The sequence below is a fragment of the Prosopis cineraria genome, unplaced genomic scaffold, assembly GCF_029017545.1.
Source record: "Prosopis cineraria cultivar Desert tree isolate PC_DT_omini unplaced genomic scaffold, ASM2901754v1 PC10, whole genome shotgun sequence".
Taxonomy (NCBI): domain Eukaryota; kingdom Viridiplantae; phylum Streptophyta; class Magnoliopsida; order Fabales; family Fabaceae; genus Prosopis; species Prosopis cineraria.
In genome coordinates, this window is record NW_026555341.1 from 23,301,056 (window position 1) to 23,373,144 (window position 72,089).

Consider the following 72,089-nt stretch of genomic DNA (forward strand, 5'->3'; position numbering starts at 1 on the left):
TTTGGATGGGTCAACAAGTTAGATATTTTTTTTTTTCCTTGGTTGAACTTAAAATAGCAACATTTTAGGTATTTTTTTTTAAATAATTATGATGTTAATCTTGGTTCAACCATTTGGATCATTAACCTTGAAATCATTGCCGTAATTGATTTAATGATTGGTTTGGGTTTTAATACAATATTCATGTGTAGGGGTTAGCGATCTCTTAATTAATAATATTTCTAAAAGCTTGATAAACGATAGAGCACAATGGCGTCTTGCAATCCATGTAGCCGACCCCACTTAGTGGAATAAAGGCTTGTTGTTGTTGTTGTATTCATGTGTAGGGGTTACTCATGAATCAATTTATAATGGGTGATAAGAATAATGGTCTTGGTCCAGTGCAACGAATTGTGTACCATACCTTAATGTGGTCAAAGTTTAGAAGTTAGCCACTTCAGAGTTTAGAGTAGTTAAGTACTAAAGACACAAAAAATGGAGTGGAAATCAGGCAGTGACTAGAGTTAAAATTAACAGGCCCGTTTAATTACATGTTTTAATAACAGGTTTTTGTTTTTTGAAAATAAAATTTTATTTAAAAAAGTGTTTTCTATTATTTGTTGTGAAAAGAGTTAAAAGTTGTTTTTAAAAATTAATAAACAATGACATCCTTTTGATGTTTTGTTATATTTTGTTCTATAAAACTAAGGGGGAAAAAGGAAAACATTATGTTTTCATTAGTAATAATTATGTTAATAAAATAAAGGGTTAATATATAATTTGAATCTTAAACTATAAGTTTAAGGGTGGTTTGAGTCTTATGCTTTTCACTGGCAGATTTTGAATTTTAAATAATTAAAATCAATGCATCTTTGCCGCTACAATTAATTTAAAACTAATGGTAGTTACTTTTTAAACATAATAGGGTCCACAACATTTTCTATGCTTCTCTTGCTCTCTCCACCCTCCCTCTTTCTCCATCTCTCTCTCTCCCCTCTCTTACTCTGAGAAAACCACTACTGAAGTAGAAGAAATCATCTTCAAGAAGAACGGCGCATTTTGCAGTTTCAATCACGCTATTCCATACAGACTATATTGTATAGTGCACGCTCTTATTTGCAACGTATAAAATCAAGATGACACTGATGCCATTCTCTGTTTAATAAAACATTAATTATACGTGGCTAGTAATTAAGGCTTATAATAACTATTATGATAATGAACTTGATCCATTTGTAATGGTTTGTCAATACTCAAGAGCTTAACACAGTCACTTACTGGCCCACACAAGGAAGAGTAGTCATTGCTTCTCATAGTGTAGAATGTGCAGAGGAGCATCACGCGAGTTCTGGGGCTAACAGCCACAAACTTAAGGACCACACGTTTAAACCCTCCCTTTCCTTTCGATTCATACGACACTTTTATGGTGTCCTTGCCTGCAATAGCTTCAACAATGAGAGATCCTTCGCATGCATTGTTAGTGTCTCCCATTGGAAATGAAAGCACGTAGGTTTTGCCAGAGACGATTCTTTTCACCTGAGCTATAGCACTCCCATTGCAAGCGACCAACCCCCCGAGTCTTCTCGAGGAACTGAGAAATGATCAGAGTCCGTTTTTCACGGCCTTTAGAGACTCCTCCATCCACGCAGGCAACGGCGTGTATGGTTGTCTTCAATGTTGGGTGGGATAATTGTTGGGGAACACGAACGGTTCTTCTTCAAACGCATCATTCTTCAGTATATTTTCTACAGAATATTAACATCTTACATTGATCAATGACTTCACCTCATTATTGAACGATAAAGAGCTCACACACACACACACCCACTCTACGGCTAGAAGATTGGATATCTTTGTAGCATTGGTCGAGCACATGAAGACGACATCTTCTTCTGCTTCGGTCTTGGTTGTCTTAAAGTAAGAGAGGGCGGAAAGAGATGGACGGAGGGAGGAAGGAGAAAACCAAAGCTGTTGAGAATGTCGTGGGCCCTACTATGTTTAAAAAGTAACCACCATTAGTTTCAAATTACTGATAGGTGAGGATGGATTAACTTTAATTGTTCAAGATTTAAAATGTATCAATTACAAGAATAAAGTTTAAATTACATATTAATCTTAAAATAAATAATTCTTTTATTTTTTATTCCATTACTTTAAATGGAGTTAAATGATAGAAGGAGAGGGCTAAAGACTTTAGTGGCATATCGTTGCAGTTTGAGGATTAAGTTTGAAGTAAAAGTGAGGTAATCAGGCTTCAAAGGGTAGGGGAAAATTCAAGGGTTCTCATGTTGTATCATGCACCACAGCATGAGTTGCACAAGCCACAGTGCATTACATAGCGAGAAGAAGCCCTTTTTTGTGCTATTTGCCATGGTATAAAGGGCATGTGCCGCAATGCACAACCTTTTTTTTGGTAGAAATAAGGCATGATTTGATGAGAAGAAAGAGAAAGAAAAGAGAGGAAACACAAGAAGCATTAGGGAGCTCTGCTAGGGCTTACTTTTAGAGGGAGATTGGATCATTTTGGAGCTAGTAACTCCTAAGGGTAAGTTTTATAATCCTTCCCCTCTCTTACCTACTCCATTTTCTTAAGTTTATGGTTAGGGTTTTGTAACATCCTAAATTTCAATCTTAAGAATTAGTTGCTAATTAGGGGTGAATTACTAATTAATGGATTGATTGTGATTTGGATGTTGAGATGGTGTTTTGTGTTGTTTGAATGTTGTATTGATAGAATTAAAGGGTAAAACGACAATCTGGGGTAGAATGTGCAGCACAAGTAAGAGTTTTTCTCACCGTGCCATGTGCCACAGTACATGGTGTAGAATTTTTCCTTAAAGGCTAAGTCAGATAGTGAAAACAGAAAGAGAACGAAGGGAAAATGTGTTTGGACAAGAGAAGAGGTTTAAGTCTGCTAGGGCAAGCAATATTAGGAGATTGGGAGTTAGCTTTGATTAATGACTTGTCAAGTAAGTAATAGCCCTACACTTCATTTCTATCCATTTTCATTGAATTTCATCAGTTAAGAAATTGAATCATAAAGTTTTGAGGTGTTATAATCTAAATGAAGTGTAAAAAACGGGTTATCAAATACAGAACTAAGGTTTTGTGACTAGTATGGAGTTGAATAGTTAAGTTTTAAGGATTCAAGCTCAAAATAGCCTAAAAGTTAGGTTAAATGGTGAAAATTGGTTGAATAAATGAGTTAGGAAGTTGTTATGGTTATTTGAATAACCTATTGGGCCAATAACTATAGATAGTAGATAAATGTATTCATAAGATGTTAATTGGACCATTTTATGTGTTATGGGATTCGGTTTAGCAAAATCAATGCTTGTACTAAGTGTTAAGAATTGATTGTGGGATATTGTGTTGTGTCGATTGAGCAATTGTGACATTGCTCGTGGAATCTATAAGATTGGGTATACATAGTGATTGGTAATCCTTAGTAGCAAGGGTTAAAGATAAATGGAGTAACCTTTTTATTTGTTTGTTTGTGAAATTGTTTACAAGTATTTTTATATAACAACATGCATTGTGTTATGAACTGAAAGAGTAGCAGCATTGTGAAAGAATATACATGTGGGTGTGTGAATATTAATTGAAATGAATTTGAGGTGGCATGTGTATGGCCATGCATCGCATTCGTGAAGCATACCCTAGATTATGGTTAGGGGACACGGCCTTATTATGAGGAGGTCCAGGAAGTCTTGATGATCCAAAGCATAGAGTTTGACTCTGCCAAGACAGACCTAGGAGAATGTTGATGATCTAGAGCATAGAGCTTGACTCTGCCACTGTAATGTCCACCTTGACATTACCAAAATTCACTACACAATCACAACAAACAATCATAATTAGGAGCAAGGATTTGCTCCTAATTTCACATTATATATATAAGGGTTAAAACTAATAATCTTTTAAAAATAATTGAGGAATATTTGGGATCCCATAAAAATTCTTTAAATTGATAGTTTGAGCTCAAACTTAATGATTTATAAAGGTATTGGAAGCATGGAAAAGTTTTGGGAAGCAAAACACTTCAAAATAGGGCCAAAAATGTCATTTTTGAGTGTTTTGGTCCATGTGCCACGGCATGTGGCACAGAAAGTCAAGTTCGCTTGCTGTACTGTGTGCTGTGGCTTGTGTGAAATGCGTCATAGCGCACGTGTCCATAACAGCAATGTTGTCATGACAGCTTTTCTGGATGAACTTTGAATAAGCATCATTTTCGCATCCGATGTCCGATTGGAGTGATTCAAGCACCCACACGAAGCTTATTCAATAAGCTAACTAATGGAACAAGTTTCGTTACAATCTAACACCATATGAGAAATTTAGACACTTAGATGCAAAAGTCAGTTTTTAAAGAGATTTTCAAGTATTCAAATACTCAAAACTCATAACTTATACCATTAACCCATTGGAAGGCTTGAACCAAGTCCAATGGATCAAAATACACTTGAATGACCAATCAAACACACAAAAACATATCAAACACACAAAATTTAGCCACTCAATGGCTATTTTACCCAATATGGCTAAAATACTAAAACAACACAATATAAACTATTTGGCCTCTATTGCCACATAATACACTACAAATACATTATCACCATATAGATAAAACATTCGTTGCACTTATATTATCATTTTATCCCATCACCACAAAAATTCTCACATATTCACATCATATACAATATTGGGCTAAAATACAAAACAACATAGTATGAAACAAGTGCAACCAATCACAATGATATGCATTCTTAGTTGGCAACATATAATATCATATAATAAGTTTATGTACACCACTCAAATCAAAATTGAGCATTATTATTTGATGTAGCAAATCTACAAATCCTTGCTCAATTCCTTCCCTTGCTCAATCTCAGCTGTAGAACCTGTAAAATGGTAACCACGGGGTGAGATAAAAATCTCTATAACTAAGATAATCTACATTATTGATTAACAAGCCAAGTTATAAACAAGCATTAAAATAAATAATATAATCACATCATATAAGATCACCACAAATTGCATGCATGATCCCTAACCATCTGATCCTTTAATACTCCGACCAAACCAGTAGGCTATTTCATAGAATCAAACCATATGTATGATCCTCAAGTTCACCATTCATGGTAGGACTACCTGACTAAGGTGTCCTAAACCACTTCTGGACTACTGGTTCCCCCATTATAAGTAATTGGGGTGTCATTACTCTAACATCGCATCCTACGGATGCTAAGGAGCATAGTCTCCAACTCCACACCCTTTTGGGTACTAAGGAGAGTAAGTCTCCAACACCACACCCATTTTCGGGCACTAAGGAGAGTAAGTGCTGCACCTGACGTCCCGAGGTGCCAACAATGCCATATGGACCTAATCTTCACTATCTCTACTAGGGTAACTTCTCATCCTCTAATATGCCATATTTCACTACATATCTCCACTTGACCATGCATAATTAACTTTCCAAACAAATATAACAAAATCTTACCTTTTATTTCAAAAATATAAAATTTCACAAAGCAATACTCCATTCATTTTCTAAAATAGTTAACCTTTAAAGAATTTATACATATATACTCAACAATTCATAGAAAAGCAACTTAAAAATAACTTATACAAGATAATAAATAATGCAAATTATCTAGTTACCTCAACCCTTTTGTTACTAAAAGGGTTACTCATGGTACTAAATTTCTTCTTGTGTCAAGGTAAGTCTTCTCACACCACAATCTACAACAAGTACTATATGTTAATTTTCAATTAACACAAGCACTATTAACTATCAATAACCTCCCAATTCTCCCACTTCTCACTCAAATTCTCAACAAATAGACTTGTCAAGATTAGAATTTGTTCACATCATCCCTTCAAGTCTCCTTCTAACTCTATCACAATATAAAACTCAATATCTTAACTTATCACACCTCAAAATCCCATGATCAAGTTAGGGCTTGATCCAACTTCTACTAAACAACAAAGTAGCTTCATATTACCACATATCCAAGATCAATAAACCTAAATTAAACTTTTAGAGTTAATAGAAACCTTCAAAACATTGACTCATGGTTTAATCCAATCAGACCAAATTCTCACTCTTCCAAATCTTATGGAAAATGAGATGAATAGTAGAGGAGAAGGGTAGGAAACTGACTCAAGAGTTTGAAGGCTCAATTTATCTTCAAAATTCTCCCAAAATGATGCCCTAGCAGTGCCCAAAGTTGCCCCTTTCGTGCTTTATGTTTTCAATCTCAAAATCTGTTAATTTTTGATCATTTTTAAAATTTCAAGTTTTCTACTATGCCATGTGCCGCAGCACAAGCCACGCAAGTCGCGGCTCACAATGCAGCGAGCAAAATGCTGATTTTGCTACCCCCAATGCCACCCAACTTGATCCAACTTTCATCCTATCTCAATTTAGAGCCAAATATGACCTAAAAATCCAATTAGCAACCCAAAAAATAATTAAATAAATTAATCATATTTTTAACTAATTTATCCCTTAATTAATCAAATTTTCTAGATTTGAAGTTTTAGGATGTTACAGCGACAACGGACCTAAGATATGGAATGATCCACGAGGTTACCTTAGACTAGGGTAAGGGGTTGTGATCCTACTCTATAGAAGGCTAGGAAGTGTTGATAATCCAGAATATAGAGCTTAACTCCTCTATGATGGACCTAAAAGACCACCCACACAAAAAGAGGATTACCTAGTCCGAGTAGAGGTATAGTGGGCTCTATTCCACATGACTGGAAGTCCTAATCTGAGCATAGAGATTACTTCATTGAGTAGAACCAGAAATGCATGAGAATGAATTTTGTATATGCATATGATATTTCTTTTATTGAAACACGTGCTACTTTATCTATTATTTATGATTTTGCTTACTAACCGGTAATTGAGATTACCACTGAGTTATTGGGACGTATGTCTCACTCCATTACTTTTGAACACAGGTGAAGAGAGCATGAAAAGGCCGAGAAAGGAAGTGAGGAAAGAGTAGCCTCATTTGATAATGATATGACTACCATATGTACAAATGAATGTATAAAGTTGTATATAGAGTTTGAGTTACCCACTAGGATGCATGAGTAAGTATGTATATGGATGGTGTTGTGAAACCTTCTTGTATATATATGTATATGATGTCACATCTCACTGAGGATGCCTTAGTGGAGGTTATGTAGGTAGGCTTAGATGCTAATCAAGCAAGTTTGTGTTGTTATGTAAATTATTCCCCTTGTGTTTATGTGCTATATGTGAAAATTGAGGTTAATTGATTGTGAATTGTGTATGTGAGAACTTGACACAAATAGTAAGGCAGAGTCCTATTTAGAAGAGTCGAGTATATTTGTGATTCTCAACCATATAGTGAGGCGGAAACCCATATGTAAGAGTCAGAGGGTTGAAAGTAAAACAAATCTAATTGTATATATGTGAATGTGTTGTATATATTGTGCCTTATAAGTATATAAGTGTATAATATGGCGTTGAGAGGTTAATTTGAGTAAATGACATGATATATGTGATTAGTAGTCTCAAGATCCTTTTTACACTTGGTTCAAGGCCCGAAGTGGTCTAATAGGACAAGGAGTGAGAGATGTAAGTTTTTGAAAGAAAAGTAACTTTTTGCACCCAGGTCTCCAATTTTAGATCGGATCGTCAGATCAAGTCCAAACTTATTCCATTAGCTAGTATATGTTGTAAGTTTCGTGGGGACACATGAATTACTCTAATCAAATGTCAAATGTGGAAATAGTATGTGGCAAAAGTTCGCTTGTTAAACTGCTATATGGCAATAGATTTTGCTATCATATGTGTTACGATGCGCGGTGTGCCATGCCATGGCGTATGTGGTACAAGCCGTGGTGCATGGCCCTTTTGAAGGTAGAGATATTGTGCCTTTTAAGTCTTGAATTGTGTACTACACTTTCATTAGCCCTCTTATTTGAATATATATTTAAAGAAGTTGGGATCTCGTGATTTGAAAATAAATAAAAGGCTATTACGCTGATATAATATTGTTCACACATGGGCTAAGATTCACCAAAACTCACAACATTCATTACAACTTCTTCATTCAAAAATTTATAACCATTTAAATCATTCATGCAATCCTATGACAACTCATATATACGGAATTCACACTAAAATAGTTCATTACACAAACTCAGAGCTTCTCAATGACCATGACACTACTATATTGGTCCAGACTCTTTTTCCTTGCCCTAATCTCTACTTTATCTTGTAAAAATGTAATCACGAGGGTGAGATAAAAAATCTTAGTAATGGAATAAATTACTCCTATTGACTATCACATGCAACTATATAAAAGTCCAGCATGATATATCTTTTAACATAGCATATTCAACATATCTCATTTCAAATATCATCAATATAGCATATTCCAATGTTTCACTGCTTTTCACTACTTTTTTAATATAAGCATGATCATTACCGATCGAACCTTCAAATCACCCTAATTTGAAACCATAAGTTCGCCTTAGACTAATATACAATCTCATCAACCTTGAACTCACCTTCAGTGATAGAATCACCTAACCAAAGGTATTCTATCTCACTTTCGAACTATAGTTTCCTCCAATACACATAATAGGGTGTCATTGACTCTAACACTGTAAAACATAGACATTAAGGAGTCCAAATCTCCAACACCGTACCTTAATAGGCACTAAAGAGATAATCTCCAACATTGAACCTTAAAAGGAACTAAGGAGGTATAGTTCTCCAACACCACACCCTATCAGGCACTAAAGAGAATATATCATATGGTCTTTCACCATACTCTATATGGGTGAACTCTTACCCTTATGATCATGCTTTCCAAACAATCATAGGTTCCAAGTCACTATCATACACATTGATATATATAACATATGAAATCACATTTTTTAACCCTTTTGATTTAATCAAAAGCCATTTCATACAACATTCACAATATGCCATAAATCATGCTTAGTTTAAAACCCTTTTCATGCACAAAATAGCTTATTCACACACAGTTATAATAAATAGTTGAATAGGGAAATTTATTCGGTTACCTCAACCCTTCTGTTATTAGAAAGGTTACCCATGGATTTCAACTACCACAACATTTCATCATAAGCTTCCTTTCTCTATTCACACGCATGATATGCCAATGTAAAAACAATTGGCACAATTTAATCAATTGGTCCAATTTGACCAAAAGCATATAATTACTACTTATGGCTATATTTAGCCATTTTTTCTTTTCTATTTATCGTTCTAGGTCTATTATTACCCGATTACTATTTTACATCACTTTAACTGGTCTTGTTTTACTCAAACACAATTTTCACCCTAAAATCTCAATGAATTATGGCCAAATTGAGCTTACAGATTGAAAGCTCTATTGTTTAACTCTAAACCAATCACAAAACTCTAATTTAACTCTTTAGAACCTTTTTATTACCATTGGGTAAGAACCAAACCTCTTAAATTTCACCAATTCAATTTCTTTATAACTCATATTCAAAGAAATTTGGGTAGAATGGAGGGTAAGAGTTATACATAGCTTACCTAATAAGCTACTGATCAAAAGTGCCTTCCACAGCTTCAAAATAGCTTGCCCTATCAACCAAGCCCTTCTCCTCTTCTCCCTTTCATGTTTTCTAATTTCTCTCTTTGAACTTCACCCAAATTTCACAACTTCTAAGGTCATTTTTTGGTCCATGTGTCATGGCACATGTAACACTGGCCACGGCACGTGGTATGGTGAGAAGAATTCTTACCACGCACACTTGCTTTGACCTAAAATGTGATCTTTCCACTCATATCTGTCCACACAACATCCCAAAGGTATGATTCATCAATCTATCATCCAAATCTCTATTCCTTTGATTATTACCACTTTACCCCTAATTAAGGGATAATCATAGGATTAAAAAATTTAGGATGTTATATAAGCCAACTTACGATGCTTAAATGGGAAGTTTGTAAGCTTGAATGAGAAACCAAGCTTCAGGGCTTCTTTAAGCACTTCCTCAGTCATCATGATAGTTTTATATTTCTCTTCCATAGAGTAGAACTTTAGAGCATTTTTCTGAGTAGCTTGATCAAATTCTTGTAGCTCTACTCCTTCAGCCTTTATGCCCAGAATATGTCCCAAGCTCTTAGCAGTGAAGTGCAAGGACATCCCCTCACTTGAGCTTTGTACATTTTCTTTGATCTATCCCAGCTAAAGCTAGCATAGAAGGCTTTGATCACTTTTAAGGAGTAGTTTATGTTTAGCTCCAGCAGTCTCTTGTATTACTCAAGTACTTATCAATATCAAAGTTGTGAGTGTAATGCCCTTTCAAACATTACAAGTTAATACTGATACACTTAAAATATCAAATAAAATCTTTTAAGAGGGTTAAGATCTCTTTTAAGAAGGTTAGGATCCCAACTAAGAAAAATTTGAAACCTATTTTTAAAAGTTCAAATCACTTAGCACACAAAATATATCACGCATATATATATATATATATATATATAATTTTGGATGACAATTGACTAGAGTTGTGACTACCCTAGCAAAATAATACCAAGCTATGATAATGTAGTACTAGTGTGAACCTAGATCATTCTTTTATAAGGAGGCTTCGTTGCAATGGCGGAGCCATGAGTTGTTGAAGGGGGCATATGCCCCTTCTCAGTTGGGGAAAATAACATATATGGGGTATGTATTTTAATATTTTGCACTTTGCTCCCCCTCTTTTTTATACTTTATAGCCTTCTTATTTTAATATTTTAAACTTTAGACCCATTTTAATCTTATATTTAGCCCGTATTTAAAATTTAGTTTTTTTAACTCAAAGCCTAGTGAATGTTAACCCATGATTTCACTATACTTAAATATCAATATTATATATTAATCCTTTAAAAAATAAAAGAAAAAAAATTAATTTGACAAAACTAGACCTATATCGTCCTCATCTTGAGAATACTTGTCAAGGACTAATCAAGAGAAAGAGAACAGAGAAGAAGATTGAAGATTCATGAGTAAACTCATTGAGTGCTTTTCGCTAGCATGCTACACTTGACAATTTGCAATTGAAATTTGAATTACGAAACAAAGATAAAGAAAAAGGAAGAAATAGAAATTATGAATTTGGAAGAAATAGAAAGTTTTTCTTGTACTAAAGTCTTGACTCCGCCCCCTCTGACCCAGGATCCTAGCTCCACCACTGCTTAATTGGACAAGCTAGTTTAAATTGTGCTATAAGTTAGGGGGTGTTTGGAACAAATTTGGACTTAAAACTAATTAAGCAAATAAACCTAATTCTAGAGTGAATGAAGTAGGTGAGTATAAACCTATTAAGAACTAGGAACTCCTATGTGAATTTGGCCACCTATTCTTGTTATATTACAACCTAGCTAGTTTAGTCTCCTCTCTCTTCTCTTAGGTTTTAGTCACTTAGTTATATTAACTAAGACTTACGTAACACCTTAACCAACCCTAATCTAAGATTATGGTCTTAGAGTGAGCCAAAGCCTAGCTAGCAAGAGGCCCAACCAAAGTGTTATAAGCATGAGTCAATTAGGTCAAGCACATTTTAAGGAAATTAGCATGCTTAAGATTATGATACATGAAAATATTCACTTGCATTCAAGTTGGCAAGATTTAGACAAGCAAGAAGACATGTTAATCTCATCAAGCTAACCAAAATTATGGACTAGCATGGAGAGTCCAAAATTCATGTGTCAACATAAAGAAACTCAAGTTGCAACAAGCATCTCTCAATCATATGAATCATCACTTAAAATTTCAAGTTCAAAGTGCAATACAAATTTGTAATTCTAGAGAGAGAAAAGTAGAGAGAGAAATTTAAATCTAACTAGAAAATAATACAAACTCAAGGCTTCCTCCTTCACATAGTGTAACCTCCTCTTATATTCACTCAATATAAAAGAAAATTATGGTACTACCACTACCTCACATTAATTACAATAAACAAATTTCATTTCAAAAGCTTCGGTCGAAAGACTTATTTTGTAAAATCAATCAATTCACAATACAATCAAAGAAATACCCAGCGGAAGTAAATTATACACTCCTCAATTTTATAATAGACATAACCCACCAGCATTCCTATCTCAATTACATGCATTTCATCACAAAATAAAACTATGGTCTGGGTCGTGCACCATGGCGTGCAGTCTGTGTGCCGCGACATATGGCGTAGAGCCACACACTTACCCTTTCTGTGCCGTGCACTGCGGCGTGTGTCACATGCATCGTGAGTGCTTATCCGATTTTTTGCTGTCAAAAATGATGAATTTCTAGTGTGCACTGTTTTCACATTCGACATTCAATTGGAATGATTCAAGCGCCCACAAAAAGCTTAGCTCGTATACTAACTAATGAAATAGGTTTGGACACGATCTAATGGTATGATTAAAATTTACATACCTGGGTGTAAAGAGTTATTTTAAAAAAAAATTTACACACCCAAGCGCTCAAATCGATCTCTTTCTCTCATTAGACCTCACTAAGCCTTAAACTAAGTCCAAAATGATCAAATACACCTGATTGACCTCAATTAATCACAGTCATACTCATATATCAAAATTTAAACCTTTTATGGCTAATTTTCATAATTCACTAACTTCATATACTTTACATTTCTTGATATAACTTAGCCCACTTACCTATTTCTCAACCCATACATATACAATCATATTCATAATACAATCTTAGTCCCAAATTACTCATTTCATCATAATTTATCTCTTGTCTTAAGATTCACCAACACAAAATCATTTTTACTAAATATACTTAAATCATAGCCCTTTTGTTTCAAACAACACATATACACATAATTGGGCTTGATTTCATAAAATCTCGATTCAATACATGCATCCAACCCTATGGTAACTCATATACACTTATATATACAATCTCAGTTCAATTCATCACACAACCTCAGAGTACACGACTTCACACTCAAGATGGTCCAGACTCTCTTTCTTTACCTTGATCACTTCTTAGTTCTGTAAACATGTAAACATGAGGGTGAGATAAAAATCTTAATGACAAAATAACTCATATACACTTATATATACAATCTCAGTTCAGTTCATCACACAACCTCAGAGTACACAACTTCACACTCAAGATGGTCTAGACTCTCTTTCTTTACCCTGATCACTTCTTGGTTCTGTAAACATGTAAACATGAGGGTGAGATAAAAATCTTAATGACAAAATAACTCATTCCTATTGACTATCACATGCAACAATATAAAAGTAAACATAGTATATCATTAAAACCTCATAAAATAGCATTTATATCACATATCTCATTTCGTTTCTCAACTTTTCCTCAATCACAAATGATTCCATGTTATCTCAAGAAATTTCATCATATCTCATAACATACTAGCATGATCTTTACCAACTGAACCTCCAAATCACTCCGACACAAAATCATAGGCTCATCTTAGACTAATGTACACTCTCATTAGTCTTAAGCTCACTTACAGTGGTAAAATCACCTGACTAAAGATGTTCTAACACACAATACAGACTATGGTTTCTCCTAATACACACAATGGGATGTCGTTGACTCCAACACAATATCACAAGAACACTAAGGAGTCTCTCATCTCCAACACCATATCTTAATAGGCACTAAGGAGATCTTCTCCAATATCTCACCTTTCAAGGCACTAGGGAGAATTTTTTCTAACACCACACCCTACCAGGTACAAAGGAAACCTTGCCATATGGCCTTTATCATCTCTTACACCTAAGTGAACTCCTACCCCTATGATCATGCTTTCCCAAACCATTTAAGGTTCCCATTTACTGTTTTACACTTTCTTACATAATATATGTAAATCATACTTTACATTACAAAACACATATTTCCATGCTTATTTCAACCAAAATTTATTTCACACATAACAATCACTCAATGCTATAAAACATGTTTAGTTTGAAATTGTTTCATGCACTACATAGCATACTAATATACAGTTACAATAAACATTCAAACGAAAAAAGTTATTCAGTTACCTCAACCTTTTTGTCACTAGAAATGTTACCGATGGATTTTAACTATCACATAAGCTTATCTCAAGCTTCCTTTCTCTACTCGTGCATCCAATATGCTAATCTTAACATATTTGGCACATTTTAGTCATTTGGTCCATTTTGACCAAAAACTCATTTTTACTACTTAGGTCTATATTCATCTGTAAACTCTTTTTCATTTACCTATTATAAGTCTATGACTACCCAGTTACTACTTTACATCACCTCAATAGGTCTTATTTCACTTAAGATAGATTTTAGCCCTAACTTTCTCTCTCTAAAGGTTAAAATTGAGCCTGTGGGTTTAAAGTTCTACCGTTCAGCTTTAAACTAGTTGCAAAGCTCTAATTTAACTTCCAAAAACCTTTTTATTACTATTAAACAAGAATCAAACCCCTCAAATTCCACCAATTTAATTTTTCTATAACTCATTTTTAGAGACATTTGTGTAGAATGAAAGGTAAGAGTTATATGTAGCTTACGTGGCAAGTTACCGATCCAAATCACCTTCCACCACTCTAAAATAACTTGACTTAGCTCCTTAGCTCTTCTCCTCTCTCTATTTCATGTGTTTCTAAATTTTCACTTATGAAAATCTCCCAATTTCATAACTTAAGAAGTGATTTTCTAGTCCGTGCACCGCGGCACATGCAGCACAAGCCACAACGCGTGGAACAGTAAGATTTATTCTCACCATGTGCACTTGCTTCAACCTAAAATGCACTCCTATCACCTATATCTGCTCACACAACATACAAACAAGTCAAATTACCAATTAATCATTCGAATCTCTAATCCCATACTAACTTTCACTTCACCCTCAATTAACCTCTAAATATAGGATTAAAAAATTTAGGATGTTATACATAAAAGCTCCTTCAAGAACCTAGCCTTACATATTCAAGTGATCACTAAGATAAAGCTCCAAAATCATAGCCATTCTTCCTCTTGAAATTACCCAATGATAGTGATGTTTGATCCTTGTGAAAGCTCTAGGTTATGGAGAGGAAGATGAGAGGAAGAGAATAATTTATTTTTATGAGATTTGAACAGTTAGAATGAAAGATATGGAGGAGAGAGAGTGATAGTATAGAGAGAGAATGAGAGAATTTGATGAATTTGAAACTTAAAAACTAAGCAAATATGGTGAATGATCTAAAAAATGATCTAAAAATTAATCAAAGACCTATCTAAAAGGTGTTATGGCTAAAATTCCTATAAGCTACTTGGTCAGTAAGTTGCCACAAAACTAAACATAAGTGATTAGGCAAGGTGAGGTTAAATGTAGTCTAGGTTGCAAGTCAATTAGGGTGATAATTTCAATGTTGCTCTTATTAATTGTTTCAATCTCATGTGTGCATGAACATGTTAAGCTCTTATGTTTCCCCATTCAACATAGGAATTCATGCCCAAGGATGCTTCTAAAAGTCATCAAGCTGATTTGCAATTTTCTTGAGCAAGACAAGTCAACTTAATGCCAACCTTGGTCCTTTATATGCAAGTGTATGGTAAACCTTATGTGCCCCTTAATTTGCATTGAAATTCAAGCCTAATGAAGCCAAATCAGATCTGAAATTTTGTCTATTAAGCTCTTTTTTGTTCAAAGCCAAGTCTTGAATCACAGGTCTCTTCCATGCAAAAGATCACATAAGACAACAACATGAAATTTGACTAAGGTATTTATACGTGTGATAAAATATTTATTCAAACCCTAATATCTTTTTGCATGTGGCTTTAAAATCCACTCAAAACTTCATAAACACACATGAGAAATATAAGGTGGCCATGCATGCATACAAATTAGGTCAAATTAGCCACATTGACAAGTCAACCAAAAATGTTGACTTTTTAACCCTAGGTCCAAATGCAACTTTTAAGACTAAATATTTTGACTTAAATAAACCTAATACCAATGCACATATAAAATTCTAGATTTGACCTTCACTTACCAACAAAGTACAAAATGACTAAAATACCCCTAACATGCATAACTTCTCTCTAGGTCCCAAAACCCTAACTTAACACCAAAAATATACATTCCAGGGTTTCTTACTATGAAATGTGGTCCTAAATTCCTAAGAAAAGTGTGTAACAAATATGACCTATCAAAATTGTCCCATACTTATCTTTTATACTCCGGGAAAAATCTAATCAAAAGAATAACTCTCACCTCACAAAATCCTAAAAACTTAAAAAAAATAAAGAAGAAAACTCAATAGCAAGGAAAATCAAACTAAAAATCAAGGAAATTTTTCATATACACAAATAAGATGTTGCTGTCCTAATTAAAGAATCTTATCCCTCACAAGTAAAGCATTAAAGAGATACAAAATCATACATGCAGCCTCATAAGGATATAGTATTTGCTCTTAATCCACTCAAATGTTTGAAGGTATTTCATTTCACTCAATGTACATTAGCAAAGAACCTTACCATAGGCTTGTAATTCCTCTACCTCTCCACTACTACTTTACAAATGTTTTCAAGAATCAATTGGTCTTTATTATGGATGTAATTGGCTATCAAGAGGATATACTTGGATTTGCATGTGAAGGGGTGAAGTTTTGGCTCAAGAACCATGCCTTGACCACAATGTGAGCATGCAACAATGTTCAAAACTTTCCAAACCTTAACTAAGTGGATATAAACTCAAGTGAACAATAAGAATGAAAAGGATATGAAAAAACAAGGAACACCTTTAGTGGTAGAAATATAGTCCCAATATGAATGTTGCATCATATATCCCATAGTGCTAGATTCACCATATAGATTTGTTTTTACACATACCCATATACACACAAATTGAACTCCTACCCACTATGATCATGCCTTTATCACGCATAAGCCACTACTTTCATGCTTATTTTAGTGTGTGTGTGTGTATGTATATGTGATTCAAAAGCTCATAATAATTAAATAAACATTTCAGAACACCTTTAATGCCAAAACCATAAACATTATAAAACACCACATTCAAAAATTCACAAGCATTAAAATCATACTAGACATAATTACTCCTATGTAGTTATAATAGTTAAAAACATAACAAACGATATAGTTACCTTAACTTTTTTGTCTGCAAGAAAGGTTAGCCATGGTACACTTCCTTACTTGTACTTCTTTTGCTCAATTTACATACTAGTCACACAAATCTACACCATTAGCACCCAAAGTCAATTGCCATATTGACTAAAAGTACTAATTACAATAATTGAGCACCTAAATGCCATCAACTCCCTTGTCTGAGTTCATTTCCATATTCTACACCCATTTATCACTCACTGCAGGCTTTAACATGCTCATTTCCAAATTTCACTTATTTTCTCTTTGTAAATTTGAATAATTTTAGCTTACAGCTTCAAAGCTCTTTCGTTAAAAGCTCAAACCAATTGCAAAGTCTTAATTTAATTTTAAAGAGCCTTTTTACTACTATAGGGTAAAAAATAACCCCTTAAAACTTCTAAATTCAATTTTCTAATAGTTTAGATAAGAGAAATTAGTGAAAAATTGAAGGTTAAGGCAGTATGAGACTTACATAATAAGTAATAGATTGGAAATATCACCCTAGCTCTTGAAATTGATTGCCCTAGTAGAGACCCTTCTCTTCTATACTCTCTCATACTTCTTTTCCTTAGTTTCCCCTGCCTTCTACAAGCTGATCCACAAGCATTTAAGGCATTTTCTATGCCATACACCGCGACGCACTCAGCACTAGCCACAATAGGTGGCACAATAGTGAAACTTCTCACCACACTCACATGCTTTGCTTCTTAATGCTGTGCTTTCACTCTAATCTATCCATTCAACATCTTAAGGGGTCAAAACAACATTCCATCATCCAAGAACCTAATCACACTCTAAATTACTAATTCACCCTTATTAGTAATTAATTTCTGAATTAAGAATTCAGGATGTTATAGTGAGCTTTAATAATTGAAACATACTTGGTGAGGTGCCCAATTATAACAAGTCTAGAAGTGAAAAACTGATTGTATATAGAAATATGCTCTGAGCTTAGAAGCATTCCTTCTTTAAAACATTCCTCATAAAAGTCACTAGAAGGCACATTACTGCCATCTTTAGATAGTTCTCTTTTAAGCCTGGTTAGTTCATCTACAAATTGACTAGCCTGTGGAACTTCTCTTATAGGCTCCTTCCTAACTCTTAGGGTTCTGCTCTTTTTTATGGCTAAGTTAGAGATGTTCCAACCTCTTGAACCATGGTCTTAGTAAATTTTCTCTTCTTTGTGATTTTTACACTTTGCTTCTTCCTAATCTCCTTCGTTCGTGCCATTTCTAGAGATACAAACTTAATAAGAAAGGGAGCTAGGTTATGGATTAAGAGGAGTTTAGTAGGAATTTAAGGTGTGAAAAAGTGTTTGTAAGTGATGGGTAATGAAATTGAAACACAATAATGGTCAGAGAAAGATTAGGGAGGAAGTTAAGAATTAAATAGAGTTGTAATGGTCAGATTTTTAGAAGTTAGAATGTTTGTGGAATAAAGAATCTGACATAAAGTATATGTGTGTATATATATATAGTTATAAGCCTTCATGCGTTATTTGTCACTTCATGAGTTCTTGTAGATGTTTCACGCTTGAAAATAAGACATTCCATGCTTGATCCATCCATATGATGAATTTATAGAATTTTGAGATTTTAGCTCAAGCTATTCATGTGTGATCATAAAACATTTTCATATGTGAAATGTCAAGGGCAAATGAAGAAGGCTTTCAAAAGTGAATTTAACACTTGAAAGCTCCCAACCTTTACGCTTGATTTGTCATGACTCAAAGGGTATCTCTCTGTAAGATGATTCATGCTTGAAGGCCAAAAGCTCTCACACATGACTTGTCATGACTTAAGGAAGGTAGCTTTCTGTGTGACATTTCATACTTGAAAGCTACTTGCTCTCACATGTGATTTGCCATGCCTTATGAAAGCTACTTTTTTGAAAAGCATTTCAAGCATGTGAGCTACATAAAATCACACTTAAAATGTCCTAAAACATCAAAAATGGCTCTCTTTACTCTAATTCTAACTAAAGATCAAAGTATAAAGAAAGTAAAAGAATGTAAAGTTAAAACTTAAAAATTTATCATAACTCATTGGGATTTACCATTAGTTAAAACTTAAAAATTTATCATAACTCATTGGGATTTACCATTCCTAATTCTCTTCTTATAAAGGTAAATTGTTCTTCAGCTAAAGGTTTAGTGAAGATATTTACTAGTTGCTCAGTTATGGGATAAATTCCAATACAACGTCCTTTTGCACATGATCTCTTAAAAAATGATGCCTTATATCAATGTGCTTAGTTCTTGAATGTTGGGTAAGATTCTTTCAAGATTAATGGTACTTGTGTTGTCACATTTGATTGGAATTTCCTTGAGATGAATTCCTAGATCTTTCAATTGTTATTTCAACCATAAAATATGTGCACAATAGCTTCCAATAGCCAAATACTCGGCTTCACATGAAGAGAGTGACATGCTATTCTACTTTTTGCTGAACCATGAGATAAGTGAGCCTTCAAAAAATTGGCATATTCCACTTATACTCTTTCTATCAGTCTTATAACTAATATGATCAACATCTGAATAGGTGATTAGATTAGGCTACCTTCTTTTAGGAGAGTCCTAATTGTGGTGTGCCATTTAGGTACTTAAAGATTCTTTTCATAACTTTTAGATGAGACTCTCTTGGATCTGATCAAAATCTTGCACATATATAGACACTTAGCATAATGCCAGGTCCACTAGTAATGAGGTATAGTAATAATCTAATTATTTTTCTAAATTTGGTTTGATCCACCTTCTTCCCTTTATCATCTTTATCTATTTTGATAGAAGCACTCAAAAGGATATTGCTTGGATTGGAATTTTCAAATCTAAATTTCTTTAACAGCTCATATGTGTATTTGGTCTAGCTTATGAAGATCCCATCTTTCATTTGCTTGACTGCAATCCAAGGAAGAAGTTCAGCTCCCCTATCATGGACATCTCAATTTCTCCTTACATAATCTTAACAAACTTCTCACAAAGAAATTCATTAGTAACTCCAAAAATAATATCATCAATATAAATTTGAACTACTAAAATATCACTTCCTTCAACTTGAAAGAATGAGGTTTTATCTACTAAACCTCTTTTAAAGTTTTTATTTAGTAGGAAAGTACTTAACCTATCATACCAAGCTCTCAGAGTTTATTTGAGACCATATAAGACCTTCTTCAGTTTGTAGACAGGATTTGGCAAGGTTAGATCTTCAAATCCTAGATGTTTCTCTACATAAACTTCTTTATTAATTAGTCCATTCAAGAATTCACTTTTAACATCCATTTGAAGAAGTTTATAGTCTTTTATGCAAGCAAATACAAGTAAAAGTCTAATAGCCTCAAGTCCAGCAACTAAAGCAAATGTTTCATTATAGTTAATACATTTTCTTGATTATTCTTGGGCTACGTTTTCTATTTATGAGGATGAGATTTTGATTTGCTTACTCCATATACATGCAAATCTACCTACTTCATATTTTCCATGTATCAATTTTCATTCCTTGCCTCTATCTATTTTTTCATCCTTGTTCTACTCGAATGAACATGCTTAGATGCTTCTTGATTGATATAAGTGTTTTATATAAGGCTATGCACATTCCCCATGCATTCTATGTGCATTAGATAGTGCTAAAACTTCCAACCATAAACAAACTGAAAGATGGGTGTTTGAAAATGGAATTTTTTGGACAAATAAATGGCATAAATGTGTAGATCTAAAAAAAATGGAGAAAATGATACCAAGAATGCATGAATTGGAGGTCGGATGGAGGAGATATGACCTCCGAAAGATTTAAGTCTGGCAGACCAAACTTGTCAGAGGAACCGAGTCAAGCTAACTTGGCTGGAGGTAGAAGATGACAAAAAAGACATGTCTTATGATCATTGGCTGGTCCACACCACTTAATCAAGGAGTTTGTTAGAGAAATCAGTTATATAGATATTGACTTAACTCATGATTCAGTTGGAGGAAATAAAAAGGATATAAAGGTAGTTAGGGGTCTTACATTATGATATGTATGATTGGTATATGTTGGAATATGATGATTTATTGAATAATTAATGTTTTATAATTGTCCCATTTGGCACCTCACGAGCACAAATTAGTATGTGTAGTAGATAGGGTTATTGGTTACTAAAACATTGTTTCTCCCCTTAGGTTGCTTAGCAATTTGCAAGTGAAAGTTGATACAGTAATTCATTTTAGAAAGTTTTGGAGGCTTAGTCTTATGTTGACTTGTATTCCCTTCTCTTTTGTTCATGTATTGAATTACTATATGTTGCCACATTTAAGGCTCATGCGTGTGTACTCTGATAATTTTTAATATATTTAATAATGTTGATTACTTGTTGCTGTGATTGTCGATTAGAAACTACATTTATGCAGATCAACATGTGTTAAGACATTTAAGTACAATGATGTTTTGGAATGTAAACTGTATATTCATAAGAAGTGATTTGAGAATGAAAATTGGGCTTTATAGTTGTCATCTGATTTGGGCTTCAGTTGCCCTAACCCATTTTTGAACACTTGAGATAATTTTGATAGCTAGAATTTAGAAGTTTGTTTTATTTAACCATGTTAGTAGGTTTGGACATTTTTTATGGTTTTGCATTGGAAGGAAAATTTTTAACCATGATAGTTTTTTTAAAGCTAAGAAAAATTCTTTTCTATCATTGGTAATGTTTTGAGTTAATTAAGTTGCCTTTATAATTATGGTAGAGTTTTCAAATTCTTAGTTTTCCAAATTTCGGCTTAGTTATCATAATTCTTCTATTATGGTTAGTTTTTTAAATTTTGAGAAAGACCTTTTTTTAACTGTAGTAGATTTTTTAATTAATTTTTTACCATAATAATTGATTTAATAATTTTATGATTAAATCATCCAGTATAATAAAGAGCTTGATATTGTTAGTTTTTAAAAAGAATGTGTCACATCACAGGAGCAAGTAACTAAACTATTTCGCAATTGCTTAAAGGAAGCAAACTGAACAATTTGACTAGTAATTATTTTTCTCAAGGCTTCGATTAGAAAAAAATAATAGTATGAAAAATTCAAACGCCAGTGCGGTTATACGTCATATTGATAATGTATCAGTCTTTAATTTAGCAAGAGAATTGGAGAAACCCATGTGTAAATTAACTCCATATAAATTTTAGCACTATTTTTTTTTTAAAAAAAAAGAATTCATAGTTTCTTTAAATAAACAAAACAGGGGACAACTTCTCCCAGGTATTCGCTTTCATAAAATAAATCCTCACAAAAAAAAATAATAAAGAGTTAAAAGGAAAATTCACCTTAAATTATAAATACAAAAGCATTTAAGATCTTAAACTTATTTTTGATAGAATATCCCTTTCAACTTTTTAAATTGGTGCAATATCGTCCCTATCGTTAATAAAAGTTAACTGTTAGTTGACTAAAATATTACAAAAAATAACCTCAAAAATTATATAAAATAGCCAAAAAAATGCCCAATCATAGACAAGGATACCAAAAAATGTATAATTTATTGGTCAATTAATTATCAAAGTTAATATTCATTATGGTAGAAGCAATATTGTAATGTTTTAAAATGTTGAAGGGAAAAATTGCATCAAAAATAAATTTAGGATTTCTAATGCTCCTAAACCTATGGTTTAAATTCCAATTTGCCATTTCATCAAAAAATAAAATAAAATAACTCAGAATTTAGAAGGCATTAATTTTTAAGAATGGGGCCCAACCCAGTATTTTTAATGTTGTTGGTATGTATTTGGAGTGCTGAAATATCTACGGAATTCAACCCTTGTGTTGTTGGTCCATCTTTGTTGCCGTAAAAAATGGGCAATCTGACATCATTCTGCACAGCTTCTTCCTCAAGAAATGCTTCATTGACCAACCAGCTAGAGAAAGCTTCTTTATAATCTCACATCATTCTGCACAGCTTCTTCCTCAAGAAATGCTCATTGACCAACCAGCTAGAGAAAACTCATCTATAAAACCCTTCACATAGCTACAATAATAATCTGATGAACCATACAGATCAAAACAGAAACACCTAATGGAAGAGAAAGCTAATAACCAAGTTGTGCTTTTAAGAGTTTGGTCAGGCGGCCCATGCACAAGGGTTGAACTAGCCCTTAAACTCAAGGGTATACCTTACAAATACTTGGAGGAAGATTTGACAAATAAGAGTGAATTGCTGCTGAAGAACAATCCTGTGCACAAGAAGGTTCCAGTGCTCTTGCACAATGACAAAGCAATAGCTGAGTCACTTGTCATCTTGGAATACATCGATGAGATTTGGAATCAAACCCCTAAACTCTTGCCTCATAATCCTTATCAAAGGGCAAAAGTTCGCTTCTGGGTCAATTATTTTGATCAAAAGGTTAGTATCTATTACTCTTCCTCAATTATTTGGCCTCACAATCCTCTTTTCTGTGTAATATTACTTTGAAGTGGCGTTTATACTGATGGATTTAAATTTGTATTTTAAATTTAAAATCTCGTATTTAAAATTTATGTATTTCAAATCCTTAGTTGGAGAATAATACAAAAAAAAATAAAGTTAAAGAAGAAGAGTTCAGATATAGGCTTGGTTTGGATGAGGTGAAAAGTGGGGGAAAAATAGGGAGCAAAGAAAATTATGATAAGAAATTTTTAAAAATATTATTTTTTAAACTATTTTTAAGAGTTTTCTCTTCTAGTTTTCCATTCTTCATACTTTTCTTCTCATATAAATGAATGGTTAACAGGAAAAAAGAAAATTTGGAATGACAAATTTATCTCTATTTTTCAACTGGTGAAAGACAATAATGAGAGATGAGAGAAGGAGTGAAAATGATAAAGGCACTAACATTGAAGATGTGTGGAGAACAAAACAGTTAGAATAGTTCGGATTTCAAATAATTAGAGTACACAAAAAATTCAAATTACAAAGGAATATAATAAGAATTGGATTTGGATTTTGCTTTGGATCAAATCTAAAATCCATAAATTTTCATGTATTTAAATGAGAGATTTGATCCAAATCCAAATCCATATCTCCATTAATTCAAACATGCATCGTGAATTTAATAAATTGATATACTAAACGTTTGATTGTTCTTAGATTCTAATAAAAACTGATTTTGCTTATAGATCCCTCCAGCTATCTACCCCATCTTTTTATCAAGAGGAGAAGAGAGACAAAAAGCAATTGAAAACTTGAATGAGATGATTAGAGTTTTCACTGAAGGGGTGAAGCAGGATTTTGCTGATCAGGAATTCCCTTATTATAATGGTAATAAGTCCTTGGGACTACTTGATGTTGTGGTGGGAGCTCATGCTTGCAACTACAAGGTCATCAATGAAGCTCTGGGAATGGAAGTGATTCATCCTCACATGAACTCAGAGTTCTTGTCATGGATGGATTCCTTGAAGGACCATCCTCAGGTGAAGGAGACACTACCTCCTCATGACAAGCTCGTGGCCAAATTCATTGAGAAATTTGGTCCTATCAACTAAAGCTTCTTGTTCTAATCACAGAATTAAATATAATCTGCATACAAATGCATTTCTTATGTTTCATTTTGTGGGTTTTAAGAATTGAAGATGGTTTGTTGTAAAATAAATTATTATCAACTGTTTCTTTGTATGACAAGAAAGTTGTATAATTGCTCCCTATTAGTTTGTTCACGGGATGAGGTGTCTGATTTTAACTTGAATGCATAAAACTTGATTCGATTGCCACGATTTGCCCCTAAATTTTTTTTTTCCTCCATCAATTTAGCTTTCATCTTTAAAACTATCAGTACAATGCAATCTATATATAAAAAGTACAAAAATAAAAAGAAAAAGGAAGAGAAACCAGCTAGTCAGTATACTCTTGTGGTGAGAATTTTTTGATTGCCAAGAAATAGGAATTTTTTTTTTCATTTCCTTAATTAATTAAGAAATTCTCCTAGTTCAGAAGTTGTATGGTAAAACAGACAAGCGCCAATCTTCAAAGAGTATATTTATGGGAAACTATTTCTATCAAGTACCCGAATTTTTACTTACGCATATTGCTCAGCACAATCATAATATTATAAATATCCAGTACACAGTAATCATTAACCAACCAAATAATTTTGTAGTTGAAGTTAAAGCACAAAAGGCTGTTAAGCCGTCACACTAGTAATGAACATTCTAACATAATTGATTTGATAGCATTGTATTTCTTCATTGTCACAGAAACAATTGTGTGAATCAATTTGTAGATATGTTAATGGTGAACAAGCTCGCAACAGACGACAAAATCCAAGAGACCAAACACCAACGACCATATCCACTACTCCAATGGATCTCCCATCACTCTTTACATGTACACATACAAAGTGTAAAATTTGTGAGTTTTGTCCTAGTAGCTCACTAGCATTAGAACATATCTTTAAGTTTAAACAGAGATTACAGATCATTCACTAATAAAATCTTTACATTAATAGCAAAATTTGATTTCCATGGCTTTATGATTTATGAACCAAGTTCTTGCCAATAAAAATCTCCTCAGCACTCATACCTTTAATAATTTACAGTGCACTTCCAATTTAAGGCCTTACTAGCAGCTGTTACTTAGGACTAGAGGTCTAGTTTGAGAACAAAATTGCATTGTTTAAACCTATTTTTATACTTTATTGGAAGAATGATAGTTATGTTTTAAAAGATTGAATTAATGATAATTAAATTCTCTTTAAAATTTTTTAAAGAGATGAGTAATAAATATTGATTCAAACAATTACAAAGAATAATCTTAATTATAATCCAAGAGTTATATTTATAACTAAAATACCTTATTTGCAATTGAAACTTTTAGCTTTGCAATTGTTTCAATCAATATGGGAGAATCACATTCAGGGACCACTCAAGCAAATTATTTATATACAAGAATTATCTCATTCAAGGGGGAAAAAAAAAACACAACTCCTATTTTAATAATAATCAATTTCGTATTGATTATTATTTGCAAATAATTTATTTGAGTGTTCCTTAGATATGATTCTCCCAATTATTATTTTCACCTCATTTTTAAGAAAACTTTGTCGAAAACTTAATTATAATTAATTTAATATTTTGTGACTGAAATTTCATTCTCCCTAATTGATTGGCGTATACATATAATTTTTTTTTCCTTTTTCCAAAATTCCTGCTGATACTAGCGGACTTGTTTTCTCGTATTCAGTACTAATCCAAGCAATTCAAGTCCCGTAGCATGGCAGTTTTGGTCGTAAAGACAAAGAATATGTCCACCTTGTTTGGTAGAAGTTTGGGTTTGCCCCAAAATATCGTCACTCTGGGCTTCTTGCGGCTGGTTTGTTCAAAGAAACAATTTCGGTGTGATTTCTACCAAAAAAATTAAAAAAATAAAGGTAGAGTGCGATTTTTTCATTGCTTTTGTAATTAAAATGTACAAAACTTTTGAATTTTAAAAGAGTTGCACAAGACTAGAGTTGAGAGACAAGCAGGGCTTGGCTCATATGAGCCCAACTCTCATAGGTTCAAACCCATAAATTCAGTTTTTCTAGTTTTAACTATTTTTTTTTTTTTAACTGAAACTATTTTTCTTAAACTCACCATTTATTCAAGTGACTCGCGACAAGACTTGTAAAGCCTTGCTTTCTTAAAAAAAAAATACTTTTAAAAAATAAAGTTCAACATTATAACATTACAAATTAATCAAAATTTTTAAAAAAAATTAAAATAAAGAAAATAAATCCAGATCTTCAATTACATCACAATTATAAGTTATTCTTTAACATGCTAATCACTTGATATATATACATGTATTAACTTGCTTAACAAATCAAATATCTAAATTAATAATCGTTTCATATTATCACACTATCACAAAAATGTTTTAAATAACAAATTTACCAAAAAACAAAAAAAAACAAAAGGGAGATGGAGTTTATGATCATAAATCTTATCTTAATTCATAAACTACCATGAAAAATGAATTACAAAACACTCACATTTCTTCATTTTTTTAATATACTTTTTTTAAAAAATAATATTAGCTTAGAGGGCCGCTCGAGCCTTGTTTTTTATAGGACATAATAAGGTTGTACAAATTTGAATATGCTAAAAATTCTTAATTTATCAAGCCCAAGCCTCTATAAAAATAGATTTAAATAAGCAATCTACTAAGCTCGGCATATATTCCCAACTTTACACAAAACCTCTCACCTTTACATTTTTAAAATTAACCTTCCTAACTTTTTATTTATTTTCACCATAGATTTTTCAACTATTTGTCTTGGCATGTAGTAGCTTACATCATATTTAATGTAAGATAATAATAATTTTAAAAGAATTTTATCCATATTTGTTCTGTTATTATTAGCTTACATCAAATGCCACATAAATTACTATGTATTTTTTTAATATAATATCACAATTTTTGTTAGTAAGATAAATATAAAATAATAATAAGAGAATCTATGGTAAAAATATAAAAAGTTAAGAAGGTTAATTTTAATTTTTTTATGGTGATTTTTCGCCAACTTTTATTCAACTTCCTTTTCCTTTCTTATACTTGGTGCATTGTCAATGCTTGACAGAGATGCTAGTTAGCTCAAATCATCAATACAAACATATATTTATAGAAGGATGTAAATGTTAGCCTTATATATTTAATATACTTGTTTTTAATTAAATCAAGATATGTATATTTTTTTTATAGGTTATGTATTTATAACAAATTCTTGTTATTGATATTGTTAATATATTAAAGTGCACATGTCTTGATTTGATTAGATAAAAATATATTAATTCCTCTAATGAAATTATTAAATTTAAGTACATAAGTTTTGCCCATTATAGAAAACCATGATATTTACAAATTATAGATAATACAATTCCTCTAACTAGATTCTGACTCCCATGTGCGGGACAGGAGAGTTCAGACAGAATGTGAAAATTTCAAATAAGAATTCAAAGTGGAGATAATGCCGTATTAATTTTGCTTTTTTTTTTTTCACTGTATGATTTCATAAAATTTGATGAAAAGGCAAAGGAAACTTGCTGAAAGCAAGCATCCGCATAGAAAAATTTAAACGATACTAAAGCATTATAGACGAAATCATCATCAATATACATTGAAAGATGATAATAGAAGTGGCAAACCCGTAAATGGTTCAAGTTTTCTTAAATTCTAATTCTCTTGCCATGCACAAGAGCACTAGCTGTCAAAAATTACCAATAAAATTATAAGAGGAGTTGCCAATTGAGCACCTAAATGAAATTAAATGACCAAATTTTCAATTCTCAAGTGCTGGATGCTTGTTTCCATATATTGTGTAATGATTATCCTTTATTTTTGTCAACAGAAAGTAAAGGAGAAATGAAGAAACAAAGTAAATAGTTTGAGAACATTTGAATTTGAATTTAAAATAAAAATAAGGGGATGGACCATTTAAAAGTTGGCTTGAAAAAATGGGGGTGAATGAAACGTGTACTCCTCCTCACTTTTTTTTTTCCGGTTAAGATATATTTTTGTTTCTGATTTTTTTTGTCAAAAAACATTGAACATCTTATACTAATAAGTGAGATAATTTTTTTAAATTATTTTTTCGAGTAACAAAAAATTATTCTGTTAATTAGCCATTAACTTCCTCATTTTCTATTGACATGATAGATGCATGAGGTACACATGTCAAACAAATCTATTTTAGTATAGGGATATTTATTGTGAGCATTAATATTAAATCATTTGACATGATGTTGTGTCATGAGGCTTATTAACTCATAAGTAACTTGAAATATTTATCTTTATTTTTAAATTGTACAATAATTTTATAATATATATAATTTTTTAATTTGATTATCATGTCATCATTTTAACTATAGGGCAAACTGGTTAGAGTATGTGAATCATGAACACCTAGCATTCTTAGTTCAATCCAGCCAATTGCAAAAACATTGGAAACACTATTGCTTCATTGCTTCCACTCACTTGAAACTAAGGAAAATGATAATTAAGAATCTTATGAGAATATTAATGCTAAATTAAGAATTTTAATACTGAAATATGATAGAAGGAATACTGAAATTTAAAAATATCAATATTAAAAAGTTTTAATTTAATATTAATATTTTTATAAGTTCTTTATTTATTATTTTTTCTTGAAATTATTTTAAGTACAGGGCATTTTTTTTCTGACACAATGGACGAAATTTTTAACTGACCAATGGATAAGAGTTGTGGCGTGAGACTTCCACATTTATCCCGACGCAATGGACAAAAATATGTTTGACTTTTTCATCAAAATGTTATTTAATATTATTTGATTTTGTATACACCTGATTGGACAGAAAGTTGCGGAAAGGGTAGCCGAAGTCATCGCACCAGATAAAAGTACTGTTCCTGCACTGGCTACAATGCATTGGTGCAGGAGATGGGGGCACGTTCTGCGCTCGTCATGGAATGATGCCTGAAATAATCTAGATTATTTAAATTTAAATATTTTTTATTTTTCAAAATAGAAAAATTATAAAATTTAATAAATCTAATAATTATTAATATGTACAGTTTATATTTAATCAAAAAAGTTCATATTTAATATTATTTTCTTTCACAATTTTTATAAATTAATTATACATATTTACTAATGATTATTTTAAATATGACAGTATAGTAAGTTAAAAATTTTAAATCAAAACAATATAAAATAAATTTATATGATTAGTTTATAAATATTATGAAAAATTTAATATTAAATTTTCACCTATTTAATTAAATATAAATGGTGCATATTGGTAATCAATATCTTTATTCAAATCTTTATAACTTTTTATTTTTAAAAATAAAATAAGAAAAAATTAACTTTAAATCTTTGTACATTGCTTGAATTTTATTTTATGTACAATTTATATGAGTGATGTTATAGGAATCTAAAATATTAAAAATGAAAAATATAGAAATTTAAAATATAAAAAAAGTATGAAAATCTATAATAAAATTGCAGTAAATTATAGGAATATAAAGTTATGTATTTTTAAATAAAAAAGTGTACTTAAATCTGAACGATCCACCTTATTTGTGGGATGAAATTATGAACGGTCCAGATTATTTCAAATGTGAGATGACTACTGAAGGGTAAGAGAAAATGAAGGGTGTGAATGATGCCACAAGCATAAATCTTAGGAAAATAAAAGGAAAAGGTGTGGCAAACTTCTTTTTACCCACAAATAAATGAATGTATCAGCGAATGAAGGTACCTTCCTCTTGGATAATCGTGATCGACCTGTAATGTAGGAAAAATTTCATTGAGACACCCTTGATGAGAGAAAATGATAAAAAAAAATATCTTTGAATTTCTAAAATTTTACTAAAAGATGCATACAAAATTTGTTTGAATTTGTGATGGAATGATAAAATTACCTTCATTTAAATGAATAGCATAAATGACTTATTCATTCCCATACTGTATATTATTAATTTATTTACATAATGTTATTTATTTTCCTACTTCACTTGTTTATAGCCCTGCTTTCACTTGATTTCATTTCGAGGCCAAAAACAAGTAAAGTACATACAATATAGAAACGAACAAGTCATCTTATTATAAAACTAACACTTAGAATAAAATCAAGTGAAACTAGGGTTATAAACAAGTAGGGAAATGAATAACATTTCGTAAGTAAACGAATAATATATAGCATAGGAATAAACAAGTCATTTATGTTGTTCATTTAAATGAGAGCAATTTTGTCGTTTCTGTCACAAATTTGACAGAAATTCCATACATGTTCTTTAGTAAAATTTCAAAAATTCTGGAATCCTCTTTTTCATTATCCTTGATCAAGGGTCCCCACATGAAATTTTACTTGTAATGTATTACTTCTTTGTTTAAAAATATAAAATATTTTTTAAAGAGTTAGATATTTAAAAATATAAAGTATTTTTAATATTTTAATGTATAATTATTATTTTTTTGGAGAATAACAAGGAGATCCCAAAAGGATCCATTAATTCAAGTTAGATCCCAAGTGTCAAATTTCAAGAATTTATAACTTAATCTTTCAATTTTGTAATTCTATTATAATAAATTTGCAACTTCTATTCTAAATTTTAACAGAAAAATAAATTTTTTATTCTTCAACCATACTGAAATTTATAAAACAAGTTGCAAATTCATCAAAACACAATTGTAAAATTGAAAGATTGAGTTGTAAATTTTTAAAATTTGACACTTGAGATCTAACTTAAATTAATTATTCCTTTTAGGAACTCTTTGTCATTCTCCCTTTTTTTTTCAAGTATTCCTAAAAAATAAATAACTTTACATTTATTTTAGAGTAAAATAATATATTAATATAGATAAATATAAAAAGATGGTTTTAGTTTGAATACAATTAACTATTTTTTAGTAAAAGTTGATTAAAAACATCTTATATTTTTTAATGAAAGGAGTACATTACAGACTTAAACATTTTATCTTACCTTCCTCATATTGTTTTAAAACAATGTTTAAACTTACCTCCATAATAACGAAAATTCTATTTTAATAAATCTTCTTCAATTTCCAAGCAGCAGACACAAGTAAATAAATTGAAAAAAATAAACACAAATACACAAAATAAACATAGTTCATTAACAAACATATCCCTAAACATAATTAAAAATATTTAATAATTAATATTTTAAATCCTTATAATATTTTTATTTTAAGACATATTCATCATATAGTCAATGTTTGCTAGTGAAAAAGAGATTTGTCAATCATCACTCATCAATGACAAAATCCCAAAATAAGAAAGTATTTAGGAGAAAAAAACAAATTTTCTACAAGAGAGAATAATAGGAAAATCTTATTAAAATATGAAAATGATAATTAGATCCTGCAAAATACGTGATAATTCCTTTTAAGTCTCTTGGACCCTTTCAGACATTAATTTTTTTGGTAAAATGACTATAATATCCTTAATTTAAAATAAAAAGGGCAAAGAGGTAAAAATACTTATGAAGTTTTCAACCAAGAGTAACCAATAGCTTAAAGTTAGAAAAAATGGCAAAAATATCCACAACATTACGTAAGTTGGTACAAGAGTGACTAATTCGTTCAATCTCTCAAATGTTGACTGTTTAACTGACATCTAAGTAGATGTTGTAAATACTGTATTTTGTCCGAGCTTTTTTTAAATTTAATAATAATAAAAAACAAAAAAAAACAATAAAAATACAAAAATAAAATTTAATCTTTCTTAAGATTATATTTTTGAAGTATAAAAATTTTGAGAATTTAATTTTATGATTAGGATTTTTATTTCTTTTAGCTCGCTAAAAGAAATTAATTAAATTATATATATATATATATATATAATACAAAAAAAATGAAATTTGATTATTTTTAGGATTATAAATTTTTTTTAAAAAAATTTGCTCAAATTTTTGAACCAATCTTTCAATGATTCAAAATATTGGGAGTCAAAGAAAAAAACAGAAAAAGAAGGAAACATTATATATATATATATATATTATTGGGTAAATGGGGAGAGTGAAGCGTGGCCCGTTACAGCGTTTTACTAACCTTTTAGCATTAGATAGGGCTGCGAGCCAAAGAGAAGAATTTCTTTTTTTAAAAAAAAGGGTGTTAAATAATGACATAAACTGATGGGTTAAAAACTTAACCCATCGGTTCAATCATCATTCGGTCAGGCAGCCATGAACATGAAGAAGCACAGGCAGAGAGAGAGAGACAGACAAAGAGAGGCAAATGGAAGAGATGGGAGAAAGAAAGATTAGAGCACATAGCGGCAGAAAGCTGTACAAAAATGCAGAGCAGAGGAAGAAAGAAGGAGAGCACATGTAAGGAAGAAGACCTGAGATGAAGAAGACCAGAGATGTGAGTAAAAAATGTAGAGGAACAGTGATAGAGGTCGAAAATGCAGAGGAAAAGCAGAGAAATTAGAAGAAAAGTGAGAAGTTGGTGATGCACACGAGCATGACAAAGGCAAAAACTCGGCGAAAGGGAAGGAAAAGAAAAAATAGAGATGATGATTTGAGAAGGAAGCGTGTAATGATAAGTGGCAGTTGACTCTATATAAAACTCTGAGTTTGGAATCGTGAGGGAGGGCTGGCCGAATTTCTGAAAAGAGAGAGAGACCGAGAGTTTAAACTAAAGTGTTGAGGGGATTTTTGGGGGGAGGCTGGATGAACTTCGGTGAAGAGGAAATTAGGCAAATCTAAATCTTTGTACATTTTCTGGAGAAGGGGACCGAGAAGGACCGAGGGAATTCACGGCTGAATCTGGAAATGCTCCAAGTTTTTGAAGGCTCTGAGTTTGGAAATTTACAGCTGCTATAATAAGTTCGAAGTTCATGAATCTAAATTAATCTGACTTTGATCAATTAGTTTATATTGTCTGGTTGATTATCTGCCTCTTATTCTTTCTGATTGTGATTCAGTATTGGGAATTTGGAGTTGAGAATTTGATTGGATTTTTTTCTGCATGTTTTCCTCCTTCGATCAGTTTGCAAGGGAGTTTGGGTTAGCATGTGTTGAATGAATGATCTAGGTTTAGCTCAAATACATGTATGCGTTGAATGAATGATCTAGGCTTACCTTAATATATATAGGTGTTGGATGAATGCTTGAAATTATCTGTATCTGCATGGGTTAGATGAATATATGAGAGTGTGGTCATGGGTTTGAATCATATTGTTTCTCTTTTCTTTATTTTTTATGCCCCCTTAATGATCAGATTGTGCTTACTTATTAGTCATGAGAATTTGTTGATTAATCATGAGAATCTGGTAATTTCATGGTGACCGTTCTGAGTATGGTTGGATCATAATATTAATCTTTTTTTTTTGATTTATTGACCATGTGAGATTTTTAAGAAATCCGCATAGGCATTTAAAATGATCATCTACTGTGAAAATCAATAAGGTTTTGCAGGTAGATAGATCCAACTTGTATATATAATGATATGGATTCTAATGATCCTCCATAATAATTAATTTTACTATTTATTATTTTTTTAACTTAAATCGATCAAATATTTAAGTTTGTTTTTGTGTGAAAGTTCAAGAAATTTTAAAAGAGATTTAAAATAATTGCATTATTATAATAAATTCTCACAGATCATGTAATTATCAATTTATATATAAATTTTTTGTAAAAAAATAATAAATGTTTTTTAATAAAATAAATTAGTCAAATTAATATTTTTATGTAACGATCTCAAAATATTTTGGCCACATGAGATTTCCTAATCTCAATAAATTGCTAAGATAATCTTTTTGTTGCAGTTTGATAACACTCTGTTGTTATGATGATTATGAGTTTTTACCATATTCTGTGAGTGATAAAAGCTCCTATTGGCATATCAAATAAATTTTCAATATATAAAAGAAAATATATTAAAATGAAATATTTTATAAAAAATCTAAGGTTGCATATGGTGAAGACAATATAGAATTTTAAAAGGTAATAAGATCATTTGAATTATTTGAATGTCCACAAGTGATAATAAGTCTCCGTAGACATATTAAAAATTTTTTAAAATAAATAATTTAATAATAATAACTTCCTATGTTAACAAAGTGAATTTTCAAAAATAAAGAAAAAGTATAATAGAGAAAATAGTTTCAAACATATAAATGGGAATAAGAAAATTATCTTTGCAAATTAAATCATACCAACTCGCAGTTTATAAAAATTTTTTGTTTGCGATTGATAAGTTATTGTTATTCCTCTTTTATGAAAATTTTAAATAAAGAAAACCATAGACAATATTCTAAGCCTGAACTATGTGGACTTTGATCCCCATTACAGGATATGTAGGCCTCAAAGTCGGATTATGAGTCAAGTCCTCCCTCGTAAATAAATAAACATTTCTCACTTAATTCTTATCATTTTTAAACACATGAATATAAAAAGGATAATTAAAATAATTATAAAATCATATTAATAGAGCACAACAAATTTCAGGTAACTGTTCTGATGAATAGGTGTTGTGGGGTGTATAACACCTTTCCCACTCTCAACCGACTCTCAAACATATTTTTTATTTTCGCAGACTATCCTTATCCTTTTAAAATAGTTTTCCAAGATTTACTTCAAAATCTTGGTGCATAACGTCCGTGTCGCATTTTTTGGGTGTGACAATTGGCGACTCCACTATGGACAGTTAGAGAGTCAAGCCTATATAAGCTTGTTGTGCTCAAAATATAATATATTTTTTCTTTTTATTATTATCCCTTTCAATTTGTGTGTGCTTTTTCCCTTCTTTTTCTCTTCTCTCTCTTTTCATTTTTTATAATATGTCTTAGGATAGATAACATGCAGAATAAACTCTAAGATAGAAGACTTTTATTTTTACATATATTTATCTCTTTGTTTGACCTGATTGATAAATAAGGGATGGGTAATATTAGGAATAATATGACAGATTTGCATACACTTACCCTTACATACATAATGGGCCTTACACCTAGGTCTAAGGGAACCTTAGGTTAGCAGAAGTTGGTAATGGTTTTCTTGAGGAATGTTCATGTTCTCGGAGATTACTATGAAAACTTTGCCAAAGTTGCTACTTATTTATTAAGTTTAGTCCCTGAAGGGTTAAAAAGCTCTTGGAGGAATAAATTTATTAAATAGGTTTCTATCTTTACGGTGGAAGCAACTTAGTTGCCCATGCTAGAATTGTTAGATCAACCCAAGAACTTTACACATAATAAGTCAAGCCTGCTAATATCCCTATAGTATGTTGATAAAGTACTCTTAAGATATCCTGACTAAGGATAATAATTGATGTAGGACAAGAAAAAACTTTATTCCACGTCATTTCCTTAAACAAAGAATAGATAGCAAATTTATTAATTTTTCTTTTATGGGTATTAAATGCTATCAATGTTAAAATACACTATTTGGATTATAAATATCTTGTAAAAGCCATTAGTGAAAAAAAAAATCTCATTTAATTGATTGGCATTTTCCTTAAGGAGCAGTAAGGAATCAGAGGAGTGAGTAAAATTGTTAATGAGTTAATATTAATTAATTAGACTTGCAAAAAAAAAATTTAACTAAAATTATGGAAATACTCCACCTCTTATAAAATAAACTCTAGTTTTTACTCCCCTGAAATTCAATAAGGATTTGGAGGGATAGAAGCTATGATTAAATTCAACAAGTTTACTTCTCTAAAATTATATTTATGACATGGTTTCTTTTCCTTTCTCTTCTTTTCTTTTTCTTTTCTTTCTCTTATTTTAATAGAAAATAAAGTGGATTGTTAAGAAAAGTTAGCATACAAGTGAAAAGCACAATGAATGCCATGGATGAAATTCCAATAGAAGTAGTGTATATAGGCAAGGGAATAAAGTTGGAGGCAATGATGGAAACGTTAGACAACTTGAGAGAACTCGCTCGACACATCAAAAGGAATTCATTATCTGATTTTAGGGAGAAATATGGGGATCTTTTGGACTTGCTTTACGTACCAGTTCAAATTGATGCCATGGTCATTTTGGGATAGTATTGGGATGATATATTGAGATGTTTTACATTCTCAGACTTTCAACTCCCTCCTATAATAGAGGAATATGGTGCTTTCTTGGGGATGCCTCTTGAGGAAGGAGATTAAGTTTATAAGTACCCAGGATATCTACCATCAAAAAATAAAATTGCAAAGCTTCTTGACTTGAACATTGAGGAAGTCAAATTATTTTGTCCAGGAAATGAGGAAGGGATTTCAAGAGCATTTATAGAGAAATACTTGGTCAAATTGGCTAAGAAAAAAAGATGGAATGTTTTCAATAGGGTTTTTGCAATGGTAATTTATGGAATAATTCTATTCCCATTTGCTATATGATTTACACGCAATTAGTGTGTTTTACATGGTAGAATATCACTGAATTAACCCTGTACCAGCAATTTTGGCAGAAACTTACATGACCTTAAGCCATTGCCATACCAAGAAAAAAGGAAGATTGATGTGTTGCATTCACTTATTAAATGTGTGGATCATGAATCACTTGTACAAAAAAGAATTCCAAGAAGGAAAATGGCATGATTCTTATAATCCGCTTGTTGCATTCAAAAATAAAGAAGGCAAGACCATATTAGATCGAAATGGGTGGAGCGAAGTTTTTAATCAACTTCAAGAAGGAAGAGTTTATTAGAAATTGATATGGTGGAACAATGAGAAAAATAATATATTAATGTGGGGATTTCTTAAATGTTCCACTCACGGGTCCATGGGGAGGAATGAACTACAATCCTGCATTATTATTTAGACAACTAGGTTTCCAATAAAAAATCCCTTCGGGAGGTGTAGTTCAGAGAATTCAGTTCCTTCATGATGATGCCACAACTAAGGATCTAAGTCAAAAGGTGGCAAGTGCATGATGTAAAGTTCTATATAGAGAGAAGTTGGAGTTAAGGGTGCATCTGATAAGGGCAGATGAAGATTATCTAACTTGGTTAACAAAGAGGATTAAGGAAACTAATCCAGTATTTGCTACCCTGATCCCTTGCTTGGCAATGACATAACAGAAGCATAGAAGGAATTAATAAGGCAATTTGAAAGAAGGGGTGAGGAGATAGAAAGATTGACCAAAGCAGATCAGGAGAACAAAGAAGCTATAACCCACCTGCAACACGAATATGCTTCCTTATAAGAGCATGTAGAAAGGATGAAGAGGCAAGATGCGTCACAAGAGAGTACAAAGATAGATCAGTTGAAAAAAGAGAATTTAAAGCTCAAATGCACAATGTGTGACATGCATATACAACTTAAAGAGCATGATTAAAAGGTGAAGGATAATAGGATTAAGTTGATGAAAGTCACTACAGAGAGGGACACTCTCAATGATGAAGTACAAGCCCTTTTATCCTTTGAAGAGTTTATCACAAAAGGTAGAGATGGTTACTAAACAGTTGGAGGCAAAAGTGAATGAATTAGCAACAGTTAGAAGAGATACATCTGCACAATTCAAAATTTATTGGAACAAATACACTAACAAATTGATGCATTAGATAATTGGAAGACACTTTATTCCATAAAAGCAGAAGAGGCAGAAAAATGGAGGGATCGTGCTGAAAGTTGGATTCAATTGGCAAATATAACCATTCCAAAATTCTGGGAGGTCTACAAACAAGCAGACCACTATGTAAACGTTGCCATCCTTTTAATACTTCAGCGAAAATATCAGATTTCATTATGCTATGTGATGACATCATGGGAGAAATAAGGGCATTAGTGCAATCATGGTGATGCGAGGGAATTATATATAAACGTTCTTGCAAAACATTTGGGCTGTTTGTATTTTGCACCAGGAGTTCTCTTTTGTAATGGATATCATTTATAAAGAAATTAGAATTCTTATGAATTGATTGCCAACCTTATATTCTTATGAATACAATACGTATCTTAAGGGAATAAGGAAACTATGATAATTCTTCAAATAAGCAGTGATTCGCATTCAAGTGACCTAGTATTTTGTATGCTAACTCTAAGTGACAATCCACTAATTTCCATTTTTTTAAAAACAATCTATAATTTATTTATTTATTTACTTACTTTTTAATAGGGAAGATAACATTGCTCTAGTAAAGAATTCATTTAACCAAACTCATCACCCTACCCAAATTTATTTGACTCATGCTCGAGTTAAGGCTTTGGCAATGGAGGTTCGCAACCTTGAGCATGAGGAAAGAATGGAAGAAGAAATATCATCTTTGAAAAATTAAGTAACCCTTATACAAGCTTAAATGGGTGAAATGATGAAGTTGTTACAAAATATGAATGCAAGTGGAACAGTTAACACTAGTAACACTCAAACCCCTAGTGGAAACTAAGGAAATGAGTCTTTATAGCCATAAAGGGGTTGTTAATAGTACAACAATTGGCGGAAGGATTGATCCTGTAGCGAAATCCCCTGAACAACCTACCCAAGAGTGGAATAAGGGAGAAGTATATACATATAACATCCCGGTCATAGATCCAACTGAAGGTTTTAATAATGCATCACTAAAAGGCATGGAAGACAATTTTAAAGATAGCTGGAAAGAAGAGATGTCAGAAATAAAGGAACAACTTCGAGCTTTACAAGGTCCAGTCACTTGGGGATCCCTTTAGATTGATGAACTTTGCTCACCACCAGAAGTACCTGTTCCAAAAAAATTTAAAGTACCAGAGTTTACCAAGTATGATGGTAATGGTGATCCTGAATATCATTTAGTTACTTATTGCACAAAGATGTCAGTTTGGTCAAGGGAAGAAAAGTTCTTCATCAATTTCTTCTAGGAAAGTCTCATAGGGAGTGCGCTAACATAGTTTATAAAATCTGATCGCTCTAAATATAAGAAATGGGGTGATTTGGTTGGTGTATTTATGAAACAATACAGGTTTAACCTAAGCATAGCCCCAACAAGGGAACAATTAGAAGGGATAAAGAAGAAGGCTAATGAGACTTTTAAGGAATATGCCCAAAGATGGAGATCAGTTGCTTCTGAAGTTTTACCTCCTTTAATTGAGTCTGAATTATGAACTTATTTTATTAATTCTCTAGCTAATTCTTATCATAAAATTATGTTAGTAACGCAGGCTCAAGATTTTTCTGATCTTATTAAAGTAGGTGAACGAATTGATACAAGCATACGAAGAGGAAAATTAAAAAAATACACCTTTAGAAGTCAAGAAAGCACAAGTAGGGAAGAAAAAGGAAGGAGATGTCAATTATGTGCAAGGATCTTACCAACAATCCTTCAATCGTGTCCATAACCCTTCGTATTCTCAACCAAACAACTTTACACGGTTTGACTCAGCACTGCTAAGGGCAAAATTTTATCATGCCCCTCCAAATGCTCAATTTAATCATCAAATGAGTAATCAACACTATAGTGGATTAAGACCAGTAAGGCCGCCTCGAGACAAGCGCCTGTTACTAAACTTTAATGTTACACGGACAGAGTTGTATAAAGATTTGGTTGCAAAGAATCTTATAGGGCCTTAACCTGTTAAACCTCTCTAACCACCTTTCCCAACTTGGTATGATCCAAACGCAACATGTGAAAACCACATGGGAGTTATTGGCCACTCTATTGACAAAGTGATACTTTTAGAAGACATGTACTTCTTCTATTAAATAACAATCATATTGGGATTAAGACAGGTAACAATCCTAATATTACCAACAATCCCCTACTTGAGCATGAAAAAGGAAAGCCTGTTGCCATGATAGATGATGACATTAGCCTCTCAAAAACAATAGAAGGCATTCCTTGCACCATGAAGTAGCTGTATGAGTACTTAAGAGAATTGGGCTACATTTAGCAAAGCTTTGGGAGAAATGAAAGAACTACTCAAATTACACTTGATTTTTGTGAATATCACCAAGAGGCTATAGGTCATGACATTGAAAAATGTATTCTCTTCAAAGAGCTGGTTTAAAAAATGATAATATTAAGGATTGTAGTCATTGGCAGAAAAAATATGAGAAATATATGTGCAGTGGATAGGAAGGTTACCTATTTTGTAATCAATAAGGAGTCGTAAGCTATAAAAGGAGAAAATTCATCCCTTAGGACAAATAAGCCAATTTATGAAGTGAAGGAATCAGCAAAAAAATCCCTTTTACTTGTCAACAAAATATCTTATAATGTCGATGACAAGAAGCCTATTGCTCTCCTCCACGTACCAGCACTATTCCTATGTCATAGTAATCATGCTGTACCTTGGAATTATGGCTTAAGAATTGAAGGTCCTTTTGATCAAGGAACACTAAACAAAGTTAGTAATGTTGACAGTACTGTTGGTGGAATTACACGAAGTGGCCAAATTTATGCCAACGAAACCTATATGCCAGGGAGTAAGGATTTAGAAGTTAGAGAAAGCTCAAGCACTAAAGAATTTACTATGAAAGGAAAAGAAGAAGGAATTGATGAATATTTAAAGATCATGAAACAAAGTGAATATAACATTGTGGAACAATTGAATAAGACCCCAGCATAAATTTCAATATTGTCCCTCATTTTCAATTCTAAAGTGCATCGAAAGGCTTTATAAAAGGTTCTAAATGAAGCTTATGTGTGCCAAAGTATAACTCCTGAGAAAGTGGTTAATTTAGTTAATGTTGTGAAAAACTCTACATTGATTGTATTCTTTGAAGATGAGATCTTCTCGACGGCTTCTTAATGCCCAAAGGCTCTCCACATTACTTTGAAGTGCCACGGTTATGTAATAGCTAAGGTTTTAATTGATAGAGGTTCCACCTTAAATGTCTTACCCCGATCTACCATAAAACTTTTACTTATTGATGCATCTTGTATGAAACATAGCAACGTGGTAGTTAGGGCATTTGATAGGATAAGACGAGAAGTCATAGGCAATGTTTACCTCCCATTATAAATTGGACCAAGCATTTTTATGGTAGAATTTCAAGTTATGGACATCGATGCTGTATATACCATATTACTTGGTAGACCCTAGATTCATGATGCTGGAGTTATACCCTCAACTTTATACTAAAGACTCAAGTACATTGATGGTGGAAGACTTATTATCATAAGAGGAGAAGGAGAACTGATAATTAGTAAGCCAAATGCAGTACCTTATATTGAGAATACTGAGCAATCATTTGAAAGTACATATCAAAACTTTGAGTTTGTTGAGGTTGATCAATCAAGTAAGGAGGTGAATCAAGTCATGGCTAAGATCATGAAGAACCATGGATTTAAGTCGGGAAAAGGATTGGGAACAAAGTTACAAGGGATGAAAGAGCCAATAATACTCCCGAAAAACCCAAAACGTTAAGGTCTGGGGTATGAGCCTTCTTTAGAAGCATCAATGACAAGGCAAATGAAGTTAAAGAAAGGAAAGAATCAAGATAAGCTGGAAATCCCACATATTCATGAAAAGTTTCCATTACCTATAGAGATAATCAATCCAAATGGTTTTGTAGCTATGATGAGTAAAGAAGACAAAGGGAACTCAAAGGAAGTATGGATACATCCAAATACACCAGGAAAAGAGTTGGGCAATTGGGAATCTAAGGAGATTGCTGATGTCATGTCACTAAAGTAATATTTCAAAGTATTGTTTCACTTTTTAAGTTAATTTGTGTACTCCTGAACTTTATTTAAGGAATGAATGCAATATTTTGTTTTCTTTTTGTTTTCTCCCTTTGTCCTTTCCTTATTTTCCTCCTCATCATTTTTTCTTTCTTTCTTTCTTTCTTTCTTTCTTTCTTTTCTTTCATTCTCCACTCTCTATCCATAATGTTGTTCTCATATTCCTATTCACACCTTATCTGCATAAATACTCATTCACCTTGCCCGATAATTTTCTAAGGAATTAGAATTCTTGAAACTCCTATCTAACCCATTGGTTCCTAAGTATAGTTTGAATAAACCATGTTTCACTATAGATACATATGACTATGAAACTGATGAAGATGAAGAAACGCCCTTAATCTTTGTAAAAATGATAGAATCTTCTGAACGAGGCATTATGCCATATGAGGAGTCAATTGAAATTGTAAATTTAGGGACAAAGGAAGATAAAAAGGAGTTAAAGATTATTGATAATCCAGAGAAAAAAGAGATGATTAGTTTGTTTCAAGAGTATCTTGATGTGTTTGGATATGCCAGGGATTGATTCAGAAATTGCTGCTCATAGGTTACCTTTACATCCTGATAGTAAACCTAATAAGTAAAAATTATGAAGCATGAGCCCTGATATGTCACTTAAAATTAGAGAAGTAAAGAAATAGCGGGAAGCCAGATTCTTCAAAGTCATCAAATATTCACAATGGGTTGCAAACATTATTCCAATGCCAAAAAAGGATGGATGAGTTAGAATGTGTATGGATTATAGGGACTTGAATCGTGCTAGCCTTAAGGATGACTTTCCCTCACCATGTATCGAAGTGCTTGTAGATAATACGGCACGTAGTTATAGATATTCCTTTATGGATGGTTATTTAGGATATAACCAGATTCCTATGCATGTGGAGGACAAACATAAAACTACTTTCATTGCACCTTGGGGTACCTTTTGCTATAAGGTGATGCCCTTTGGATTAAAGAATGTAGGTGCAACTTATCAACGAGTTATGGTAGCACTATTTCATGATATGATGTATAAGGAGATTGAGGTGTATGTGGATTACATGGTAGCTAAGTCTGCTGAAGATGAAAGCCATGTAGTATTTCTTCCAAAATTGTTTAAACACTTGTATAAATACAAGCTTAGGTTAAACCCTAATAAATGTGTATTTAAAGCCTTATCGGGAAAAATTGTTAGGTTTTATCGTCAGTAAGAAGGGCATAAAGGTAGATCCTGACAAGGTCAAGGCAATTCACGACATGAGGCCGCCACAAACAGAGAAAGAGTTTCACAACTTTTTAGGGCACTTGAATTATATATCTAGATTCATAGCCAATCTAACTGCTACTTGTGAACTACTCTTTAAATTATTACAGAAAAATCATACTGACAAGTGGGATGAACAATGTCAACAAGCTTTTGACAAGATTAAGGACTACTTATTGAACCCTCCACTATTAGTACCTCCAATACCTGGTCGGCCTTTAATCCTTTACTTAACTATAAGACCTACGTCTGTGGGTGCAATGCTGGGGCAACTTGATGAAACAAGCAAAAAGGAAAAAGCAATTTATTATTTGAGCAAAAAGTTCACTGATTGTGAATTATGCTATTCACTAATTGAAAAGACATGTTGTGGTTTAGTATGGGTTACTCAACGACTAAGGCAATACATGTTATATTATACCACATGGTTGATTTCGCGAATGGATCCAATAAAATATATTTTTAAGAGTCCTCATGTGTCAGGTCAAGTTTTTAAATAGTAGGTAATACTCTTGGAATATGATGTGAAATACATGACTTGTAAGTTAATCAAAGGAAGTATTATTGTGAATTATTTGGCAGCAAATCCTATGAAGGAGTACCAACCTGTAAATTTTTGATTCCTAGGCGAGGATGTTCTTGTGGTAGAATAGGAAGAACACGGGGAAGAGAAATGGAAGATGTATTTTGATGGAGCAGTAAATATTTATGGAAATAGATTAGGAGCAGTGTTGGTATCTGCAAAGAGCAGACAATTCCTATTAGCTATCAAATTAGGCTTTGACTGTACCAACAATATGGTTGAGTATGAAGCATGTTTAAATGGCTTACAAGCTGCTGTGACATTAGGCATTAAGGAACTTGATGTTTTTGAAGATTCCGCTCTTATTATTTATCAAGCAACTGGCAAGTGGCAAACTAAGGATTCCAAGTTAATCCCATATCAAAAATATCTCACCCAGTTGATTAATAAATTCAACAAAGTGAGATTTCACCACTTACCTTATGATAAGAATCAATTTGCTAATGCTTTAGTGACAATAGTCGTCAAAGTTAAGCTGGATTGTGGAATTTATGTTCAACCAATTAAGATTGAGGCTAAAATTAATCCTGTATATTGCTTGAATGTTGAAAATAAAATGAAAGCATATCCATGGTTCCATGATATAAAAAGTTACATAAAAAGTAGAGAATACCCTTTGGAAGCAATGGAAAATGATAAGACTATTCAACGTATGGCAATGAATTTCTTCCTTAGTAGAGATGTACTGTACAAAAGAACTTTTGATGGTACACTACTTTGATGTGTTGACTCAGGGGATACACAAAAAATTTTAGAGAAGATTCATGAAGGACTATGTGGAACTCATGCTAATGGCCATACTATGGCCAAACAAGTTCAAAAACATGGTTATTTTTGGTTAACTATAGAAAGCGATTGCATTGAATATGTCAAAAAATGCCATGAATGCTAACCCCACCTTAACTGCTTCACAACCTTGTGGTTCCCTGTCCTTTCTCTTAATGAGGACTTGATGTTATTGGAGCAATTAATCCTAAGGCCTCAAATGGGCACTGTTTCATCCTTGTAGCTATTGATTATTTCACAAAGTGGATAGAGGCTACTTCTTTTGCTAGCATTACCTAGAAGGCCTTTCTTAGGTTTCTGAAAATGAATGTTATCTATAGATATGGTCTACCAGAATGGATTATTACAAACAATGTGCCTAATTTGAATGGGATTGAAGTTCAGAAGTTGTGTGAACAATTTAAAATTAGACACCATAACTCGGCATCTTATCGACCTCAATGAATGGGGCAATGGAAGTAACTAATAAAAATATTAAGAAGATCATTGGAAAGATGACAATCACATATAAGGATTGGCATGAGATGCTTCCATATACTCTTTATAGGTATCACACGACTATGCGTGTGTCAACTGGGGCAACACATTACTCATTGGTATATGGCATGGAGGCTGTGACTCTAATTAAAGTAGAAATACCCTCATTAAGGGTGGTTTTAGAATCCATATTAGAAGAAGATGAATGGATTAAAACTCGATTTGAACAATTGAATATGATAGAAGAAAAGCAATTTACAACCATATGTCATGGGCAATTATACCAAAAAAGGATGGCAAAGACTTTTAATAATAAGCTGTGCCCAAGAGAATTTAAGCTAGGAGACCTAGTCTTGAAAAAAATCCTCTCGAATCAAGGGGATTGCCGAGGAAAATGGGCTCTTTCATACGAAGGCCCTTATATGGTGAAGCAAGCCTTTTCAGGAGGTGCCCTTATTTTAGTAGATATGGAGGGCTAAGAATTATCAAAACCTATAAACTCAGATGCCGTGAAGAGATATTTTACTTGAAGCTAAAGTACCTGCTAGGTTGAGAACCAGAAAGGCAACGTAGGCAAAAGTTAAGGCAAAAAAAAAAGATCAAATAAAGATGCATGCTAGGTTGAAAACCTGAAAAGGGCACTTAGGCAAAAGTTAAGGAAGAATATATATATATATATATATATATAAAGAGATCACACAAAGATGCCTACTAGGTTAAATATCTAAAAAAACAACCTAGGTAAAAGATAAGGCAAAAGAAGGGAGGATTTGAGCAAAAGTTATGGCAAACTAAAATATTATATCAAGGGTTAGAAAGACTGGTGTCTTGCTGGAATGAGGTGGACAGATGCTTCATATATTCAATTCTTACCACATATATGCATAGTGACATATAAGTCCGTTGCAAATGTTGTAAAGGATCCAATGAGGAGACTTCTTTCATCTCGATCTTTTTTTATTCTTTTGAGATTCCTCCTGTTAAATTTCTCTCTTTCTCTTATGACTCTAAGTGGTTTATTTAGTCGATAAACTAGCTTTTCATGAAGTATAATCTCTTATTTACATAATCCTTATTGCATTCTTTCTTGTTCATAAAATCAGCTTTATTAGAGACACAATACTTTATATTATATTTTTTACATATGATATAAGATCTCTCCCTTCTTCCCACAAGTTTTGACAATAAAGGTTTTATTCTTAGGGTGTTGGATGAAATCAGAGGCATGTACTTTATCTGAGTTGCACTAGATTCCTTTATCCATCTATCTTATATGTTGCTACTAAATCTTAAGAATGGGTTAGTTAAATGAAATGATTATATAAAGTAATGATATCTTCTACCTAGCATGAGGACATATGTTAGTACTGTTTATTTATTATTATTATTATTATTATTATTATTTATTTACAGGAAATTTAATAAAAATAAATGATGGAAAAAATGAAAATTAAAAAAAAATGAATGAAAGAAGGAAGCAGGAGAAAGAGAATACATAATAAAACTATTATTACAAATAATATATCACATTTATAGCACGAAGCTCTGTAAAGACAGGCACCCACCAAAGCCCTACTTGGGTAGGCACTTTATTACTGTTTGAAGCCTTGTAAAGACAGGCACTTACCTAAAGCCCTACTTGGGTAGACACTTCTTTATCATTCAAAGCCCTGTAAAGACAAGCACCCAACTAAAAGCCCTACTTGGGTAGGCACTTCCTTATTATATAAAGCCCTGTAAAGACAGACACTCACTAAAAGCCTTACATGGGTAGGCACTTTCTTACTACGCAATACCCTGTAAAGACAAGCACTTACTAAAGCCCTACTTAGGTAGGTACTTTATTACCGTTTGAAGCCCTGTAAAGACAGGCACACACCAAAAGCCCTACTTGGGTAGGCACTTCTTTACCGTTCAAAGCCCTGTAAAGATAGGCACCCAACCAAAAGCCCTACTTGGGTAGGTACTTCTTTACTGTTCAAAGCCTTATAAAGACAGGCACTTATCGAAAGCCCTACATGGGTAGGCACTTCCTTATCGCTCAAAGCCCTGTAGGGAGAGGTTTTCTTGAGTAGATGACAAAGCATATGTTTCTTTCTTCATTCATAAGAATGTCATCTCATGAAATCCTCACTTAGAAAAGCAAATGGAGATAGGCATCTAACCAACATATATTTTGTTTGGATCATGGTCAATTGTTTGCAGCATCTTTCTATGTCTTACTTGATCATTTTCATTTGCATCATATCACCTTATCATATTGCTATAAAAAAAATCATGTCATTGTGTTTATTATCCAATATTCTTGCATTTAATTATATCTTGTCGTGTCAGGGGCAATTAAGTCTTTTCATAGGTATTGCATGGTCGATCAAAATACATGTTCTATCTTTACTTCCCACTTATGTAAGAATTCAAAACCACACTTTTTCATATACTTACATAAGAAACAAGTAAAGAGGGGCAACTGTGAACACTATATTTTGTCCGGGCTTTTTTTTAATTTAATAATAATAATAACCAAAAATAATAAAAATATAAAAATAAAATTTAATCTTTCTTAAGATTATATTTTTGAAGTATAAAAATTTTTAGAATTTTATCTTATGCTTAGGATTTTTATTTCTTTTAGTTCACTAAAAGAAATTAATTAAATTAAATATATATATATATATATAACACAAAAAATGAAATTTGATTCTTTTTAGGATTATAATTTTTTTTAAAAAAATCTTGCTCAAATTTTTGATGCAATCTTTTATGATTCAAAATATTTGGAGTTAAAGAGAAAAAAAGAAGAAGGAAACATTTTTCTTTTTATATATTAATGGGTAAATGCGGAGAGTGAAACATGGCCCATGGTAGCGTTTCACTCCCCTTTTAGCATCAGACAAGGCTGCGAGCTAGAGAGAAGATTTTTTTTAAAAAAAAGGGTGTTAAATAATGACATAAATCGATGGGTTAAAAACTTAACCCATCGGTTCAATCATCATTCGGTCAGGCAGCCACGAACACGTAGAAGCACAGGCAGACAGAGAAAGAGATAGATAGAGAGAGGTAGACAGAAGAGATGGGAGAAAGAAAGATCAGAGCACACTGCGGCAAAAACTTATACGAAAACACAGAGTAGAGGAAGAAAGAAGGAAAGCACATGCAAGGAAGAAGACCAGAGGCGTGAGTAAAAAACATCGAGGAACACTGACAAAGGCTAAATACATAGAAGAAAAGCAAAGAAATCAGAAGAAAATGAGAAGACGGCGATGCACACGAACACAACAAAGGTAAAAACTCGACAAAAGGGAAGGAAAAGCAAAAACAGATATGATGATTTGAGAAGGAAGCGTGTAATGGTAAGTGATAGTTGACTCTATATAAACTCTAAGTCTGGAACCATGAGGGAGGGCTAGCCAAATTTTTGAAAAAAGAGAAAGACTGAGAGTTTAAACCAAAGTGTTGAGAGGATTTCTGGGGAGAGGCTGGACAAACTTTAGTGAAGAGGAAATTAGGCAAAACTAAATCTTCGTACATTTTTCTGGAGAAGGGGACTGAGAAGGACTGAGGGAATTTATGGCTGAATCTAGAAATGCTCTGAGTTTCTGAAGGCGAGAAGAGTTTGGAAATTCACAGCTACTGTAATAGGTTTAAAGTTCATGAATTCGAATTAGTCTAACTTTGATTGATTAGTTTATATTGTCTGGTTAATTATCTGCCTTTTATTCTTTCTGATTGTGATTCGTTGTTGGGAATCTAGAGTTGAGAATTTGATTGGATTTTTTTTTCTACGTGTTTTCCTCCTTCAGTTAATTTGCAGGGGAGTCTGGGTTAGCATGTGTTGAATGAATGATCTGGGTTTAGCCAAAATACATGTATGCATTGAATGAATGATCCAGGCTTACCTCAATATATATAGGTGTTGGACAAATGTTTGAAATTATCTACATCTGGATGGGTTAGACGAATATATGAGAGTGTGGTTATGGGTTTGAATCATATTGTTTCTCTTTTCTTTATTTTTTTATGCCCCCCTTAATGATCAGATCGTGTTTGCTTATTAGTCATGAGAATTTATTAATTAATCATGAGAATCTGGTAATTTCATAGTGACTGTTCTGAGTATAGTTGGATCATAATATTAATCTTTTTTTTTTTGATTTATTGGCCATGTGAGATTTTTAAGAAATCCACATAGGCATTTAAAATGATCATCTACCGTAAAAATCAATAAGGTTTCACAGGTAGATAGATTCAACTTGTATATATAATGATATGGATTCTAATAATCCTTCATAATAATTAATTTTACTTATTTATTATTTTTTTAACTTAAATTGATCAAATATCTAAGTTTGTTTTTGTGTGAAAGTTCAAGGAATTTTCAAAGAGATTTAAAATAATTGCATTATCATAATAAATTCTCACAGATAATGTGATTACCAATTTATATATAAATTTTTTGTAAAAAAAATAAACGTTTTTTAATAAAATAAATTGATCAAATTAATATATTTATGTAAGACCTCAAAATCTTTTGGCCAAATGAGATTTCCTAATTTCTATAAATTGCTAAGATAATCATTTTGTTGCGGGTTGATAAGACTCTGTTGTTATGATAATTATGAGTTTTTACCGTATTTTGTGAGTGATAAAAGCTCCCATTGGCATATCAAATAAATTTTCAATATATAAAAGAACATATATTAAAACAAAATATTTTATAAATAATCTAAGGTTGCATATGGTGAAGACAATATGAAATTTTAAAAGGTAATAAGGTCATTTGAATTATTTGAATGTTCATGAGTGACAATAAGTCTCCGTAGACATATTAGAAATTTTTTAAAAGAAATATATTTAACAATAATACTTTCCTATGTTAACAAAGTAAATTTTCAAAAATAAAGAAAAAGTATAACAGAGAAAATAGTTTCAAACATATAAATGAGAATAAGAAAATTATCTTTGCAAATTAAATCATACCAACTTGCAGTTTATAAAAATTGTTTTGTTTGTGATTGATAAGTTATTGTTATTCCTCTTTTATGAAAATTTTAAATAAAGAAAACCATAGATAATATTCTAAGCCCGAACTACATCAACTTTGATCCCCATCACAGGGTATGTAGGCCTCAGAGTCGGATTATGAGTTAAGTCCTCCCTTGTAAATAAATAAATATTTCTCACTTAATTCTTATCATTTTTTAAACACATGAATATAAAAAGGGATAATTAAAATAATTATAAAACCATACTAATAGAGAACAACAAATTTCAGATAACTGTTCTGATGAACGGGTGCAGTGGGGTGCTTAACACCTTCCTCATACTCAACCGACTCCCAAACCTATTTTTTATTTTCACAGACCATCCTTATACTTTTAAAACAATTTCCCAAGATTTACCTTAAAATCTTGGTGGCGACTCCTAATTCCATTTGGTTCCCTCCATAAAGGCCGGAACCTCCACTTCCTTACCATCATCATTGCATTTTTCGGGTACGATAGATGTTGACCCTTTTTTCATTGACATGAACTAAAACAAGGGTAAAAACACCCACGAAGTCATCAGTTAGGGGCATCCAATAGCTTAAAATGAGAAAAAGGGCAAAAAATACCCATAATATTATTTTAGTAGGTGTAATAATAATCAATCTGTCAAATCTCACAAACGTTGACTGTTTAGTTAATACCTAAGAAGAAGTTGACAATTTTTTCATAGATCTAGACCAAAAAAATATTTTCAAGTGGAATTCTGTGGAGGTTGATAAGTTATTATATGATAATGAGTGTAACATCCTAAGTTTCAATCTAGAGCTTAATTAACAACTAATGGTAGAATTAGTAAATAAGTGAATTTGTTAATAAGTCATGTTTTCATATTGCTAATTGTAATGTCCCAACTAAATTCGGACTTTACTATCCCTAATTACACAATCAATAATACAAGAACAATAATATATCAGAGTAATAAGCCTTTATTTGTTTTTAAATTACGAAATCCTGACTTATTAAAACATATAATCAAATAAGAGGGCTAACAGAAGCACAATACATAGCTCAAGACTTAAAAAGGCACAACATCTCTACCCTGAAAAAGGCCATATGCTGTAGCTTGTATCACATGCGCGATAGCATATGGTACAGAGCAACGTGCTTTGTTTCTGTTTATGCCATGCATGACGGTGTGGCACACCGTGCACCCGACACATATGACAGCAATTTCTGCTGTCATATGACAACTCGAAAGATGAACTTTTATTGCACGCCGTTTCCACATCTGACGTCCAATTGGAGTAATTCAAGTGCCCACATAAAGCTTATATCATATTTTAGCTATAAGTTTAGACTCGATCTAATGGTCCAATCTAAAATTGAACATCTAGGTGTAAAAAGTCACTTTTTTTCAAAAACTTGCACCCTAAATGCTCAATTCTCATTCCTTATCCCATTAAATCACTTCGGGCCTTGAACTAAATTCAAAAGAACCACATACACCTGATTGAAACTCTTAACCATATATATCACATCATTTACTCAAAATGACCTCTCAACATCACATTATACACTTGTAAACTTATATGAGACACAACACATACAATAGATATACACAAAGACTTGTTCCACTTTTAACCATCTAACTCCTACATATGGGGCTTTATCTCACTATATGGTTAGGAATATAATATACTCGATCTTCCAAATGGGGCTCTGCCTCACCATTTATGTCAAGTTGTCACATATATATACAATTCACAATCAATTCATATTATACACACATTTACACAAGTGGAACAAGTTACATAATAACATATACTTGCTTTGTTAACATTCAGGCCTACTCACGTACCCTCTCACTAGAGCACCCTCAACTAGATGCAATATCATATATATATATAAGCAAAGTTTCACAACACCATTCATACACACAATCATTTATGCATCCTAGATGGCAACTCAAACTCTATATACAACTTTATGCATTCATATATACATATGGTAGTCATACCACTATCAAATGAGTCTACTCTTTCCTCATTTCCTTTCTCAACTTTCTCATGTTCTCTTCATCTCTGTTTAAAAGTAACGGAGTGAGACATATGTCCCAATAACTCAAAATAACTTCAATTATCGGTTAGTAGGAAAAATCATAAATAATAGATAAAGTAGCATGTGTTTCAATTAAAGCAATAATATATGTATATATAGGAGTTTATTCACATTAATCTCGTCATGCTCAAGCAATGCATTCTTGGTTTTACCTAGCAGAGTAATCTCTATGCTTAAATCAGGATTTCCAGCCATATGGAATAGGATCCACCATACTACTACTCTAACTAGGTAATCCTCTTCACATATAGGTGGTCTCCTAGGTTTGTCATAGTGGAGTTATACTCTATGCTCTAAATTATCAGGATTTCCTAGCTGTATACAAAGTAAGACCATGACCCCCTACTATAACATCTTGAATTTCTTAATCTTAAATTTAGATGTTAACCAAGGGTGAAGTGAAAATTTAAGTGGGATTAGAGATTCAAATGGTTAATTGTTATTTTGACTTATTTGTGTGTTATATGAATGGCTATAGGTGATAGGAGTGCGTTTTGGGTCGAAACAAGTGCGCGTAGTGAGAATAAATCTCACTGTGCCACGCGCACGGCGCATGGACTAGAATTTGCCTTCATAAATCATGAAAATTCAAAAATTTGAAAGGAGAGAATTTGAGAAACACACGAAACAGAGAGAGTAGAAGGGCTGAAGAGCTAGGTTAAGTCATTTTGGAGTGAAGGAAGGTGATTCAGATTGGTAACTTGCTAGGTAAGCTATGTATAACTCTTACCTTTTATTCTACACAAATTTCTCTGAAAATGAGTTATAGGGAAATTGAATCGATAAAATTTGAGGAGTTTGATTCTTATCCAATAGTAATAAAAAGGTTCTCATAAGTTAAATTAGAGCTTTGTGACTGGTTTAGAGCTAAATAGTAGAGCTTTGAACCTAGAGGCTCAATTTTAGCCTTTAGAGAGAGAAAGTTAGGGCAAAAATCTATCTTAAGTGAAATAAGACCGATCGAGGTAATGTAAAGTAGTAATTGGATAGTTATGGATTTAGAATGGATAAATGAAAAAAAGTTTACGGATGAATATAGCCCTAAATAGTAAAAATGAGTTTTTAGTCAAAATAGACCAAATGACTAAAATGTGCCAAGTATGTTTAGATTGCCATATTAGGTGAGTGAGTAGAAAAAGGAAGCTTGAGATAAGCTTGTACGATAGTAGAAATCCACAAGTAACCTTTCTAGTGACAGAAGGGTTGAAGTAACCGAATATTTTCCTTTTTGTGACTGTTCATTATAACTGTGTGTTAGCATGCTATGTAGTGCATGAAATGATTTTGAACTAAGTATGTTTTATGGCATTGAGTAACTGTTGTTTGTGAAAAGACTTCTAGTTGAAATGAGCATTGAAATGTGTGTTTTGAAATGAAAAGTATTATTTGTATATAATATGCAAGAAAATGTGATATGGTGAATGGGAACCTTAAATGGTTCGAGAAAGCATGATCATAGGGGTGAGAGTTCACCTGAGTGTTAGAGATGATAAAGACTATATGGCAAGGTTTCCTTAGTACCCTGTCAGGGTGCGGTGTTGGAAACAATTCTCCTTAATGCCTTGAAAAATGCGATGTTGGAGAAGATCTCCTCAGTGCCTATTAAGGCACGGTGTTGGAGATGAGAGACTCCTTAGTATCTTTAGGATACGTTATTGGAGTCAACGATGCCCCCATTGTGTGTATTGGGGGAAACCATAGTCCCTATTGTGCGTTAAAACATCTTTGGCTAGGTGATTCTACCACTGCAGGTGGGCTCAAGACTAGTGAAAGCATACATTGGTCTGAGATGAGCCTATGATTTTGTGTTGGGGTGATTTGGAGGTTTGGTGTAGAGATCATGCTAGTATTTTATATGATATGATGAAATATCTTGAGATAACACAGAATCCTTTGGGATTGATGAAAAGTTGAAAATGAACTGTGATATGTGATGTAAATACTACTTTATGAGATTTTAATGATATATTATGTTTACTTTTATATTGTTGCATGTGTTGCATGTGATAGTCAATAGGAGTGAGTTATTCTGTTATTGAGATTTTTATCTCAGCCCTGTGGCTACATGTTTATAGGATTGGGAAGTGATCAGGCTAAGGGAAGAAAGTCTAGAATGGCTTGAGCTGTGAAGCCATGTACTCTGAGGCTGTGTAATGAATTGAATTGAAAGATTGTATATATAAGTGTATATAAGTTGCCTTAGGTTGCATGTATGTATTGAACTGATTTTTTGTGAAATTAAGCCTGATTATGTATATATGTGTTGTTTGAGACAAAAGGGGCTTTAATTTGAGTGTGTTTGTGTTGAATTAGTTGTATGTGTTGGTGAATCTTAAGCCAAAGGATAAATTATGATCAAATGAGTAATTTAGGGGCTAAGATTGTATTGTAAATATGATTGCTTTTGTATGAGATGAGAAATAGCCGAGTGGGCTAAGTTATGTCGAGAAATGGCATAGTATGTCAAGTTAGTGAATTATGGAAATTGGCTGTAGAGGGGTCAAGTTTTGATATATGATTATGATTGTAATTAATTGTGGTCAATCAGGTGTATTAGATCCTTTTGGACTTGGTTCAAGGCCTAGTGGGGTCTAATGAGAGAAAGGGATTGAATTGAGCACTTAGATGCACGAAATTTTCAGAAAAAGTGACTTTTTACACTCGAGTGTCTAAATTTTGATTGGACCATTAGATCATGTCCAAACCTATCTCATTAGTTAGTATACGAGCTAAGCTTCATGTGGGCACTTGAATTACTCTAATTGAAAATTGTATGCGAAAATAGTGTACGTCGGAAGTTCATCATTTTTATTGTCAAAATGACAGCAAAAATCTAGATAGGTGTGTCGCAGTGCATGGAGATGCATGCCGTGGCGCACAACATACCACGGCACACTGATCATCCACCACAGTGCATGGACCAAAATTCAGTTCTATTTTGTGTGTTGAAATGCATGCAATTGAGATAGGAATATTGATGGGTTATATCCACTGTATATCTGAGAAGTGTCTGATTTACTTAGTTGTGTTTTTCTAATTGAATTGAGATTTAATTGTTTTTATAAAGTAAGTTTTCGGCCGAAGCTTTTAAAATGAAATTGATTATGATAAATGATAAGAGGTAATTTTAACACCATAATCTTCTCTTATATTGTGTGGTTATATGAGATGAGGTTACACCTATCCTAGTCTAGGATAATCTCATGGATCATTTCATATCTTAAGTCCATCATGGTAGAGTCAAGCTTTACGCTCTTGATCATCAAGATTCTTCTCCTAAATCCATCTTAGTAGAGTTAAGCTCTACACTCTAGATCATCAAGACTTTCTGGACCTCCTCACGATAGGGCCACATCTCCCTACCATAATTTAAGGTATACTCGTGGATATGATATATGACATCAATGCACATGCCATCTAAAATTCATTTCAATCAATACTTACACACCCGCATGCATAATCTTTCACAATATTGCTACTCTACCAGTTCACAACACAATATACATAGTCATGTCAAAATACTTGTAAATAATTTCACAAACAAACAAGTAAAAGGGTTGCTCCAGTTATCTTTAACCCTTACTACTAAGGTTTACTAATCATACTAAGCTCCTAGAGGCGTAGATTCTCATGAGTAACTTCACAGATGCTTAATCTACATAACATAGTATCCTTCAGTCAATTCTAAATACTTCACATAAGCATTAATTTGGCTAACCGAATCCCTTAATACATAAAATAGTTTAATTGAATTCTTTTAAATTCACTTATCCACTATCTATAACCATTAGCTTTATAGGTTATTCAAATGACCATAACAATCTCCTAACTCATTTATTCAATCAATTTTCACCATTTAACCTAACTTTTAGGTTATTTTGAGCCTAAATCCTCAGAGCTTAACCATTCAACTCCACACTAATCACAAAACCTTAGTTTTGTATTTGATAGCCTATTTTAAACCTTTTTTTAGATTAGAATACCTTAAAACTTCATGATTCAATTTCTCAACTAATGAAATTCAACAAAAATAGGGTAGAAATGAAGCTTAGGATTGCATGATACTTACCCAATAGGTTACTAATCGAAGTAAAGTCTCAAGTTTTGAATATTGCTTTCCCTAACAGAGCCTCTCCAAATGCATTTTCTACACTTTCTCTTTTGATTTCACGAGTTAATCATATCAGCTTTAAATGATTCTTGCATAATGCGCCATGGCACATGTATCTTCCACTGTGGCACATGGCACAATAAGGTCAATCTCACTTGTGTTGCATGTTATGTCTCAGAATGCCATCCCTTTGGTCTTATTAACATAACAACCAAACAATACAAAACACTAAGTCAACATTTAAACCATAATCAATCCACTAATTACTAATTTACCCTTAATTAGAAACTAGTGCTTGGGATTAAAATTCAGGATGTTACACTAATAGGTGTTTTGAACTATTGGGTAGCTTTAAGGATAGACTAGGATGGAGACTGGATATGATTAGAACAGGATGACATGAAACAAGTGAGAGTTTTCTCACTGTGCCACATGCTGTAGCTTGTGCATGATGTGCTGCAGTGTATGGCTCTTGATCAAACTTGATAAGTTGTGAAGCAACAAGAAAAATGTAAGGGAAGTTTGGAAATTGAGGAGCATGTGAGGAGAAGTGAAGAAATCTGCTAAGGCATAAAAAAATTGTGATCTTAAAAGAGGATTAAAGCTTTCAAACACTTAGGTAAGCTTTTCATATCTCTCTTCTATTTCTCTCCTTTGGTTTTAAGGAATCTAGAGTCAAAACGTTTTGATATGAGTTAGAAAAGCTAGGGATCCATGTGCTAAGTATTACATGTGGTTCTAGTAGCTTGGTCTAGATTCCTTGGACTTGAGGTAAGTGGCTTTGTGAGGTGTGGTGGTTAAAAGTGGGAATTAAGATGAGTCGTTATATGAATCTAGGGTTTTGGGGCTACTTAAGTTGATTTTGTTGTGATTTTGCTAAGTAGGGATATGAGGTGATGGTGTGGACTAGTTGAACTCTAGACTATTTCCACTAGTAAGGTTATCTGGTATGAGTGGTAAAATTGGGTTTAGTTTAATTAAAAAGTACTTATGATAAGTTGAGAAATTAATATATAGTACTTTTTATTATAGATTGTGGCATCGAGAACCTCACAGAGGTTGAAGAAGAGGTAATAGTGAATACGTGCCATGGGTAACCCTTTTAGCAACTAAAAAGTTAGGATAATTATATAATTTATATTATTTATTAGCTAGTAAAGCTATTCACAAGTGAAAACTATAAGTATATTTTGTTATATATGTGCTAGTATATGTTTTACAAATTTAAAAATTTTTAGAAGAGATTAAGGTTGCATGATAAATTAATAATTAAAATGAAGTTATAATTATTTGATATATGCATGTTTGTTTTAAAAAGTATGTTATGGCATGTTATTAATAAACTACTATGGCTATTGGCATTTATCCTAATGCATGGTGAAAAGATATGATTATGTGGAGATTTTCAATTATGTGCATGATTTAGGGGTGATATCATAATGCATAAGCAGTTAAATTCATAGTATAGGTAGGAATCTACCCTGGATGCAAAATGTGGCAATAAATCCAGATTTAGGTTACATTGTGATTGGCTTAAACTCTAATTTGAGTGGACTATTATTGTAATAAAAGATGACTTGTTTAAATTTTCCTTAAGGTTTTGACTCTCTTCTCCATTATGTCATGTTGATGAATTGCATAGTTTTGTGGTTTATTAATGTGAATTTGTTTGGGATTAATCTTGCATAGTCTTGTAGATTTATTTCTAGCCTTGCTCTTGTATTACATAATTTTGTAGTGCTTGAGTGACTTTGGAGTGTGATAGTTATGGCCTTGGAAGCATTCAAACACACTAGGAGTCTCTAATTTCGCATTTGGCTATGACTTGGTCTTTTATTACATTCGGGTTAGCTTAACATTATTTTGAGAGGTGAGCGGTTAGCCTTATTAGCATCCTTGCAATCAAAGTTTAGAACTTAAATTTTCTGAAACTTACTCTTATACTCAGTTTCATTAGAAAAAGTTTTAAAATAACAAAAATTCAATAAACACCCAACTCACTCCCTCTTGGGTGCGTTGCCATATCTGATAATTGTTATGTAATTAGTGGGGCTTAATTAGGATATCATGTAGGTGTATGAAGTGTTATATAGAAGTTATTAATATAGTCTTGCTTTTTATTGCTTAATGTTAACACTAGTTTATCTTTAAGGAGAATTACGACGAGGTTCCACATAAGAAAATTAATTATTGCAGTTTAGTTCAGTTGTCAATGGACCTTACAGTAATTAATTTTTTTGTTTGAGACTTTAATACAATTCTTCCTTATTTTTATTCCAAGCATGCAATAAGTTGTACATATACTAATCGAGAAGACCTGCACAATTATGTGGATGAATACTTGACATCACAAAAGTATTCAACTTGTTATTCTATAATCATTAGGCCTATAAATGGTCAAACAGAATGGGAGCATATAAAGCTGGAACTAGTAGGACCATCAACATATTATAAGAGACTTGGAATGCCAAAGAAAAACCTTAGGCATGAAGCAAATAAGCCACTATCCCCTAATAAAGTCAAACAAACAAAGACTTATATGTGAAAACATGAGAATCAAAGAAAAAAAAACTTGAGAATCAAAGAAAAAAAAACTTGAGCATATAAATTTCAAAACAGTGAACTATAAAAAGCATTACATGCACCGTGGCTTTTTGCATGTGTGCCACAACGTTCATGTCTTTATGCTATGCGCCACGACACATTGCATGAATTTGCCAACAAATTTTACAATCATATGATAACACTTGGGATGAACTTCCGATGCATACCATTTCTTCATCTGAAGTCCAATTGAGATGATTTAGGTGTTTACAGAGAGCTTTCTCCTAACTCTAGCTAATGGCACAAGTTTTACAATCAAGTTATTTTCTTATAAAAAGTTAGACACCTAATACAAATCTCACTCTTTTTTCACATTAACTCATATCTAGGGTATCCAAACTCCTACCAATATGCTAAAAGCATACATAAACCCTTGGACTATACTCAATGAACCATTTTGGACTCATGCAACTCACCATAACTAAATCAACACGCATATATCATAAATTCATTGCTCAACCCCTTAATTAACAAAAATAAAAAGGGAAGATAATCCACATAAAATAATTAATATCCATCCAAAAACAACCTAATTACATTTTACCCTATTTGTACTAGTATTTTAACCCTATTTAAGCTTTACAACTGTATTTCACTAGCTTAGGCATGAAATACACAAAATACATTCAGTTATAATACAAGTAGACAAAAATAATGGAATGAAATCCTAGTTGGTAAATTAAGAATGTTTAATACACATAATTTTGTTAGGATAGGTTAGAACCCAAGAGGGGGGTAAATTAGATGATACTTAAAACTTTTAAAAACTTAAAAAGAGTGAAGAATTAGAAAGTGAAGGAAGAAGATGACACACTCGAGATTTATACTAGTTCAGCCACAAACTTGGCCTATGTCTAGTTCTTAAGATCACAATTGAGATTTTCAACTAAAATTACAAGCTTCAATGGGTGCTTGCCACCACAGTACAACTCTCAAGACTAACCTTATCTTGATTCACTTAACACACCTTAATATAATTTAGCAAGATGTCACAACACTTGAAAAATTTCTTTTCCAGATTTTTGAGAAGAAAATAAAAGCTTTTTATAGAAAACTCTCTTAAAGAGTAGATGAGAATACAAATGACAGCTTATAAACTTTTGAGAGCTTTTCACAATTCTTTTCAAGAATAATGAATGAATGCAATGAGTAAAATCACAATTTAAAAGATTTTTAAATATACAAATGATAATTTATTCACTCAAAGATTATTAGTTCCTATTCTAGTTCAAAATAAATCACTTATATAATTTTTGAAAGTTGACAGACCATTAAAACAATAATTCTATTTGTCAGTGCATTTTCTTTTGAGTGGCTGGTATAATCACATGTGATTTTGCATCGAAGAAGTTTCACAAAACTAAATGTGACAAATCACTCGTGAATACCTTGTCCTCTCACATGTGGTTTTGCACTTCTAAATAACCATTCAGTTCTGTATGCCTAATCACGTGTTGTACCTCATTGCTCTCTCGTGTGGTTTAGCACTTAAGAATATTAATTCAGTTCTAGATGCTAAAACTCATGTGGTACCATATTACTCTTTTGCATGGTTTTGCACTTATAAATATACTAACATATCATAGTGCTAAAACCTGCGAGTACACCATTTGTTCTCACGCGTGGTTTTGCATATAATGAACTATCATTAATTCTGTGTGACAAATCACGTGTGGAACCTCTACTCTCTCATGCATGAAATGGCTGGTAGAATGCCAAAGCTATCCTATGTGATCAAAACTCACATGGAACCAGAATGATATCATGCATGAAATTGCAAGCACTAATGCATAAACTTATCTTATACATATTCACGCATGGAACAAAGCATAACTCTCAAGTAAGATTTTGTATGATCAAAAGAAATGAAATTATGAATCAATGATCATAGATGTGAATAATTTTTGCTAGACTTGAGAAGAATTAAGAATCAATAGAAACAAAGTGTGATTGTTCAGCATGTGACAAGTCATACGTGGTTTTGTACTTTGTCACAATATAATGAAGCACAGGTGTTAAAACTTACATGGACACTGAAGCCTTTCACGTGTGGTTTTGCATGTAGAGATAAAGCTTAAGGCAATATACAACACAAGTGCTTAATCACACATGAAGCACTTCTTCATACTCATGTGATTTAGTTGTTAGTGTGCTTAACATGCAAAAACTCGTGAGTGACCTGTAGAATCATGTGTGATTCTGCCTCTTCACTATAAGAAAAACCATATGCAAGAAGGGAATTATTTGCAAGCTTTATCATATTTAGATGAGTCTTAATGCATATAAAAGAGGCATATGATGCATTCATTTAGTGATTAAGAAAAGTGACTAAGCTCTCTAAGTTTTCACATTGAATCTAAGAGAATTTAAATTACTTATCTAAACTTCTTCATCTTTTCTTGATTCTTCATGCTCTTGAGGTTTTGTCTTCATCCATAATTCTTTATATCTGCATACATAACAAACACCTTTTCTCTTGATTTTGTAATCATCAAAACACATGATCCAATAAATTTAAACTAAGAGGTCTACAAGTAGAATTTACTCAAAATCCTATGCCTCTAGTCATTTTCCCCAATCCTGATCTAATTTTCTAGGCCCTAAAATATTAAAGAATGAAGGGTGAGTACAACCACTCAGTAACCAAAGTCAACCTAGCCTATACGGTTTCATATCAATTAATTATAGATTCAAGTGGAAATAAAATCAAATAGCACATGCATCTATCAATTATAGCCTCGGCCACAAAAATAATAACTATGTGACCAAGTATGCAACACATATAATTAGATATATCACAATTACACACATCTTGGGGTCACAAAAATAACAATCTGTATTTCTAAAACACGCTAGACCATAATGACAACAACCATATAGTCAGAACTAAATGCTAATCTTATACTCTCTTGATACCTCCAACAAGAAATTGATGGATATTAAGTGGCTATGTCCATAACTTAGGCTAACCCAACTTTTCACTTATGAGAAGTTACCAGGTCAAGGTTAACTCACTTACTTTTATACTGTGATTTTCCCCAGTAATAACAATCATAAGGTGTCGTACCCCTAATCTAGCATTCTCATAAACTAATAAAGATTAGTTAAGTTTGAGTCCTTAGAAGAACAAGTAGAACAATCCTGAATCAAACATGGGACAAAGACTACCTCCCTATTCTAACTGTCGATGCTAAGGTGATAGAACACATTTGTTATCCACTTTTATTTATGAATTAAGACCTTTTATTAATGATTTATCACCTTCAAGTGCACACATTGCATTAGATTTAGAAATTTGCCTAAGTTTCTAGCTTCAGTGCACTAGGTGTATTTTGGTCCAAAAATTTAAATTTTGAGAAAATGTACAAGAAAAATTAAAAAAGTGAATTTTATGTCCAGTTGATGAGTGATAAAATTATATTTTTAAAATTTATTTTAGTTTGGGAGTCATTAAATAAAAAAGTCAATACTTTCTTAATTGTCTTAGTTTGACCTAGTTTTCGGTTTGCCTTTGTGTGAGAATTTTTATATAATTTTGTATAGCCTGAAACTTAGTTAATTTAACAAATTCTCCCTTCTAATTATGAATTTAATTTTGGACATTAATTAGATTTTATTATATCACATGCCATTTAGTTGAATTATGTGATTTATGTGACATAGGTAGCATGTGACTTATGCATCAATTGAGCAATTGAAGTCAACACTCCTTGAAGTCAATGGCTGAGCATTTGTACATAATTTATGTTACTTTTGGGATAATAAATCAGCTTAAATGATGTGAATGGCACATGAGAAATTACACATACTTTGGAATCATCTACAAACTAATAGGAAGTTGCCACCTTGCAAGTGTGACAAGGCTCCCATTTCCATTTTAAATTTTTTTTCCTTCTTTTAATTAAGTTTCGGCTGTGCCAAAATAGAATAATCACTCCATTCAGCTCCTAAAATAAGATTCATTCATTCATTCACTCATCTTCCACAATTTTTCTCTCTCTTGTTCTTAGTGTTCTTCATTTTCTCCTCCTTTTCTCTATAATACAGCATGTCCAGCCACCATTTCTCCCTTTTTTCACCATCAAATCCACTCAATTCTTCACCATTCTTCTCCTCTCTCAAGGCCGAACCAACCCCAAGCAACTAGAAGGAGATTTGAAGCTAAATCCATCAAGAAGCATGAAGCATGTGCCATGGCCTAGTTGTGTTCATGGAGGAAGCAAAGTACTCTTGATGTTTTCTAACTAGAGTCTTTATGGAATCTTAGGGGAGAGTTGATAGAAGAGGAGTTTTGAAGTCTTTACTTGGCTAAGCTCAACTATTTCTTCATCTTGTTTCAATTCCATTAGAATACTATGACTATTGTTGATTGTGGTTCAATTTGACTTTAGTTACATGGTTGTTTGTAATTTGTAATGTTGAAAAAAGATTGTTGAGTTGAATTTCATGACCTATGTTCTGCTGGAATTTCATCACTCTATGAATTTTCATGACAATATGTGATTTCAATAGGTGAATGTCTTGTATTAGCCTAGTATGTAATTATGTGGTGAATACTTGATGAGTTGCTTGAGTTTTCATAGTTTTAACTTATGTACAGCTTTGGGCAGTGGCATTTGGGAATGAATTTTAGCTAAACACTTAGTTAATTTTAGAACTAAACTAGTAAGGTTACCTAGGAGGCTTGTAATAGCACTTAGGAAATTAAGTTAGTAAAGCTAGGATACTTGAGATAGTTGTCTTAAGTAAATGCATTTTTTAGCCAAGGAAGAGGAGTTGAGTGAGCTACCATAATTAATTAAAGGCTAGGAATCTTCCATTAACAACACTCTAGGATTCCTACTTAAATTGAGAAGCCACTTCTTTCAAAATTAGGATTAGTTTTCTAGCTTAATTCACAAGATAATTAGTTAGGTAACTAAACTCCTTCAAATTTGGGTAATTTATTCCACTAGATAAATTTAATTTAGACTAAGACCATTCCTTGGGAGATGACCTAAGGTTAGCCTTATATTACATTAGGGTTAGCTTTAGTTTAATTTTTAAGGAAAATGACAATCCCTATCAAAATTAGTTAGTCGCTTATCCATAAAATTTTGGCACCATTGTCGGGGAATGGTTTAAGTTTCATTCTAAGGTTGTTTAGTGCTTAATTTACATTTTTATTGTTTCTAAAAATTATTGAAAAATCATAAAAATTTGTGTATTATACTTTTATTAGTGTGTTTGAGTGTTTTGTGTGTTTTTGGTTTAGTTTTGAAAAAAAAAGGAAAACAAAACTAGTGTAATTTTTGTTGGTTTGGTGTAGAGCTGAACTGTTTCTAGTGTCTTTGTCTGAAATTAACAAGTTAATGGGAACGAGTTTGAGAGGATTTGAACTTGGAATTTATTTCATTTAAATCTCTATATCTTAACTTCATTTTAAAATTAGTTTGGTCAACTTTGGACGTGGGAAGTGTCCTATGAAAATTTTACAAGCTAACAAGTTCTAGGGAGCCTTTATAGTGGATTCCCAAAACCCTGTTGCAACTTTGAGTTAGCATATCTCTCTCTCTATGTGTTCAAATTGATTAAATTCTAGTCTCATTTTTCTTATTATTGTATTATATTTGTTTTTGTTGTTTAGAATTGTCTTCAATGTTGCTATCTTCATGTTTGAAAGTTTGTTAGAATCTCTAAAGGTCTTTTGGACGAAATCCTATTTCTCCAGAATCGTGGACCAACTTGTGAAAACTTCTAGGAACGATTGGGAAGGATTTGTGTTCTGAAATTTTTATATAATTTTCCTATATATCTCTTATGTGTTTTATAAAAGTTTTAGGGGAATTTTTCATGTGGATTTGTTGCTAAAAAATCCACAAATTCACTGTCTCTAGAGAGCTTGTTGTGCAAATTCCAGAATTGTCAAAGCTTCTTGATTGAGCATTTCTAACTCTCTTTCCACTTTTTTGGTGTTGTTTTTATTTGTATTTGATTACTTCATTGTTTTTGAGTTTAATGGAAAATGAAAAAAAATTCTCTTAATTTTTTTTTGCTTGCATTTCTGCTCATACACTCGCATAGGATACATCATATCATTTGAGCTTCCTTGGTTATTCCATCATTTTGAGCTTGAATTTGCATCATTACTTGTGGATATAAGTTTCATTGCATTTTATGGCTTAGTTTCATCATCATGATTCATTTCAACCTTCATTTGACATGCATTTTTATCCATTTTCGGCACCTAACACTGATCATATATCCTATTTTCATAATTAATTTCAACCATATAACTTTGATTGTCCACCCCCATATTATGATCATTTCCATCCGAGTCACAATTATGAATTTTCCAATCCCATGAGTTTTAAATCCAATCTAAGCACTCATATTGAGCATACACCACCCATTGGCATTGAGCACCTAGAAAAATTATATGCACAAGGGGGTAAATTTTATTGTGTGCATTGTGAGGCTATCTCACACTTCTATTATGATTGTCCTATTCTAAAAGGATATTGTGAACTGTATGGAGTAACCCAAACCCTACAAGAGAGCAATTACATGTTTCAAGTTGAAGATACACAAAAAGTTGCTCATGAAGCTATTGAGAATATAAATACACCTCAAGCCACTCAATCTCTAAAAGAGAAGGAGTCAATCTAACCCTTACTTCAAGAGGTAATTTCTCCTATTTCTATTGAGGTTGATTCTTCTTCACATTTGACTTTATCTAATGATGAGTATAATGATTTAAATAATGATGACATAGATGAAGAAATTACAGTTGAATCACCTTGGATATTTGAGCATAAATCATATTGTGAAAAAGTATACCTTTGGGAGAAAAACATTTTGAGTTCACATGATAATTCTCTTAATTTAAATTCAAATATCATTGAAAGTATTGACTCTTCACTTAGCTTGAATAAAGAAAATGAAATGGATGTTAATAGTGGTGATGATGTATCTTGTGTGCTTGAAATTTCAATTCCTTTTTGTGATATTTTTGGTAGTGCACATGTACTTGTGTCTTCTAACCATGATGTGCTTGAAAAAGGTTGTTTACCTTCTTTTGTAGGTAAACAAGGCAATGTGGCCAAACCATCTCTTGATTTCAAGGAGGAACTTGCTCAACTTGAAGAGGCTAATGTGTAAGGCTTACAAGAAATTGAGGACAAGTCACAAGAAGGAGAGAATTTAGAGGATTTAAAGCATGAGAAAATTAAAATCAAAGTAAATGCTCTTGAAAATCCTAATAGTGAAAGCATCAAAGGAGCTAATGTTGAGGAATTTCCTACACTTGAGCTTGATATCCAAGAGGTTTCCAAGCTATTAGAGGAAAGTTCTACACTTGTGTTACCCTTGGCTGAGCACCCATTGAAATGCTTGAAGAGGTTGTGGCTCCTAGTGAGGATTTGAAAAAGGAATTGAAAATAACTCAAGATGACAAAGAGGTTGGAATTCAAGGAATTGATTTTACAATGCCAAATGGTCTAAATGATGATATGGCCAAGAACCCACATATACTTAGAGGATTTATCATTGCAATGAAAGAGAACTTAGTTAATGATGAAGATGATCAACCACATGAAGTTATGGAAGATTCTACACCATACATCTTGGAGTCATTATCAATTGATCCTGAACCTACACCCAAGATGCTTGAAAAGAAGATTATAATGAGTAGCTTCATGCTACTTCTCAAATATAAAAATTTCAACTTCAAGAGCCTGTGGAGATTTAAATTAGGTTGTATCTTCTTCACCCTTGCTCTTTACTTTACTTTTCTTTATGCTTTGATTTGTTGATTGAGTAAATTACAAGTATGGGGAGATGAATCTAGTAGGAAAATGTAGAATTTCATTATTTTTGGTTTGGTTGTTTCTTTTTATTTGTTTGTATGTTGAAAAAAAAATTCTACACCACACTTTTGTTATGCATTCATTATTGATCTCACCTTATTTTATCACTAGTCTATACATACATTGAGGACAATGCATGATTTAAGTGTGGGAGAGAGAAATAAAAATTTTGTTTTGTTTGTTTGGTTTTGCAAAAATTTTCAAAAAATTAAAAAAATTGCTTTTTTTTTTGTTTTGTTTAATGTTATTAATTACCCAGCTCTTGAATTGATATTTTTGATGCTTGAGATGTGGTAATTTTTAAGATTGAATAGGTGTGAAGTGAATATTCTTTTACCTTAAATTAATGGGTCACAAGGCAAGCTATTGATTCCAATGATAAGCTACCAATTACCATGTGAATTTACCAATCTACTTCCCTCTCGAGGCGAAACTCCCATAAATAATCATGCTATACAATATAAAAACTTATTATGTCATGTTAACACCATTACTAATATCGTACCACATCCACACTATTTACTTTATCCATTATTTTCACCATGCCAATTGTCACATTCCCAATTCTCCCTATCTCAAATATCCCATATTCTTCATCAATTACATAAGTAGAAATATGCACATTATTTTTTATAATCAAAACAATTTCACACATTGCGAAATTTGCATCAAAGGGTTCACAAGCATTCGAATAATTTTTGAATAACTTAAAACACTAACAATAATTAATATACAACTATACAAACAAGATTTTTTCCTGTTATCTCAAACTTTTGAGATGTTAAAGATTCACCCCTGAAAACACAAGCTTCCAAATCTTCTTCTCAGGCTTAAATGGTGCCAAAATTAGACAATCTATAACCAATCACATGGACATTCATTAATATCCCTCTTCAAGTAATTTTTTCAACATTTGACTCTACATTCTCATTTCCTCAACATCATAAACCCACTCCTAATCACAATGGGTTTACTAAATCCCAACAACTCACATTATCATTAATGAACTATTGAACCATCATTAATGGCCATCAAACACTCCTGACAACCTCATAAATACTAATTTTCGGCCATTAATGGCCCTTAACTACCAACAACTCACAAAATCATTAATGTGGGGTTTAAATATTCTAAAAAACTCCCTTTATCACTATTTTAGCCATGGGGTTCAAACCTATAACTCATATAGACTGAAAATAACTTTGCTAACTCAAACCTTAACTTTAATCTTCATGAAAATGGAAGGAAAAGGGAGGAAGAAGCATAATGTACTTACTTTGGGTGTTGGGAAGCTCAAAATATCTCTAAGGGTTCACAAATTTGTGCCCTAAGAAAGGTGGTGGTGTGCTCTCCGTTTTCCCTTTCTCTTCTCTTATCCGCTTAATACTGATAAAGGAGACCCGATTGTCATCGTTTTTGTTATCTGACAAACTCAATTTTTTATATAAATTATATTTTCATTTAACAAGTGACAATAGATAATTAACAAGTATTGTTGAGGAATTAACAAGTAAATTTATGTAATTAACAAATAATTTGATAACTTTTTCAAAATAACAGTTAAACAAGTCTTGTTATAGTATTAATAAGTTAAGCCATGCAATTAACAAGTATTGTTGCATAATTAAAAGTAAAGTTACATGATTAACAAGTAATGCAGTTCAGTTGAAGGAGTTATGGATTTGACAAGTAAATTTAAGTAATTAACAAGTCCTATTAAGGTATTAACAATAACAGTTGTGCGATTAATAAGTAATGCAACTCTGTTGTGGGAGTCATGGACTTAACAAGGAGAGTTAAGTAATTGACAAGTCCTATTAAGGTATTAAAAAGTGTAGTTATGTGATTAACAAATAATTTATTTCTGTTGTAGGAATTATGGGGTTAACAAGGAAAGCTAAGTAATTAACAAGTCCTGTTAAGATATTAACAAGTAAAGTTATGCAATTAAAAAGTAATATAATAGTTAAGTGGTTTGAAAATAAGGTTAATTTTATATATATATATATATATATATATATAATTTTATGCATTATATGATTAAATGAGTTGAGTAGCTTGGTGGTCTAAAACCTTTTGGTGAACTAAGGGGTCTTGGGTTCTACACTTACCTTAGCTACCTTGGAGAGATTAATTCTCCATAATTCTCTAGCCACCATTGACGTTGATCTAGCTGACAGTCGGAGCTCCAACAACGAAGGTCCAGTAGTTGTTGTGGTCATCGAAGCTTCGGTCACCAGCGATAGTGGCTAGTGTTTTTGTTTTAAAAAATTTTTTGAACTGAGGGTATTTTGGTCTTTTCTATTTTTAACTTATTTTCAATTTAGTCCCATAAGACTGAACTAATATTTTAGAATTTTTTGGAACCCACCTGAAGATATGTTGCTTCCCTGGTCCTTAAATGAAATTCTCCCTTATTTTTAACCTACTTTTTCTATTTTCAAATGCCAACACATTTAGCTAAAAAAAAAAATTCCAAATCATTATTTCCTTTCACTTGACCACCCTAGGTCTCAACCACCCCATTTAACCTTTCTATCACTTCTATAAATTTCCATGCATTCCATATCAAATTGCACCCCTTTTTAACTATTCATTTAAGTTTAATTTAAGCCTATAGCCTCAAAGCTTCATCATTAATTCCCAAACTAGTTGCAAAACATTAGGTCAATTCCTGAGAATCTTTTATTATCAAAGGGTAATAAATAAACCTCTTAAAACTTCATAATTTAAATTTTTCATAACTTAAACTAAGAGAAATTAGAGCAGAATTGGAATTTAGGGAGGTATGAAACTTACTTGGCAAGCAATTGGTTAGAAGTGTCTCCTAACCTTCCAAAATCCAAGTCCTAGCAGAACCTATCTTCTTCTACTCTCTCTTGCATTCCTCACCTCCCTTCCTTCATATTAGCTTCCAAAAAAATATTGTAAAATAAAGCTCATATTAGGTCCATAAAAAAAAGTATGGGATCTATAATAAAAAAAATTTGTGAATATGAGACTCATCATGGGAATCCATAATAAAAAAAAAATATTTGTGAATATTCACAAATATTTTTTTTATTATGGATCCCACACTTTTTGTTTTGTTTTGTTATGATAGTCCTCATATGAGCTTTTACTTTACAACATATTTTTTTGAACTGTAACCATGTATGCATTTTACATATATATAGAATAGATATAGATATATATTAAATATGTAAGAAAATGACCTTAAGACAAATGATGCAGTAAAGACATCTTAACAGTATTTTTTTAATATAGAAATTGACATTTATCTTCATTTTATCATTTCTAATGAATAGTTTAAACTATTGTAAGTTTGAAAAATTCATGTCCCATAACAATGGTTCATTTTTTTGTTATAACACTTTTTTACTATATTTATGTGAAGTAAGTAAAGAAAAATTCCATCTAAACATTATACGTGAACCCTTAAATGGAAAAAAAAACATTATTCATCATGTTGCAATCTCCTAATCTTTTAAGTTTCTTCAAAATTAAATCAAATATCCTATTACAGTTTCTTTTTATTGCTATATTATTTGATAACTCTAATAAACATATTATAATTTCATTTGTTCTATTCCATTTCCTTTTTTATTTTTATTTTTTAAAAAGTGTACTCTTTTTTCAAATCACGTGAATCACACTAGTTATGCAAATAACCCGTAAGGGACCACGATCACAAAAAGTGCGTTCAGCTGAAATCTAGAATCTTAGACTAACAAAACCATAACTAAAAATCAAAGCCACGAGATTGTGTAGCTCCTAGTGCTTCTTTGCTTTGCATCACACTACTAGCCTTCAAAATATGAACTAATGGCCAAAAAATTTATACCCTCTTAAAGACAGATAGAGAAGATCGAAGCGTAAAAACAATAAGAACATAAAAAACTAAACTTAGAGATTTGCATGTATGGAGTTAAGCAAATCAATATCAGTTCTTTAGACATAGGAAACATAGCCCAGGAAAGATGAAAGTTATGATACCAATAAAAGAAACAGAGGAGGAAAAACATACCTTGAGTTATTAATTCACACGTACGTATGTGGGAACAAAGTTACATTGGAACTTCATTCGGGTACACAACAAACGCACTCTCTAAGAGAAAAACCTTGTAAGGAGAAAAACGAGACCGATGAAAAATTGAGAGCGTTCTATGTTTCTCTTTTTGCAGAGAATCCAAAATTTAAACCAACTGAAATTGCACCCATAACCACCTCTTAGGGGAATGTGCGGTAGTTTCTCCAACTGCCCAGGTTTCAAATTCAAAGGTTGGAGAATATTACATTTTAAGGCCTTGAGTAAATCGCATTTTAAACCCAAATATTTTTCATAATTCTCATAAGAGCCCCATTCTCCAATTTGGGCTTTTATATGGGCCTGATCCACCAAGGGTGGATAATCCAACATCTCCCACTCACACTTGGTACAGAAGATAATGTTAGTTCTATCTCTTTCTTTTTCCTCTCTTCATACTAGGTGCTTTGCCGTGACCGCATAGGCTTGACGTTTTCATTTCAGTTATTTGTACTAGGGAATCCTATTAAGGACCAGCACAAATAACTTTAAAGTTGATTTTATTCTAGATTAAATTTGTGCCTTAATGTCCTAAATTTACTAATATACACTTTTTCTCATTATGACTAATTTGATCCCTCTTAAGTTAGTCCAAGATTCAGATAGTTTTTCTTATATGCATAGTATCCACACTTATGAATTCACAAATTATTTCATAAGGGATATGTCTTGAATGCGAGCATAGATGTGTATATTTAAGATAATCTTTCTTTTGCCCATATACCACTTTGATAGGAAACAGTCGCTTTCCTAACATGAAACTTTTAGGTCGCATCAATCATGACCATAGGGTGCATGTTAAAGTAGCAGACACTATAACATATCTCCATGATAATGTCAAAGTCAAAGGACATCAATGAAAGGATTTTTTCCTTTCTGGGACTCACACAGTAATGAAGTAGGGATTTATTTACTTGCTTCCCATTGTGGTTCTCAAGCACATGTGGTATGAAACACATGTTATGGTATTACTCTTGCTTATAAGAGTGTACGTCATTTTCATTTATTATTAGCACCATACAAACATAGGTTTAGATATTCATTGTATCTAAACCCAAATT

The 72,089-nt window shown here is 32.3% G+C and overlaps 1 protein-coding gene and 1 pseudogene across 1 annotated transcript; one reads left to right on the forward strand and one right to left on the reverse strand.

Annotated features, from left to right (window-relative positions):
- Window positions 1-1,170: 1,170 nt before the first annotated feature.
- LOC129322498 (protein DUF642 L-GALACTONO-1,4-LACTONE-RESPONSIVE GENE 2-like) lies at window positions 1,171-10,169 on the reverse strand (annotated as a pseudogene).
- Window positions 10,170-23,024: 12,855 nt separating this feature from the next.
- On the forward strand, window positions 23,025-24,822 carry LOC129323138 (glutathione S-transferase U10-like). The gene is made up of 2 exons (XM_054969712.1): window positions 23,025-23,479; window positions 24,232-24,822. The coding sequence occupies exons 1-2, from the start codon at window positions 23,153-23,155 to the stop codon at window positions 24,595-24,597; spliced, it is 693 nt and encodes a 230-aa protein (XP_054825687.1). The 5' UTR covers window positions 23,025-23,152; the 3' UTR covers window positions 24,598-24,822.
- Window positions 24,823-72,089: the final 47,267 nt, after the last annotated feature.

What these genes read in the sequence shown, in the direction of transcription:
- LOC129323138 (XM_054969712.1), top strand. Translation starts at nt 23,153, where the DNA reads ATGGAAGAGAAAGCTAATAACCAAGTTGTGCTTTTAAGAGTTTGGTCA. An exon ending in TCAATTATTTTGATCAAAAG is followed by an intron (nt 23,480 to 24,231) that starts GTTAGTATCTAT and finishes TTTTGCTTATAG; the next exon opens with ATCCCTCCAGCTATCTACCC.